We start from the raw sequence: 72,089 nt of genomic DNA, 5'->3' as shown, positions 1-72,089 counted from the left end.
GAAAAGGATGGACATTATATTATGACTGTTGGTGAAGAAAAATGATAAAAGAAGACGATAAAAATAGAACAAAACCCATACCTACCGAGTTTAAGGGAAATACCGATTTTATTTTACAAGAGAGTTATCATTTTGTTAAGAAAGACTTAGTAAAGACTGAAGCTACCGTCTCATCGTGGAGGTATTTGACAGCCTTGAGGTTAGCCTAGCATTGTGCGACACCGAGAGACAATAGCTTGGGGAAGATTAACGAGTTCATATTTACATGGGATATTTTTATTTATTTCACCTTTATTTAACCAGGAAGGCCAGTTGAGAACAAGTTCTCATTTACAACTGCGACTTGGCCAAGATAAAGCATAGCAGTGCGACAAAAACAACAACACAGAGTTACACATAAACAAACGTACAGTCAATAACACAAAATAAAATACAAATTGAAACGTATATGTACAGTGTGTGCAAATGCAGAAGGGTAGGGAGGTAGGCAACAAATAAGCCATAGAGGCGAAAATCATTACAATTTAGCATTAATACTGGAGTGATATATGTGCAGATGATGATGTGCAAGTAGAGATACTGGGGTGCAAAAGAGCAAGAAGGTAAGTAATAATATGGGGATGAGGTAGTTGGGTGTGCTATTTACAGATTGGCTGTGTACAGGTACAGTGATCGGTAAGCTGCTCTGAAAGCTGATACTTAAAGTTAGAGAGGGAGATATACGACTCCAGCTTCAGAGAATTTTGTATTTCGTTCCAGTCATTGGCAGCAGAAAACTGTAAGGAAAGGCGGCCAAAGGAAGTGTTGGCTTTGGGGATGACCAGTGCAATATACCTGCTGGAGCGCATGCTATGGGTGGGTGTTGCTATGGTGACCAGTGAGCTGAGATAAGAGGGGCTTTACCTAGCAAAGACTTATAGATGATCTGGAGCCAGTGGGTTTGGCGACGGATATGTAGTGAGGGCCAGCCAACGAGAGCATAGAGGTTGCAGTGGTGGGTAGTATATGGGGCTTTGGTGATAAAACGGATGGCACTGTGATAGACTACATCCAGTTTGCTGAGTAGAGTGTTGGGGGCTATTTTGTATCCTACCGATCCTTGTAAGTCAAGGATCGGTAGGATAGTCAGATTTACGAGGGTATGTTTGGCGGCATGAGTGAAGGAGGCTTTGTTGCGAAATAGGAAGCTGATTCTAGATTTGGATTGGAGATGCTTAATGTGAGTCTGGAAGGAGTCTAACCAGACACCTAGGTATTTGTAGTTGTTCACATATTCTAGGTCAGAACCGTCCAGAGTAGTGATGCTAGTCGGGCGGGAGGGTGCGGGCAGCAATCGGTTGAAGAGCATGCACTTAGTTTTACTAAGCGTTGACACACTGAACTCTATCAGAGAAGTAGTTGGTGAACCAGGCGAGGCAGTCATTTGAGAAGCCAAGGATATTGAGTCTGCCGATAAGAATGCGGTGACTGACAGAGTCGAAAGCCTTGGCCAGGTCGATGAAGACGGCTGCACAGTACTGTACTTTATCGATGGCGGTTATGATATCGTTTAGGACCTTGAGCGTGGCTGAGGTGCACTCATGACCAGTTCGGAAACCAGATTGCATAGTGGAGAAGGTATGGTGGGATTCGAAATGGTCAGTGATCTGTTTATTAACTTGGCTTTTGAAGATTTTAGAAAGGCAGGGCAGGGCAGAAAGGCAGGGCAGGATGTTATATAGGTCTATAACAGTTTGGGTCTAAGGTGCCTCCCCCTTTGAAGAGGTGGATGACCACGGCAGCTTTCCAATCTTTGGGGATCTCAGACAATACGAAAGAGAGGTTGAATAGACTAGTAATAGGAGTTGCAACAATTTTGGCGGATAATTTTAGAGAGAGGGTCCAGATTGTCTAGCCCAGCTGATTTGTAGGGATCCAGATTTTGCAGCTCTTTCAGAACATCAGCTGTTTGGATTTTGGTGAAGGAGAAGCGGGGGGGATTGGGCAAGTTGCTGCAGGGGTTGTGTTGGCCGGGTTAGGGGTAGCCTGCTGTGGAAAAATGCTTATTGAAATGATCGATTATCGTAGATTTATTGATGGTGACAGTGTTTCCTATCCTCAGTGCAGTGGGCAGCTGGGAGGAGGTGCTCTTGTTCTCCATAGACTTTACAGTGTCCTAAAACTTTTTGAAATTAGAAGCATATTTCTGTTTGAAAAAGCTAGCCTTAGCTTTCCTAACTGACTGAATATATTGGTTCCTGACTTCCCTGAAGAGTTGCATATCACAGGGGCTATTCGATGCTAATGCAGAACACCACAGGATGTTTTTGTGCTTGTCAAGGGCAGTCAAGTCTGGGGTGAACCAAGGGCTATATCTGTTCTTCATTCTACATTTTTTAAATGGGGCATGCTTATTTAAGATAGAGAGGAAAGCACTTTTGAAAAGCAACCAGGCATCCTCTACTAACGGGTTGAGGTCAATATCCTTCCAGGATACCCGGGCCAGGTCGGTTAGAAAGGCCTGCTCGCTGAAGTGTTTTAGGGAGCGCTTGACAGTGATGAGGAGTGATTGTTTGACCGTGGACCCATTACGCACCAGGCAATGAGGCAGTGATTGCTGAGATCCTGGTTGAAGACAGCAGAGGTGTATTTAGAGGGCAAGTTGGTCAGGATGATATCTAAGAGGATGCCCATGGTTACGGATTTTGGGTTGTACCTGGTAGGTTCCTTGATAATTTGTGTGAGATTGAGGGCATCTAGCTTAGATTGTAGGATGGCCGGGGTGTTAAGCAAGTCCCAGTTTAGGTCACCTAACAATACGAACTCTGAAGATGGATGGGGGGCGATCAATTCACATATGGTGTCCAGGGCACAGCTGGGGCTGACAAGCGGCAATGGTGAGAGACTTGTTTCTGGAAAGGTGGATTTTTAAAAGAAGAAGCTCGAATTGTTTGGGCACAGACCTGGATAGTATGACAGAACTCTGCAGGCTATCGCTGCAGTAGATTGCAACTCTGCCCCCTTTGGCAGTTCTATCTTGTCGGAAAATGTTATCGTTAGGGATGGAAATTTCAGGATTTTTGGTGGCCTTCCTAAGCCAGGATTCAGACACGGCTAGGACATCCGGGTTGGCGGAGTGTGCTAAAGCAGTGAATAAAACAAATTTAGGGAGGAGACTTTTAACCTCTTACATCTAGACGTTCCGCTAACGGAACACCTGCTCCAATATCCAATGATGGGCGTGGCGCGAAATACAAAGTCCTCGAAAATCCTAAAACTTCAATTTTTCAAACATATGACTATTTTACACAATTTTAAAGACAAGACTCTCCTTTATCTAACCACACTGTCCGATTTCAAAAAGGCTTTACAGCGAAAGCAAAACATTAGATTATGTCAGCAGAGTACCCAGCCAGAAATAATCAGACACCCATTTTTCAAGCTAGCATATAATGTCACAAAAAACAAAACCACAGCTAAATGCAGCACTAACCTTTGATGATCTTCATCAGATGACACTCCTTGGACATTATGTTATACAATACATGCATGTTTTGTTCAATCAAGTTCATATTTATATCAAAAACCAGCTTTTTACATTAGCATGTGACTAGCATGTGACTAGCATTCCCACCGAACACTTCCGGTGAATTTACTAAATTACTCACGATAAACGTTCACAAAAAACATAACAATTATTTTAAGAATTATAGAAACAGAACTCCTTTATGCAATCGCGGTGTCCGATTTTAAAATAGCTTTTCGGTGAAAGCACATTTTGCAATATTCTGAGTAGATAGCCCGGCCATCATGGCTAGCTATTTTGACACCCACCAAGTTTGGTACTCACCAAACTCAGATTTACTATAAGAAAAATTGGATTACCTTTGCTGTTCTTCGTCAGAATGCACTCCCAGGACTTCTACTTCAATAACAAATGTTGGTTTGGTTCCAAATAATCCATAGTTATATCCAAATAGCGGCGTTTTGTTGTGCGTTCAAGACACTATCCGAAGGGTAAAGAAGGGTGACGCGCCCGGGCGCGTTTCGTGACAAAAAAATTCAAAATATTCCATTACCGTACTTCGAAGCATGTCAAACGCTGTTTAAAATCAGTTTTTATGCGATTTTTCTCATAAAAAAGCGATAATATTCCGACCGGGAGTCGTTGTTTTCGTTCAAAGACTGAAAATAAAAACATGGAGTCGTCTCGTGCACGTGTGCACCAGTCTCATTGTTCTCAGATCGACCACTTACCAAATGCGCTACTGTTTTTCAGCCATGGCCTGCAAAGTCATCATTCAACGTTCTGGCGCCTTCTGAGAGCCTATGGGAGCGTTAGAGAATGTCACGTTACAGCAGAGATCCCCTGTTTTGGATAGAGATGATCAAGAAGGCCAAGAAATAGTCAGAGAGGGCGCTTCCTGTTTGGAATCTTCTCAGGTTTTGGCCTGCCAAATGAGTTTTGTTATACTCACAGACACCATTCAAACAGTTTTAGAAACTTTGGAGTGTTTTCTATCCAAAGCTAATAATTATATGCATATTCTAGTTTCTGGGCAGGAGTAATAATCAGATTAAATCGGGTACATTTTTTATCCGGCCGTGAAAATACTGCCCCCTATCCATAACAAGTTAATGATGCATGCATGAAACCAAGGCTTTTACGGTTAGAGAAGTCAACAAATGAGAGCGCCCGGGGAATGGGAGTGATGCTGGGGGCTGCAGGGCCTGGGTTAACCTCTACATCACCAAAAGAACAGAGGAGGAGTAGGATAAGAGTACGGCTAAAGGCTAAAAGAACTGGTCATCTAGTGCGTTCGGAACAGAGAGGACAGGGGGCAGGTTTCTGGGCACGGAAGGATAGATTCAAGGCATAATGTACAGACAAGGGTATGGTAGGATGTGAGTACAGTGGAGGTAAGCCTAGGCATTGAGTGACGATGAGAGAGGTTTTGTCTCTAGAAGCATCATTTAAGCCAGGTGCGGTCACCGCATGTGTGGGGGGGTGGAACAACAGGGCTAGCTAAGGCATATTGAGCAGAGCTGGAGGCTCTACAGTGAAATAAGACAAAAATTACTAAACAAAACAGCAATAGAGAAGACATATTGACATTAGCGAGAGGCATGTGTAGCCGAGTAATCATAGGGTCCAGTGAGTAGCTAGGTGAGCTGGAGGCACGGAGATTCAGACAGCTAGCAGGCTGGGGCTAGCAGCAGGCTAGCAGATGGGCCTCAGGGGGACGTCGCAACTGGGGAGCCTGTAGAAACCCCCTCGGACGTTACGTGGGCAGACCAGTCGTGATGGATCGGCGGGGCTCCGTGTCGGCAGCAAAGGGTCTAGGCCAATTGGCAAAAGAGGTAATTGAAGCCCAGGAATTGCTTGATAAATCTCTTCGGCTAGCCGGTAGATGGGCCTAGATTCGAGGCTAGCTCCAGGCTAACTGGTGCTTGCTTCGGGACAGAGACATTAGCCAGGAGTAGCCACTCGGATAGCAGTTAGCTAACTGCGATGATCCGGAGTAAAGGTTCAGCGCTTTCGGTAGGAATCAGGAGATATGGTGGAGAAAAGCAGTCCGATATGCTCTGGGTTGATATCGCGCTGTGCAGGCTGGCAGGAGTTGACCGGGCTGAAGCTGGTAGATGTCCGAGTTAATGGTGATGGCTAACTAGCAGTGGCTAACTGACTACTAGCTAGTAGCTAGTTAGCTGGCTAGCTTCGGAAGGGGGTTACAGTTCTAAAAGGTTAAAAAATAGCAGATCCATACCGCATTGGGTGAGGTGGGTTGCAGGAGAGTATGTTCAGTCCGTAGGTGGAAAAATGAGATTAAAAATATTAAAAATATATAAGAAATATATACGAAGAAAGAAATGATATATACAAGGGACGGGATAAGACAATCAAAACATCCCACTGCTACGCCATCTTGGACAAAGATATCGGCTACTGCTAAGGAGTACTGTCTGCATCGATAGCTGTGCTTGCTGTGGATCTTGTGAGGAAACCTGCATGGAACTGCTATACTTCGCTGAGGGAATATCTACGAGTAGTGAGTAACCACAACGGTGGGGTGCTTCTGGACATTATGTGTGTCGTAATTTTGTTGTTGTTCAGCTCCAACGTGCACCAATGGGTTAAGCAAGCTTGAAATAATTTGGACATTGGTTGTGCACGACTCATTGGGGTTTCTTATTTTTATTTATTTGATGTGGTACAGGGAAAATGTAATAATACACATCTTGAACCTTATGTATGTTGCCTTGGTGGAGTCATTTAATGTTTCAATTTCATTTGATGCATGGGAAAGCATATCCTTATACAATAACAAAAATCTATAATCATTCCATCTGAAGTTAATACCCTAGTTGTCATCACCCTAGATAGTTTACAATTGGGATTCTTATTGGAGATGTCCTTCTCACCTAACATCCCATGCTGTTGAGATACTCTACGTATGGTAATATCGTGAGAGTCAAATTCGAGCCTGGTGAGAGGGTTACAATGAACATGGACCACACACACCCACACAATTGTGAAGAAGGCACAATAGTGCTTCTTCCCCCTCAGGAGGCTGAAAACATTTGTCATGGGCCCTCAGATCTTCAAAAAGTTCTACAACTGAACCATTGAGAACATCTTGACTGGATACATCACTGCTTGGTACTGCAACTGCAAGACACCCACGACCGTTGACGCTACAGAGGGCGGTGAGTACGACCCAGTACGTCACTGGGGCCAAGCTCCCTGCCATCCAGGACCTCTATACCAGGTGGTGTCTAGTATAGAGGTCAAAGACTCCAGCCACCCAAGCCATAGACTGTTCTCTCCTGCTACCACACGGCAAGCGCAATGCACCAAGTCTGAAACCAACAGGACCCTGAACAGCTTCTACTGCTAAAGACGGCTAAATAGCAACTCAAATGGCTACCCGGAGTACCTGCATTGACCCTTTGGTGCACTAACTCTCTTGCACTGACTATGTACACACACTGGATTCTACCCACACACTCACACATACTTACACTGACACTCGAACACGCACACACACACACTACATACGCCCGAGTACAGCACGCGCACACATGCATGGGATTGATTTGCACTTTTCGCACCATAGTACGTTCATCTCTAGGAGACAGAACACGTCTCCTTCCTGAGTGGTATGATGGTTGTGTGGTCCCATGGTGTTTATACTTACGTACTATTGTTTGTACAGATGAACGTGGTACCTTCAGGTGTTTGGAAATTGTTCCCAAAGATGAACCAGACTTGTGGGGGTCTACAATTTATTTCTGAGGTCTTGGCTGATTTCTTTTGATTTTCCCACAATGTCAAACAAAGAGGCACTGAGTTTGAAGGTAGGTCTTGAAATACATCCCCAGGTACACCTCCATTTGACTCAAATTATGTCAATTAGCCTATCAGAAGCTTCTAAAGCCATCACATAATTTTCTGGAATTTTCCAAGCTGTTTAAAGGCACAGTCAACTTAGTGTATGTAAACTTCTGACCCACTGGAATTGTGATACAGTGAATTATAAGTGAAATAATCTATCTGTAAACAATTGTTGGAAAAATTACTTGTGTCATGCACAAAGTAGATGTCCTAACCGACTTTGCAAAACTATAGTTTGTTAACAAGAAATTTGTGTAGTGGTTGAAAAACGATTTTTAATGACTTTAAGTGTATGTAAACGTCCGACTTCAACTGTAGATAACTACCTCAATTACCTTGTACCACTGCACATCGACTCTGTACTGGTACTCCCTGTAAATAGCCATGTAATTTTTACTCATTGTTATTTGTTATTCATTATGTTTTATTCCTTTTGTCACTACTTACATTTTTATTTTATTTTGATCTTTAACTCTGCATTGTTGGAAAGGGCCCGTAAGCATTTCACTGTTAGTCTACACCTGTTGTTTATAAAGCATGTAACAAATACGATTTGATTTGATTTGACCTCATAGTTGTTCTGTGGGGGAAAGGTGCATTGCTTGGGATCACAACGCTGCCCAGAGGTATTTGTTTCCCAATGATCAAGACTTCCTAAAAGTGTAAATGGATGGATTAAAGTAATCTTTTATTCAGCACAATTGTACTCCTTTGCTATTTGAGGTATCATGGCTGCTCAGTGCGCTCAATTGCAATGTTACATATGATAAATGCTAGAATTTAGTTGAATGTTTATGATGTTTTACATTATAGTAACGCTCACCTCAGGGGTGGAATAGCAGCAGACAACATTGCAGGCAAACGACGAGACACAGATGACACTTTGAACTCCAGCGCGGAGAAAACAGCCAAAACACCTGAAATTCCTTGTGACCTCCTCTATAATAAACATAAAATGTTACAACAGTAACAAGATTATAGGTAATAAATACCCCTTTACCAATTTACAAACATCCCCTGACCAACAAAAGTACTAAAGGAATAATAATTTGGGCATACCCAATACTGCTGACAGACATAGTAGTATGGATAGTCCCAGTTGTAGTTCAACATGATCCCAGCACCATCTAAAGAATGGAGAATAATGCCAGTAAGAGCAGTTACGGTGGTGACTACATTAATTCCCAGTGACCCTTTCACCTGAGGAGACAGAGCAGAGAGAGGTCATGGGAATGGCTATTGGTTGTGGATGAACATTTCTGAAGAATACAATGCAATATAGAATTCAATATGTTGACAATCGTTATCACAATTTAAATGTACACCCTACATCTTGAGTGAAGCCTAAACTTCATTGAGGGAGAAAAATGGTTTATACTGACCAGACACTTGTTCAGTTTGTTGTCAGCAGAAACCCTGAGTGAGACTTCAATGATGTACAAGGAAGAGATATAATTCAGATTTCTTCTGTATGACCAAAGTTCAAGGTCAAGTTTAATTGCACCCACGTAGAAGTCAATGCAAACTGTATTGGGTGTAGTAATAATAATGACTTATTGTACATATGCTTTTCTCCTTTGTGGATGAAGACACATGAATTCAAGGTGGGTATAGATTGTGTAGAACAACAAACAAGAAGTCTTGAATGTTTAATTGCACCAACATAGAGGTCAATGCAAACTAAAATCCATGAGCATATAAATTGCATAGGCCTATCTAAGCACACATACACTGAACCAAAATATAAACGCAGCATGCAACAATTTCAGAGTTTACTGAGTTACAGTTCATATAAGGTAATCTGTCAATTGAAATACATTAGGCCTTAATCTATGGATTTCACATGACTGGGAATACAGATATGCATCTGTTAGTCACAGATACTGTAAAAAGAAAAGTAGGGGTGAGAATCAGAAAACCAGTCATCTCCTTCACATAGAGTTGATCAGGCTTCTTGACACAATGTCCACTTAACCCAGAAGCCAGTCGCACCAATGTGTCAGAGGAAACACTGTGCACCTGGTGACCGTGTCAGTGTGCACTGCACCCGGCCTGCAACATGAGTCACTAGTGCGATGGGACAAGGACATCCCTGTCGGCCAAACCCTCCCTTAACCCGGACGACGCTGGAACAATTGTGCGCCGCCCCATGGGTCTCACGGTCGCAGCCGTCTGCGACAGAGCCTGGACTCGAACCCAGAATCTCTAGTGGCACAGCTAGCACTGCGATGCAGTGCCTTAGACCACTGCGCTACTCAGGAGGCCCGAATTCTGACAGTTTGTGCAAAAATTCTTCGGTTGTGCAAACCCACAGTTTAATCAGCTGTCCGGCTGGCTGGTCTCAGACGATCCCACAGGTGAAGAAGCCAGATCTGGAAGTCCTGGGCTGGCGTAGTTACACGTGGTCTGCGGTTTCGAGGCCGGTTGGACCAACTGCCAAATTCTCTAAAATGAAGTTGGAGGCGGCTTATGGTAGAGAAATTAACATTCAATTCTCTGGCAACAGCTCTGGTGGACATTCAGCAGTCAGCATGCCAATTGTACACTCCCTCAAAACTTGAGACATCTGTGGCACTGTGTTGTGTGACAAAACTGCACATTTTAGAGTGGCCTTTTATTCTCCTCAGCACAAGGTGCACCTGTGTAATGATTATGCTGTTTAATCAGATTCTTGATATGTCACACCTGTCAGGTGGATGGATTATCTTGGCAAAGGAGAAATGCTCACTAACAGGGATGTAAACAAATTTGTGCACCATATTTTGGAGAAATAAGCTTTTTGTGCCTTTGGAAAATGTCTGGGGTCTTTTATATCAGTTCGTGAAACATAGGACCAACACTTGACATGTTGCATTTATATTTTTTGTTCAGTATATATTAGTCATTAGATAATATATAAGTCATTAGATAATTAAGAGATTATGAAGCATTACATCAAATGAAATATTTTTTTTTAAATTGCATTGCATTGTAATGCATTGCTATTCGAAACTACATGATTCAATTATGAAGATGTTTACATTGTTTTTACATGCATATTGTTTACATCACTTACAATGATAAATCCCCAGACAAATATTAAACTGATTCCTCCAATACTGTCTATCAGTGGTGCTGTAATCATCACGATTCCTATCAACAGCATCATCAAACCAAAACATAAAACTTCTTAAATTACCATAGTACAATGGCTCATTGTGCAGTAAAACAGTATTATAGTACCTTTCGCTAAAGCCACAAACCAAAATGTTAGGTTGAAAATAAATAGAAATGATCTAAAACAGGAATTATCCCCAGCGCTTTTGGATGCCCTATCCGGAATCTTCCCAGTGCTGAGGAGACTGTCTGTCCCTGACAGTGAGTGAGAGAAGTGTCCCTCACTCCATTTCCAGAAGGATGCACATGGGTGATGACCACCACCCCATTAGTGGTTGTTGTTATAGAGCTGGACATCATCAGAGAGGAGAACAGGATGTTTTTAGTAAGAGGTGATCTGACCAGTGAGTGGTGTATTGTTGAGCCTGGTTATTTGTACTCTACCTGGAACCTCTGTTAATGAAATGACATAAATGAACAGTGTGTCAGCCAGTCATTCTGCTTACACTTTGAACTCTCTCTCTTTCGAGTATAGGCTACTGACTTTGTCCTGATGTTTATTAAATATTTAGTCATATTCTTAATTTAGCTGTATTCTATGTTTTGAGGGAAGTTGTGTGTGTGTGTGTGTGTGTGTGTGTGTGTGTGTGTGTGTGCGCACATACGTACGTGGATAGTGGCCATGTATTGTGAATGTATTATCCGTTTACTGGAATAACTTTTCTTATATTACTGAGCGACCTTTGGATTTGCTTCATAACTTTCCATCATGAGTTATCGCTAAGATACAAACCACATGTACTGTATTATCAAGTAGGTACAAGTAATTTCTAACAGTTTTTATCTCAATATCAAATCATTTCTGGGTAACAATTAAGTACCTTACTGTGATTGTTTTCAATTAAAATGGTTCTTAGCAAAGAGCAATTTCTCACACAATAATTTTGCTAGGACTGTCTGGTAGTGGTCTGAGTGGGGAGGGGTAACTGAAAACTAGCAGTTATTGGCAGAAGGACTGGAAATGTCTTTCTTATTGGTCTTTTAACTAATTTACCGTCTGGTATTGTCACCAGGCAGGCCAAAATTCAATCCCACCAAAACTGGCTGACTTTTCAGGCAGTCTATTCTAACAGCTCTTACACTAAAAGGGCATTATCATAAAGACAGGCATCGAGGCATTCAGTTACTGTTTGATTGAACTCTAGAAAGGGCAAAATAAGTGAACTAAACGATTGAGCGTGGATTGATCGTCGTGCCGAAAACATCCCAGCCTCCTAGGCTTTTTACATACGACCGTGTCTTTACCGAGAATGGTGCAACAAACAAAAAACATCCAGTCAAAAATAGTCCTGTGGGTGAAAACAGCTTGTGTTGATGAGAGAGGTTGAAGTTGAATGGCAAGAATCATGCAAGCTAACAGTCGGGCCACAAACAAGCAAATAACGGTTCCGTACAACAGTGGTGTGCAGAGCGACATCTCGGAACGCACGACTCGTCGGTCTTTGACACTGATGGGCTATTGCAGCAGACGACAACACCAGGTTCCACTCCTATCAGCTGAAAACAAGAAGAAGCGGCTGCAGTGGGCATGTAATCACGAACACTGGACAACTGAGGAGTGTAAAAACATCGCCTGGTCCGACGAATCCCGGTTCCTGTTGCGTCATGCTGATGGTAGAGTCAGGATTTGGCCTAAGCAGCATGAGTCCATGGTCCCATTCTGCCTGGTGTCAACGGTACAGGCTGGTGGTGGTGGTGGTGGTGTGGGGAAGGTTTTCCTGGCACACGTTAGGTCCCTTGATACCAATTGAGCAACGTTTGAACGCCACAGCGTATCTGAACATTGTTGCTGACCAGGTGCATCCCTTCAAGGCTACAGGGGGTCCGACCCAGTACTAGATGGGTGTACCTAATAAACTGGCCAACCCAACCCATATCGCAACTGTGAGTACAACCCAAACCATATCGCAACTGTGAGTACAACCCAAACCATATCCCAACTGTGAGTACAACCCAACCCATATCCCAACTGTGAGTACAACCCAACCCATATCCCAACTGTGAGTACAACCCAAACCATATCCCAACTGTGAGTACAACCTAACCCATATCCCAACTGTGTACCGTCACACATAGGGCGTGGTATAATAAAGGTGTGGTTAGAATAAAGGTGTGGTAGAATAAAGGTGTGGTAGAATAAAGGTGTGGTAGAATAAAGGTGTGGTAGAATAAAGGTGTGGTATAATAAAGGTGTGGTATAGCAAAACAAATCCAGCATAGGCAACATTCTGAATTGAGTAAGAAGGAAGTAAGAAACTGAAATATACTGTTTGTATTGTTGGTTTTGGCCTATATCTGGAACACTCATTCACTTTTACAGCAACGTTAAATACCATTTCCAACAACTGAATGAAAGTGTTTGAACAAGCTTGATGCTTTTGGCTACAGTGGCTTATATCGTCATCAAACAATCTACTCTGAAGTGAAACAGACTGCGCACAAATATCCAATTGTTCACAAGTTTATATGGTTGTCATTATGTTGAGAATCAGGTCTATAATGGCCTATGTAATACATGTTGCCCACCCTCAACTCTATAGTGGCAGGTTTGTCATCCATGTACTTCATATAAATGTGCACTAGAGGACAGTACTGTTTAGCACACATGAAATTGGGGCCACTACACAATAAATAGCATTCACTTGTATATAAGAACCTTGACAGCTGGGGTGTGAAAGGGATTTTGTTGATTTTCGCCAGTGTAAAGGTAGTGTAAGATGGTCTTATTCCTTACAATAAGGGCTTTGGTCTTTTAACACTGACTATTACAGTCGTGCAATTTGCAAATCAACTTCATTGGAGGTACAGAACCCACTCCCGCCTCTCCCCAACCCGGTCTCTAGGGTAGACGTAACATAGTAAATACAGGATATTTATGTTAATTTACTTTTGGATGGTATGTATGAATTTGTGGATGTCCATCATCCATTTTGTATGATATATTATGAATTGCAATTCGTTCAATATGTTACAAATTGTAATTCGTATAAAAGTTTACGAATTTGTTAAACGTATAATATGTTACGAATGCCAATTTGTTGTGGCTAACGTTAGCTTGGCGGCTAACGTTAGCTAGGCTAGAGGTTGCTAGATGTTCCTATGTAACGTTATACGCCCATCCATCCAACTGGACCATCCACCCTACTTCGGTTTTTGCCTTGAGTAACCTTCTGTCTTATGTAACCATACCAAAGGTATATTATATTAATTTGAGTGTTCCGGATATACGTTTATTATGTTACGTCTAGTCTATCAACCAGGCTACTATACCGGATTTTTGACAGTTGTTGGCATGATGCCCCATTTACATCGTGAAGTGTTATTTAATCTTCATGAATTCTTGCCCCGCTACTGAATGGACAAGAGTAGTGTTTGTAGCACAAGATGGAGGAGAGCTTGTCTCTTGTCAAAGATCACATTTATTTTGGGAGATTGTAAAATATGCCCTTTCCATTCAAGGCAGGATAAATATATTGTTTCTGGTGATAATAAAACATGTTTAGTTTTTTTTCTTTTTCTTCAACTTGTTTCTCTAACTTTATAGCGAGTCAAGCTAGCTTGCACTGCAGAGCAGTTAGCTAAAAGCTAGGCTAGGTTGAAGATACCATTGTAGCTAGCGACCTCCACCTAATAATTATCATCAAAAACAAACGTCATTACCATCACAATAAACTTAAACGGGAAGAAACAGTCATATAATATAATTGGCTTAACAGTCAATGTGTATTATTTAACATTACTATTAAAATTGTACTCACTTATAGGAATGGGTTATTGTTTATAAGTTGCTAGCTATCCCATAAAGCCACCACCGAAAACCACATATTTTCATCTTCCTCTGAAGACGATGCAAAGTTTAAAACAATTCTAAGTATGCTGCGTCCATCTAACAACGGAGCCTTCAACAGCAAGGGGGCGTTGTGTTTCCAATCTGTTGTGGACATCCCCATTGAAATGTAGTACATCTGGCGCAATGTAACAGAGTGCTTATGGGTAATGCAAACTTTAGAGGCTTTAGGGTTGTCAGACAATTTTTGGGCCAAACTTAGCTCAAATTCTACACGTCGGAATAAAACGAGGCTACAGCGTCCATAAGGTAACCATTAAGCCTCGTTCACATTACCCATAAGCACTCCATACATTGTGCTGGATGTCATGCATTTCAATGGGGACGTCCACAATGGAGTGGAATTACATCGCCCCCTTGGGGTTGAAGGCGCCGATGCAAGAAGGACACTACGTAATTTGACATTTTCCAAACTTTGTTTTGTCTTCAGTCCAGCCAGAGTCCGAATGTTACCAAACCACAGAAGAAGATGAAAATATGTGGTTTTCGTTGATGGATGATGGTAGATACCAAAATCATTTAGATAAAGTTATTTTGCAAGCTATTTTTAAACTAGCTAGCTTGATTCTGTATGGAGCCATAGCTAGCTAGCTAGCATAATCATTAGAAAATGATTCACCTGCGAAGACCTAGCAACTGACATTAATGCCATGATTTATTGATCACCCAGTTAGATCTGGAGTTTTAGTAGTAGCACGACTGAAGTTAGAAAATCATTTGTTTAGCTTTGACATTTGCTGCATACTGTGAATCTGTACTGCCCTTTGATTAATTAAAAACCATATCTAAATAATTTACAATTGTCTGTCCCCACTCTCCAGGCTGCAATCCACTCCCAGTTAAGCGGGGTCCGTTCAGGCCTCCGTCAGCTCCACAATGCCTTGGGGGATGTGATGGACATCCAGAACTCCCTGCCCGGTAGAAGTCAGCAATGACTGGAGGCAAAACATTAACACCATTGAGAACCTGAAGTACGTAAAATATGCTGGGACGCAACATCAGCGGAGGCTCCTCAGAAGAGGAAGGTGAGGACCATTCTCCTCAGTGAATATATATATATATATATATTCACATGTCACTAAATAAGTAATTACCAATGACGTCATTGTTTGATTGAGCCTGCTGTCTGAACCCAAAATTTACGGAGTCATGCTTTGTAGCAATTATTGTGGCCTTTGTGTTACGCCGATTGTACAATCACACTAGCAGTGAGTAGATATGGTTGTCCTTGTTCAATAGAGCCATTGGACTTGTCTCAACGATGTTCCTATCTGACACAACATTGCAGGATATCTAGGTTGACTTATTTTCTCTAACCCTTTTACATACTAACATAGGGACATAATGCCCTATTAATTTGAGCCGGAATACAGTGAAGAGGAGTTGAGACAGCGAGAACAACAATTGCGAGACCAGCAAGCAGCGATGGGGAGCCACGGGCAGACTTTGACTAGTGGTACCTATGTGGGTGTTGTCCAGCCACGCCGACAGAAGAGAAATGTCTGTGCTGCAACTAATTAGATCGTGGACGGTTCATACTGGAGATGGTCACTGCAGACCCCATGGATTGTGTGTCTGATACAGACCATCAAAGTTTTAATGCACATATGGATAGAAGTGTGCTGGAGACATTTTTCAGAACCTCCAAGATCAAATGGCGGCGGCAGACTAGACCAGCGGGGTAGTAAGTTGTTTTGCTGTTGGTAGCTACTAGCTAGCTAGCAATATAAGCTCTCTTTTCACATGAGGCAGTGTTGTTCAGTACAGTATAATTTTGTGATCGATTTGGCCATAACGGGGCTTGCTAGTACCACTACAAGTTGAGCTAGCTAGCATTGTTTGCTATACCCAAAATGTCCCATAGCCTAATGTTGTCGCTATCTAGCTATTGTAAGCTAGCTAGCATAGCTAGCCTCAGTACATCTTATTAGTAGAAAAACTGGATAAATGTTTTGATGATGACGAAGAGTAAAGGAATGACTTTGGCTTTATGACTCATATTGGTCTTTGAGTAACTATACCTGTGTGTCTGTGAGATTTGTAATATTGTGCATCGTGCTGCTACAGTAGGAATACAGACAGTACACAACGATTGCCCATTAAAGTCTAATAGCGTTTTTGTCATTCTTTTACAGACAATACTGCTTGGTGACCTACAGATTATTTTTGGAGATGGTTATCGGTGCGGAGAAGCTAGGCACAAGACACTGAATTCCCTGAAAACATTTCCAGCGCCTACTTCAGTCCAAGTCAAGCACTGGTCTAACTGAATGTGGATGTTGTGTTGGCTGAATGTTCCAGGCACGCTCCAGAATGTTCTTCTGCTGGTGAACCTTGTCTTGTGTTGGGCAATGGCAGCTGGTCTGGCAGAAGTTCATGAGCTCCATGACCTTGGACTCATAGACTTTGGCTCTTGCCAGCCCCATGCAGTCAACCCCATGCAGTCTTTTCCTCTTCCGAGTCAGATGATGTTGAGCTTGAGTTTTTTCCCGGATGAAAGATTTCATCCAATGGGTCTACAGAATCTGTACTTCTAAAGCAGAAGCACCAGGATTAGTCTGTAGGACATACACTAGTCAGTGATTAGGCAATATTTTACTACTTTGTCCCCATGAATACACACTCCGACAAGCTACTATCTCCACCCTTCACCCTTGTGTCAATAGATCATGCATACTAACCTTCACACACAGTACCCACTTCCAACAGACACCAGTCACCCACACCATCCCCTCTTCACGAAGAACTATGCTTTTCTCCGATTTACACTTCAAGCTTTGCATAAACAATCAATTAATGCTGCAATATGTAACTTTTTGGGTGACTCACCAAATTCACATAATTTGTTTTAACTAGGCAAGTCAGTTAAGAACAAAATCAAATTTGTAATGATGGCCAACAGTGGGTTAACTGCCTTGTTCAGGGGCAGAACGACAGATTTCTATCTTGTCAGCTTGGGGATTCGATCCAGCAACCTATCAATTACTGGCCCAATTCTCTAACCACTAGGCTACCTGCCACCCCGAAAATGTGAGTTATAGATCTGTCATTCTCATTGAAAGCAAGTCTAACAAGCGGTAGATAAACTCTGCAGAAAAAGAAACGTCCTCTCACTGTCAACTGCGTTTATTTTCAGCAAACTTAACATGTGTAAATATTTGTAAGGACATAACAAGATTCAACAACTGAGACGTAAACTGAACAAGTTCCACAGACATGTGACTAACAGAAATTGAATAATGCATTTCCACCAGAGCTGTTGCCAGAGAATTTAATGTTCATTTCTCTACCATAAGTCACCTCCAACGTCGTTTTAGACAATTTGTCAGTATGTCCAACTGGCCTCACAACCGCAGACCACGTATAACCAAGGCAGCCCAGGACTTCCACATCCGGCTTCTTCACCTGTGGGATCATCTGACCAGCCACCCAGACAGCTGATGAGTCTGAAGAGTATTTCTGTCTGTAATAAAGCGCATTTGTGGGGAAAAATGTATTCTGTTTGCCTGGGCAATGTCCCCCTTTGAAATCTCAAGATTATGGCTTAATGAATTTATTTCAATTGACTGATTTCGTTATATAAACTGTAACTCGTTGAAATTGTTGCGTTAGCTTGCATTAGCTTGCATTAGCTTGCAAAGGTACAAATCACATCGCCAGATAGCAGCTGGCTAATTACATTGATTTGCTTTGGAATGTCTAGCCAGTGTATCATGAAATATAGCTAGATTTTTGTTTAGATAAACAAATGTAGTTCGTTAGGTAGCTAGGTTAGCTATGTTCCTTCTCCTTGACACATTAGTAAGGTAACAGATGAAATGATACCCCAACAGGCTGTGCTTGCTTCTAGTTTGCACATCAAGGTACTGAGCACCCACCATGACTAAACTTTACAGTTGTTATCGACATACAAAGAAAAAGAAAAAGTTATATTATATGAATGAGTGGCTGTCCTGTAAGTAACATTAGCCACCTCAACAGGGGAGGTACTTCGTCCTTAAATTGCTATGAATTCTGGATATTGTTGTTTGGTTACAACCAGGAAACACTTTTATGGTTACTACATGATTCCATACAGTATGTGTTATTTCATAGTTCTGATGCCGTCACTATTATTCTACAGTGTAGAAAATGGTAAAAATAAAGAAAAACCCTTGAATGAGTAGGCGTGTCCAAACTTTTGACTGGTACTGTATGTCTTGATCTAACTATTCAGTACAATTCAGCCAATAACTTATGACTTCTGATGTAATCAGCCTCCTTTTCACTACTATTTCCACAGATACTGTTATTGGTGTGTATTGTAATGTACTGCTGTTACAGTTTGTCTGTTCTATTTCTATTCTCTTCCTGGCTGAGGGGACTCCTTCACTGCCATAGCCGAGGTGTTCAAAATCAGACTCGACTGTAATCTGCTGCAGTCACTCTTATGTTGTATGTCCTTGCCTAAACTGAGTGCTGTGCCTTTCACCAAAACCACATGATCTCTTTGTATTTTGAGTGGAACGTCCCCTCAACAACCTAAATGGACTTGCCAAAAGTCTAATGCAGACACTTCGAATGCAGCAAGGATACATAGGAAAACTATTTTTCAGTGGAACATCTATTTAACATAGAAATCACCATCTTGCTGCCAATGTTGGTTGCAATTACACAACATTCAGATGTAGGATCTTAAATTGAGCCACTTTGCTACAGCAGGAAAATAATCCTGCAGCAACAGGAAATGTAAACTGTTATGTGGTTTATAATTAATGGACATTTTTGTAGGGGTTCATACATTTTTATTAGGGCAAATCAAGTCTGAAATGTAAAAATGTAAATGACAAACTTTAAAAGCCTTTTTAAAACTCCAAAACATCCCCAAAGCTAGCTAGCTTAAAAATTGCTTTCAAAATAACTTTACCTAATCGCTACCCAGCCATAAAAGAAAGACATTTAAACTTACCTGCCATGACAGCTAATAGCTTGGCTTGTGCAATCAGTCTCAGTGGTAGCCTGGTATAGCACGTAGTGATTGACAGGTGGTTGCGCCAGACGACACCAAGTATGCTGGTCTATGAAAACCTCACCTGATTGGTTAGAAGAAACAGGTCCCTCTGCTCATGCTCTCTCTCTCTCTCTTTATACCTCAGTTTTTTTCATGTTCACAAGTCATCAGTAACATGTTTGAGAATGTGTTTACAACTATAAATCAATTTTACACATTCAAATCATTATGTCAATGATTTACCTCCATAAAGTTACTTTTCAATGTGTTCCCAAAAACCTGAAGTTGCCATCCACAAGTAAAAAGTAAGAAGGGGTGCGGATTGCACATGAAGCATCCAGGTAAAACAATAGAAGAAAACGCCATGCTTGCTAACGTAATTAACTTTGTTATAAAATGAAACTGTTTTTGACGTAATTTGTTTTTACCAAGCATGAGAAATAAACGTGAATGAGCAACAAAAGCATTTTGGAACGAAAGCATGCTGTCATCACCAGACTGTCCATTTAAAAAGTGTCAAGTCAACCTAGCGTCACTGCTCTGGCATTTGAAAGTCCTTGGTTCGCGTATCAGAGGGGATATTTTGACCAGTTTTTAACATCCCCCTCACTTTCCCGACACACACGCACAGTTTGTGCTTATTTTTCATTTATTAAGTGTCTCTTAAAAGAGCGTTTTGGTTCATTGGGCATCATTGAGTGGCAAGGTACAGGGAGTGTGACGTCTACTAGTACACTCGTCTTGATACTACGGAAGAGAGAACGGTGGAGAGACCAGCTCTCAAACTCTACTCCCTAGTCACGTTCTTGGAAATGAGCGGACCAAGGCGCAGCGGATGTTGACTTCCACATATTTATTACAAAGTGAAACTTTAAGCAAAAGCAAATAAATCAAGAAACGAACAACGAAACGTAACTACGTGGTGCACAAACACAAAACAATATCCCACAAACATGTGTGGGAAAAATAGCTACTTAAATATGATCCCCAATTAGAGGCAACGATTACCAGCTGCCTCTAATTGGGAACCAAACCAAAACACCAACATAGAAATTTTAAACTAGAACACCCCCTCGTCACGCCCTGACCTACTACACCATAGAGAAACAAGGGCTCTCTATGGTCAGGGCGTGACATCCCTCCTGTTTTCAAATTTATACCGCCATTTATGGACAGCTGTTTACAGTATTACCAAGAACATTTTTAGATATAGACGTATTGTTTATGTGTATTATTGTAGCATCATCATCTTTATTGCAAAAACGAATACAAATACACTCAACTTTAAGCTACATAGTAATTTGACAGAGGCAATGAACTGTACATTGTTCAGCACAGAAATGTATAAAACAGGAACATGTCTGAAAAACAAGTGTTTCTGAACTTATGTCAATATTACACAGGCAAGCTAACGGTTATAGAAATCAGGAATGCAGACAAGCTCTATAGACCTCTATATCTACTACAGTGGCAAAAAAAATTATGTGAACCCTTTGGAATTACCTGGATTTCTGCATAAATTGGTCATCAAATTTGATCTGATCTTCATCTAAGTCACAAAAATAGACAAACATAGTGTGCTTAAACTACAAACACACAAATTATTGATGTTTATGGTTAGGTACAGTCGTGCAACGATTGTGCTTTTTTCACAAATGCGCTTTTGGTTAAATCATCCCCCGTTTGGCGAAGTCGGCTGTCTTTGTTAGGAAGAAATAGTCTTCACAGTTTGCAACAAGCCAGGCGGCCCAAACTGCTGCACATACCCTGACTCTGTTGCAAGAGAAGTGACACATTTTACCTAGTTAAAAGAAATTCATGTTAGCAGACAATATTAACTAAATTTGCAGGTTTAAAGTATATATACTTGTGTATTGATTTTAAGAAAGGCATTGATGTTTATGGTTGGAGCAACGTGTACCTAAGCGATTATATGCAACGCAGGACAGCCTAGATAAACTAGTAATATCATCAACCATGTGTAGTTAACTTATGATTGATTGATTGTTTTTTATAAGATAAGTTTAATGCTAGCTAGCAACTTACCTTGGCTTCTTACTGCATTCACGTAACAGGCAGGCTCCTCGTGGAGTGCAATGTAAAGCAGGTGGTTAGAGCGTTGGACTAGTTAACCGTAAGGTTGCAAGATTGAATCCCCGAGCTGACAAGGTAAAAATCTGTCGTTCTGCCCCTGAACAAGGCAGTTAACCCACCGTTCCTAGGTCGTCATTGAAAATAAGAATGTGTTCTTAACTGACTTGCCTAGTCAAATAAAGGTGTAAAAAAAAAAATTGGCGAAATCGGCATCCAAAAATACCGATTTCCGATTGTTATGAAAACTTGAAATCGGCCCAAATTAATCGGACATTCCGATTATTCGGTCGACCTCTACTACAAACCGTATTAGGTGAGATGCACAGCTATTGAACAGCCCTATGGGAGCCTCAGCTTGCTATAGTATTTTCTGTATACAGAAGCAGTAAATGTACTTTGGCTGCAGCATACTTTGTATCAGCATTCAGCAGTCAGGTCGCTCCCTGGAGCTCACGCCACAATCAAAGAAATGCAGGGGTCACACCGTCTGGTTTCAAATGAAACTGGGATGAGCTGGCCTCGACACTGATAGAATTCCTAATGGGATTTTCCTGAGAGGAATGCAGTCCATGGACACATGCCACATGGTCAGTTGTACAGTGGAAAAACTTAAATTACTACAATTTCTCTGTCTTTGTTATGTTTGAATGTCACTAAAAACAACAGAAAGGCGGTTTATGTCACCCTGATTTACATACATAGAGGTTTGTAACAGTGAAAAAAAATCATGATTCAAAAAAGCATTGCAGCTTTGCACTGTCAGTGCAAATTTGGAAATAATAACCAACGAGAAAGTCCTATTCCCTCATCTTTCTCCTTTGGCAGATTATTGCATTCTGTGGTGTCACAGTACAAATTGCTGGCCAATTGATTTTCATCATAACACTTATTCATCAGGGCTGCAAGGAGTATTCTCAGTCCCAAAGGCAACACATGGAGTAGAGTGTAAATGAGTGTTACACTGCAATGCCAGGGAAAACTTATACTATCATGATGGGATACATACTTTCACGTTAGCTATATAGGCATATACACAGCAGATCCTTAAACAGGGCGGGAGTAATGAAGGGGCTTACAGGAGCTGCATAATAAAACATATATCAAATATACAGTTGCAAGAAAAAGTATGTGAACCCTTTGGAATTACCTGGATTTCTATATAAATTGGTCAAAAAATGTGATCTGATCTTCCTCTAAGTCACAACAATAGACAAACACAGTGTGCTTAAACTAATAACACATAAATTATAGTATTTTTCTTGTCTGTATTGAATAGATCATTTAAACATTCACAGTGTAGGTTGGAAAAGGAATGTGAACCCCTAGACTCCTAATTGGAGTCAGGAGTCAGCTAACCTGGAGTCCAGTCAATGAGACGAGATTGGATATGTTAGTTAGAGCTGCCCTGCAGTATAAAAAACACTCACAAAATATGAGTTTGCTATTCACAAGAAGCATTGCCAGATGTGAACCATGCCAGAATTGTTGACTTGCATAAAGCTGGAAAGGGTTACAAAAGTACCTCTAAAAGCCTTGATGTTCATCAGTCCACGGTAAGACAAATTGTCTATGGATGGAGAAAGTTCAGCACTGTTGCTACTCTCCCTAGGAGTGGCCATCCTGCAAAGATGACTGCAAGAGCACAGCGCAGAATGCTCAATGAGGTTAAGAAGAATCCTAGTGTCGTCTCAGCTAAAGACTTACAGAAATCTCTGGAACATGCTAACATCTCTGTTGACGAGTCTACGATACGTGAAACATTAAACAAGAATGGTGTTCATGGGAGGGCACCACGGAAGAAGCCACTGCTGTCCAAAAAAACATTACTGCACATCTGAAGTTCACAAAATAGCACCTATTCTGTGGACAGATTAACTACAGTTGAGTTGTTTGGGAGGAACACACAACACTATGTGTGGAGAAAAAAGGCACAGCACACCAACATCAAAACCTTATCCCAACTGTAAAGTATGGTGGAGGGAGCGTCATGGTTTGGGCTGCTTTGCTGCCTCAGGGCCTGGACAGCTTGCTATCATCGACGGAAAATGTAATTCCGATGTTTATCAAGACATTTTGCAGGAGCATATAAGGCTATCTGTCCGCCAATTGAAGCTCAAAACACAAACGCCAAATAAACTATGATTTCTTAATCCGGCCATGTCCTTAAAGATGCAACCTGATAAATAGTGATATTGTTTGAATAAGTCCTAAAATATTGTTATTTATATCAAACTCACATCCCTGATCTATATGTATGTGGGCTAGTCTAGCCATATACTGTGATGTCCAAAATGATTGGATCCCTTGATAAAGATTAGCATATAAGACTTGGTGAACACATTGGGAGGGATCTTAGACTATTCCTCCATACAGAATCCTTCCAGATCCCTGATATCCTTTGTCTGAACATATGGACTAACCTCTTCAATTCAAACCACAGAATTTTTGGCCATCTCTGTCCAGAAACAGAGATGGCCAAAACAGGGGATCCAAAAATGTTGACCACTGTCTTTTTAGATTTTTGTTGTTACTTGTTAAACAAAATCACTTTCTTTCTCTGAGCAATTGTATTAGTAAATAAATATTTTTTCCTTTTATTTGAGCGTACAATATAACTCAGTATATGTATTATTATTATTAGATTTTTTTTGCTCATCTTTATCAAGGGATCTATTGACTTTGAACCCCACTGTATTAGAAAGTTTGTCACTTTCACAAAACATACTTTATTCACTTATTAACCATGTCCAAAGTTATGCTTTTATGGAGATGAAGTTACCTCACCAAATGACTCCTTCTTTATCCATTGCAGTGTTAGTGTATATTATCTCATCTATCTAAAGTCCCTCCTCCAGGCCTTTGCCAAAGAAGACATCTTCCACCTGTGCTGGAGTGCATCTTGTTTAACAGATGAATGTGTGGAGGTCACTTCTGGCTAAAATAAATACTTTGTCTTCCCGTCATGTGCAGCAGAGTCATTCAGGCTGGCTGATAGTCTCAAACCGGTACTGAATATCCAATACCTAAGACTAGTATGGAAAATATTTTGTACCCTGTGATTCTTGCCATCACAGAAAATGAAGCACATAATTTTTTTGAAGAAATATCAAAATTAACGGAGATTGATTGATTCTTGATACTGAAAGTACAGTATTATCAATTTTATGAATACATTTCTTATATCAAATTGACATGACAAATCTCATATTAAAGAGACATGACAACTAAAGGTTGTTTTAATTCACTTATGAACATTTAACAAATATTTATTCCACAATCAAGTTACAATCAAGTTCAAACGTGAAAATAGATTACATATTAGAATCTACATTTCTATTTCCTAACAGGCATACAAAAATATTTATTTTTTGTTTGTATTTCTCTTAAACTTCAAGTAACCTACATACAGTTCAATCAACAGGAGGTCAATATTAAACCTTGTAGCACATAAACATTATTTCATTAAAGACAAATATTTCAAATGGAAGCGGGACAAGCGGTCACGATTGTAAGCTTGGTAAACATTTTCAAACTCTTTTTCTCTTAAATCTCACCCTATACAAATGTGACAATCTAAATGTGTAAGTAATTGTAAATGTTATGTTCTTTGAGCCTCACACTCTCCCTTTTGGCAAATCAGTGTACAGTAAATGTTAAGAAGTGCTTCAGATTGCTTTCAATGTCAATTTGTAAAGACAACTTCACATCCACCCTAGATGAAGGAAATCCATTGACATTATAGTACAGCATATTGCACATGGACATATTTCATAAGCAAATTAGGTTTGTCTTATCTTTACATTATTTACAGTTAATATGTGCTAGGAGCTCTTTCCATGTGCAAAGGCATAGCACCAATGTGCAATTATTTGAGGTTAATTCTTCTAAAAGCCATCTTACAGTATTCACACACTTCAATGTATACAAACATGCGTTCATGGGATTTCTTTGGAATTTTGTATGAAATTAATTGCCATTCAATCGACTTTTCTTTTTTTAAATCAATTGATAATAATATTATTACAGTGTGATACTCATAAAGGGTCCCACATGCTGATCCCACTGTAGTTGTCAGGGTAAGTCAGGCGTGTGGTTTGACCATATAGCCAAAATAGCTCTCTAAAACACAAAATCTCAAGTGATTAAAAGGTGAAGGCAAATAAGTGAAAGTAGATAACAGAAACAATACAATGACATTGAAATCTTCGGGAACTATGTCTTGAAAACTATTTCATGGAATGCAGCATCATTCTCCCCCAAACAAACCCATCAACATGAGAGCATTTTAGGGTTGAATTTTGATGTTTTAAAGCAGCTAATGCAAGAATTGAAAATCGGGAAGACAGCACATTCAGAATAACAATTCAAGGTAAGCTGTTGCTAGCATCTCTACTGTTGATTTGTCCTTTTGACCTAAAGTGTCATAGATAGATAAGGTGACTGATTTCAGAGGGGACGAAAATGTCTTCAGCACACGGAACAATAGGCATGACATTGGTGCACATTTTGCGGTGTGTAAACATCTAAAAACACAGAAATATGTTTCTATTTCTCTTGACTGCAAATAGTATATTAATAAATAATTTGAGGAGAAATGAAAAGAACATCTCCTGTAAACCATATTACTCAATCAACCAGCTTTCTGTGACAGAAAGGAAACACAACAAATTAAAATAGGTCACCTAAAAATAAAAATAACCATCTGCACTTGACACAGAACAAGGATGGGACTGAGGCCTCACTCTGAATGAGCCAAATTCATGTTAGTAGTCCTGGTTTAAGAACTGGTTGAGGAAAATGGTGGACTAACTAGATAGATGTGATCCACCACTGTACCCCCAACTTGCCCTCACATGTCCTTTTAGTATTCAGTCCCCGTTGGACTCAATTACCTTCTCTGTAAGGATCTCCTGGAAGGTGGAGAGCTGTTTCATCTGTTCCGTCTGCATGGAGTGCCTCCTCATCAGTTTCTTCTTCATCTTGAAGTCTGGGCCTCTCTTGGGTGAGGCAGGGGCAACTGGAACCAGGATCTTCGGACCAGAGTGGATGGGGGAAGTGGGCTTGCCATTGGCCCGGATGTCTGGGATGGGCCGGTGGGGGTTGACATTGAGTGGGGGCAAGAACCCGGGGCGGGTGTGGGAGATGTGGTCCAAGAGGAGGGTGCCTGAGCCTCTGCGCTCCAGGAGGCCGGAGGGCCGTCTGCGCATGGTGATGGGGGAGACAGAATTGGGGATGCTCTCAAGGGACTCCCGGGAGGAGGTGGTGAGCAGAGAGAGGGGCGAGGCATTATACTTCCTCCGCTCCACCGACACGCGCCCCGAGTCTGGAGATCCAGGGATGGACTCAGGACACAGGTGTGTGTCTGACTCATAGTGCTCCATACGGGTAAGTTTGGGGTGAGCCAGGGTGCGTAAAGCCACCGCCCCTGGTCCGCCTGTATTTTCCTGAGACTCAGGCGCGGTGTTCCTGCGGTACAGGATCTGGTGCTGTTGGACTTTGTCGGCCCAGGAGGAGCTACAAAGGGCTGCGCAGTCCTCTGAGCAGGATCGGTCAATGAGTTTGGGTGAGCAGGGGTCGTGTGTTTCGATGCTGTGCCGACGAGACAGGAGAGGCCTGCCAGGACCCGATATTGACAGACCATTCATCTCAGTGATGATCCTACCCCCACCTTCCTCCTCCAGTCCACCATCAACCTCCTCCTGTGGGACCCTGCTGAGCACTGAGGGTGCTACCAGTCCCCAAGGCTCCGAGTTGAGCCTCTTCAGGAGTTTGCGGGGGTGCGGCCTTTTCTCCCCTAGGGTTCTAGTGGAGGGTAGGGGTAAAGCTGATGTTAACGCAAAGCTGAAGATACTGTCCTCCTCCTCAGCTTTCTCTGCTGCTGGGGAATTGGAGGTCTGGATCACCACCTCTGAGGGCGACATGCAGGCCATGGGCGAGAGCTTGTCCACCACCCCTGGTGATGGGGGGGAGTTGAGGTACTGCTTGGTCTTCTTGGTACCCGAGGGTGATGTGTCAGTGGTGATGATGATCACCTCCTTGCCCTTGGCCTTGCAGGCATCCAGCAGGACCTGGAGGGTGTCTCGGTCACCTCTGTTGATGGCATGGACCAGGGCGGAGGAGCCTGTGTAGTCCTTGAGGCTGGGGTCAGCTCCATTCTCTAGGAGCAGGGACACCACCTCTTTGCCCGCCTGCTCGACACAGGCATGCATCAGGGCGGTCCGCCCAGACTTGTCTGGGATGTTGGGATCGGCTCCTTTCTCCAGGAGGTAGCGCACCATCCTTTGGCGGCTCTGGGGGTCCTCGTAGCCAGCCAGGCAGGCAGCAGAGATGGGGGTCTCGCCCCGCTCGTTGCCTTCATTGATGTAGGCGCCCCCTTCCAGGAGGAGCCGGGTCAGTCGCAGCTTGCCCTGGAAGACGGCTTTGAGAAGGGCGTTCCCCTCCGTATGGAGGGCTCCTCCATCTCCCATGGTGCCTCTGGCACCTCTTCCTCCAGTCAAACCTGCTACACCCAGCTAATTAGCTTAGCGCTGACTGGCCATCTTGAAGAGGAAGCTGGTGAACCTGTAAAGAAAAACAAAGAGTTGTCATAGAAGACTAAAAGTACAGTACAGACAGGCAGTGCTGAAAGGTGGTTAAGATGGTTAGTTTGGTTGGTCTGCACATCTATCTAATGTCTAGTATGCAGCGGTACAACAGTTATACTGCATTACCAATGCAATCTCAGAGTGACTGCAATTGAAACCTTTGATATGACACGTGTCTGTAAGAGCAAGACAGGGAGTGTTTGGATAGCCATCTCATGAGTTGAAATTACAAAAAGATGGAGCACCCATCTGGTGTAACAAAAACATTTTAGACAGGGGAAAGGGAAAGCACTTTTTCTCCTTCAAGATTGACAACATTTCTGCCATGATGGTTGTATGCATGATACTGGTCCTTGACTGCACTGTGCTAAGATTGGCTTATTTTACTAACTTTCCTGGTATTCCTAAACTATAACTATGCAGAGTTGAATAAAGTATACAGAAAATACACGAGCTCTGAAGAACGCTTCCAGAAAATTGGAACGGAAATGGCGCCACACCAAACTGGAAGTCTTCCGACTAGCTTGGAAAGACAGTACCGTGCAGTATCGAAGAGCCCTCACTGCTGCTCGTTCATCCTATTTTTCCAACTTAATTGAGGAAAATAAGAACAATCCTAAATTTCTTTTTGATACTGTCGCAAAGCTAACTAAAAATCAGCATTCCCCAAGAGAGGATGGATTTCACTTCAACAGTAATAAATTCATGAAATTATTTGAGGAAAAGATCATGATCATTAGAAAGCAAATTACGGACTCCTCTTTAAATCTGCGTATTCCTCCAAAGCTCCGTTGTCCTGAGTCTGCACAACTCTGCCAGGACCTAGGATCAAGGGAGACACTAAAGTGTTTTAGTACTATATCTCTTGACACAATGATGAAAATAATCATGGCCTCTAAACCTTCAAGCTGCATACTGGACCCTATTCCAACTAAACTACTGAAAGAGCTGCTTCCTGTGCTTGGCCCTCCTATGTTGAACATAATAAACGGCTCTCCGGATGTGTACCAAACTCACTAAAAGTGGCAGTAATAAAGCCTCTCTTGAAAAAGCCAAATCTTTACCCAGAAAATATACAAAACTATCGGCCTATATCGAAACTTCCATTCCTCTCCAAAAAATTGAAAAAGCTGTTGCGCAGCAACTCACTGCCTTCCTAAAGACAAACAATGTATATGAAACGCTTCAGTCTGGTTTTAGACCCCATCATAGCACTGAGACTGCACTTGTGAAGGTGGTAAATTACCTTTTAATGGCATCAGACCGAGGCTCTGCATCTGTCCTCATGCTCCTAGATCTTAGTGCTGCTTTTGATACCATCGATCACCACATTCTTTTGGAGAGATTGGAAACCCAAATTGTCTACACGGACAAGTTCTGGCCTGGTTTAGATCTTATCTGTCGGAAAGATATCAGTTTGTCTCCGTGAATGGTTTGTCCTCTGACAAATCAACTGTACATTTCGGTGTTCCTCAAGGTTCCGTTTTAGGACCACTATTGTTTTCACTATATATTTTACCTCTTGGGGATGTAATTCGAAAACATAATGTTAAATTTCACTGCTATGTGGATGACACACAGCTGTACATTTCAATGAAACATGGTGAAGCCCCAATATTGCCCTCGCTAGAAGCCTGTGTTTCAGACATAAGGAAGTGGATGGCTGCAAACTTTCTGCTTTTAAACTCGGACAAAACGGAGATGCTTGTACTAGGTCCCAAGAAACAAAGAGATCTTCTGTTGAATCTGACAATTCATCTTGATGGTTGTACTGTGAAGGACCTCGGCGTTACTCTGGACCCTGATCTCTCTTTTGAAGAACATATCAAGACTGTTTCAAGGACAGCTTTTTTCCATCTACGTAACATTGCAAAAATCTGAAACTTTCTGTCCAAAAATGATGCAGAAAAATTATTCCATGCTTTTTTTACTTCGAGGTTGGACTACTGCAATGCTCTACTTTGCGGCTACCCGGATAAAGCACTAAATACACTTCAGTTAGTGCTAAATACGGCTGCTAGAATCCTGACTATTACTCCAGTGCTAGCCTCCCTACACTGGCTTCCTGTTAAGGCAAGGGCTGATTTCAAGGTTTTACTGCTAACCTACAAAGCATTACATGGGCTTGCTCCTACCTATCTTTCCGAGTTGGTCCTGCCGTACATACCTAGACGTACGCTATGGTCACAAGACGCAGGCCTCCTAAATGTCCCTAGAATTTCTAAGCAAACAGCTGGAGGCAGGGCTTTCTCCTATAGAGCTCCATTTTTATGGAATGGTCTGCCTACCCATGTGAGAGACGCAGACTCGGTCTCAACCTTTAAGTCTTTACTGAAGACTCATCTCTTCAGTAGGTCCTATGATTGAGTGTAGTCTGGCCCAGGAGTGTGAAGGTGAACGGAGAGGCTCTGGAGCAACGAACCGCCCTTGCTGTTTCTGCCTGGCTGGTTCCCCTCTCTCCACTGGGATTCTCTGCCTCTAACCCTATTACAGGGGCTGAGTCACTGGCTTACTGGTGTTCTTCCATGCCGTCCCTAGGAGGGGTGCGTCACTTGAGTGGGTTGAGTCACTGATGTGGTCTTCCCTCTGGGTTGACGCCCCCCCCCCACCCCCCCCTTGGGTTGTGCCATGGCGGAGATCTTTGTGGGCTATACTCGGCCTTGTCTCAGGATGGTAAGTTGGTGGTTGAAGATATCCCTCTAGTGGTGTGGCGGCTGTGCTTTGGCAAAGTGGGTTGGGTTATATCCTGCCTATTTGGCCCTGTCCGGGGGGTATCATCGGATGGGGCCACAGTGTCTCCTGACCCCTCCTGTCTCAGCCTCCAGTATTTATGCTGCAGTAGTTCATGTGTCAGGGGGCTAGGGTCAGTCTGTTATATCTGGAGTATTTCTCCTGTCTTATCCGGTGTCCTGTGTGAATTTAAGTATGCTCTCTCTAATTCTCTCTTTCTTTCTCTCTTTCGGAGGACTTGAGCCCTAGGACCATGCCTCAGGTCAACCTGGCATGATGACTCCTTGCTGTCCCCAGTCCACCTGGCCGTGCTGCAGCTCCAGTTTCAACTGTTCTGCCTGTAGCTATGGAACCCTGACCTGTTCACCGGATGTGCTACCTGTCCCAGACCTGCTGTTTTCAACTCTCTAGAGACAGCAGGAGCGGTAGAGATACTCTCAATGATCGGCTATGAAAAGCCAATTGACATTTACTCTTGAGGTGCTGACTTGTTGCACCCTCGACAACTACTGTGATTATTATTATTTGACCATGCTGGTCATTTATGAACATTTGAACATCTTGGCCATGTTCTGTTATAATCTCCACCCGGCACAGCCAGAAGAGGACTGGCCACCCCTCATAGCCTGGTTCCTCTCTAGGTTTCTTCCTAGGTTTTGGCCTTTCTAGGGAGTTTTTCTTAGCCACCGTGCTTCTACACCTGCATTACTTGCTGTTTGGGGTTTTAGGCTGGGTTTCTGTACAGCACTTTGAGATATCAGCTGATGTAAGAAGGGCTATATAAATAAATTTGATTTGATTTGATACTAAATAATTAATAATTTGGTGCTTGAAAGTGAGATTATCCAAAGATCTGCAAGTGTGAGATACAGAAAGATGAGGCAATGACTCAAACATTTTTTTTTAATTCTGATATCCAACAGGATGTGAAGGTGAATTGACTTGTCTAGACTTTTACATGACTACTAATACTGATTTAATTTCAAAAAAAGTATTTTCTGTGACTGAAAATCAACATAATGTTCTTGGAATATTAATTCTACCAAACCTTCCTCTAAGTAATCTATTTGAATGATCTCAAACTATCGATTATTATCCACCAAATAGACAACAACAAAAAATCCAGCCACAGCTTTCACCGTGACCCAAGAGGAGGAGGGACTGGCTGCCTGTGGCTCACCAGTGAGTCCCAACCCACCATTTGGGATCTAGTGATCTATTTGGATGGAGAGAAGGAGATGCATCTTGTGCAGTGAGAAATAAACAGCTGTCTAGCTATGAAGGAGCATCCCCCCGTATGTCAGCTGGGATATGTAGTTCTATTCCAAGGTGATTCAACATGCCCTGTTCATGTTAATAAACAACTCTATTTCATAACCCAGGTGAACAGCGAGCATGGGGACAGACAGTAGCTATACAAACCGAAACAGAGTGTAATCATCTGGGTATAATAGAGAAGTAGTTAGTGGTGGTTGTGGGGAAGGGAGTGGGGGGAGCCAGAATGAAGAGGGAAGATATTATTGGTTTATTTCTGTTCTTCATTCCCCCTGAGAGTAGCAATATAACCACCAACCTCACATGAAATACCTTGAGAGACTCATGACTTCTGTTACAGCATTATTATAAGCCAGAGTCTTTCTTTGGCGGTGTTGAAACACATATTGAGACGTCTAACTAACCATCCCTAAGCGTGCATATTATAATACACACTGTAAAAATAGAATGTCTCAAAACACCATGATTGTGTAATGAAACCATGAAAAGTAGTGCACCTAAACTGAGATCTGGTGGTTGGAGGGTGTTTGAATGTAAACCTAATGTAAGTGTTTCAATACACAGAATTAGTTTGACACGTGTTTTAGAGAGAGGAAATTGAACCAAAAGAGACGGTATCTATTCTGCACTAAACAGGACTTGAAACAACAAAATAGTGTTTTCAATATTTTCTGTTAGCACTTAATTTTAACAGTGCAGCATTCACAAACACAGCTTAATTTGAGTGAGTCGGAGTCAGTCTTTACAATGATTAGGGCTCGGCCTTTCTTTCATTCAGACTGTGCTCAATATATTCAATTACATTTCATCCATCCACCCCTTTTTATTATGGCCTATCTGCCTGAATAATTCTGTTGGGAATCAATGGCAGTTTAATAACAGTTGTTACTTTGTCATTACTGGCTTGCTGCCAGGGGACTCCGTGGGTGGAGTGGGAAGCAGTTGACAGGTGCTGAGTTGAGACGGGCTGAGGGAGAGGCTCTCGATCCTGAGAATGTGGCTACGAGGCTGCCACCTACCACTTTCTCTCTGTGTGTGTGTGTGTGTCTGTGTGTGTGTGTGTGTGTGTGTGTGTGTGTGTGTGTGTGTGTGTGTGTGTGTGTGTGTGTGTGTGTGTGTGTGTGTGTGTGTGTGTGTGTGTGTGTGTGCGTGCGTGCGTGCGTGCGTGCGTGCGTGCGTGCGTGCGTGTGTGCGTGTGTGTGCGTGGGCATCTGTGGGTCTGACACCATGCTAAAGACCCAATCTGTTGACTGGGGCTGAAGGCAACTTGACAATCCACAATGATCTGCATCAAAGTGGATGACGATCCACAATGATCTGCATCAAAGTGGATGACGATCCACAATGATCTGCATCAAAGTGGATGACGATCCACAATGATCTGCATCAAAGTGGATGACGATCCACAATGATCTGCATCAAAGTGGATGACGATCCACAATGATCTGCATCAAAGTGGATGACGATCCACAATGATCTGCATCAAGGGGATTGATGCCTTTGAAACAATGTAGTAAAGTATTATTACGGTTATTGGATTGACCACCATTATAGATTATTAGCGTTTCAGAATTACAGAGAGAGAGACTCTCCTTTCTCTATATATTGTTCCTCTACAATACTAAATAAATAAATTGTTGAAGACTCCAGCCACCCAGGTCATAGACTGTTCTCTCTGTTACCGCACAGCAAGCGGTACCGATGCGCCAAGTCTGGAAGCAACAGGACCCTGAACAGCTTCTACCCCCCCAAGCCATAAGACTGACAAATAGTTAGTCCATCACATACGCTGCTGCTACTGTTTATTATCTGTCACTTTATTCCTAATTATATGTACATATCTACCTTAATTACCTCGTACCCCTGCACATCCACTAGGTACTGGTAGTCCTTGTATATAGTCAAGTTATCATTACTCATTGTGTATCTACACTGCTCAAAAAAATAAAGGGAACACTTAAACAACACAATGTAACTCCAAGTCAATCACACTTCTATGAAATCAAACTCTCCACTTAGGAAGCAACACTGATTGACAATAAATGTCACATGCTGTTGTGCAAATGGAATAGACAACAGGTGGAAATTATAGGCAATTAGCAAGACACCCCCAATAAAGGAGTGGTTCTGCAGGTGGGGACCACAGACCACTTCTCAGTTCCTATGCTTCCTGGCTGATGTTTTGGTCACTTTTGAATGCTGGCGGTGCTTTCACTCTAGTGGTAGCATGAGACGGAGTCTACAACCCACACAAGTGGCTCAGGTAGTGCAGCTCATCCAGGATGGCACATCAATGCGAGCTGTGGCAAGAAGGTTTGCTGTGTCTGTCAGCGTAGTGTCCAGAGCATGGAGGCGCTACCAGGAGACAGGCCAGTACATCAGGAGATGTGGAGGAGGCCGTAGGGCAACAACCCAGCAGCAGGACCGCTGTGCAAGGAGGAGCAGGAGAAGCACTGCCAGAGCCCTGCAAAATGACCTCCAGCAGGCCACAAATGTGCATGTGTCTGCTCAAACGGTCAGAAACAGACTCCATGAGGGTGGTATGAGGGCCCGACGTCCACAGGTGGGGGTTGTGCTTACAGCCCAACACCGTGCAGGACGTTTGGCATTTTCCAGAGAACACCAAGATTGGCAAATTCGCCACTGGCGCCCTGTGCTCTTCACAGATGAAAGCAGGTTCACACTGAGCACGTGACAGACGTGACAGAGTCTGGAGATGCCGTGGAGAACATTCTGCTGCCTGCAACATCCTCCAGCATGACCGGTTTGGCGGTGGGTCAGTCATGGTGTGGGGTGGCATTTCTTTGGGGGGCCGCACAGAGGTAGCCTGACTGCCATTAGGTACCGAGATGAGATCCTCAGACCCCTTGTGAGACCATATGCTGGTGCGGTTGGCCCTGGGTTCCTCCTAATGCAAGACCATGCTAGACCTCATGTGGCTAGAGTGTGTCAGCAGTTCCTGCAAGAGGAAGGCATTGATGCTATGGACTGGCCCGCCCGTTCCCCAGACCTGAATCCAATTGAGCACATCTGGGACATCATGTCTTGCTCCATCCACCAACGCCACGTTGCACCACAGACTGTCCAGGAGTTGGCGGATGCTTTAGTCCAGGTCTGGGAGGAGATCCCTCAGGAGGCTATCCGCCACCTCATCAGGAGCATGCTCAGGCATTGTAGGGAGGTCATACAGGCACGTGGAGAAAACACACACTACTGAGCCTCATTTTGACTTGTTTTAAGGACATTACATCAAAGTTGGATCAGCCTGTAGTGTGGTTTTCCACTTTAATTTTGAGTGTGACTCCAAATCCAGACCTCCATGGGTTGATAAATTGGATTTCCATTGATTATTTTTGTGTGATTTTGTTGTCAGCACATTCAACTATGTAAAGAAAAAAGTATTTAATAAGATTATTTCTTTCATTCAGATCTAGGATGTGTTATTTAAGTGTTCCCTTTATTTTTTTGAGCAGTATATTATTACTTGTATTATTATGTGTTTACCTTTTCTATTATTTCTCTATTTGTTGGGAAGGGCATTGTTGGGAAGGGCCCGTAAGTAAGCATTTTACTGTTACTGTCACGTCCTGGCCAGTATAAGGGTTAATTGGTATTGTAGTTTGGTCAGGACGTGGCAGAGGGTATTTGTTTTATGTGGTTCAGGGTGGTGTTTTTGTACTAAGGGCATTTGATTTAGTATTCCGGGGTTTTTGGGCACTGTTTGAGATTCACGTATTTCTATGTTGATCTAGTTAGTTGTATGTCTATGTTTGGTTAATTGGGGTGGACTTCCAATTGAAGGCAGCTGTGTGGTGTTGCCTTTGATTGGAAGTCCTATATTAGTTGGGTGTGTTTGTTTGTTTAATTGTGGGAGATTGTTCCGTGTTTAGTGTGTGTAAACCTAACAGGACTGTCAGTGTATCGTGCGTTCGTTTTTGTTATTTTGTATGTTCGTTTTGGAATTTATTAAAAGTTCAAAATGAACCATCTCAACTCTGCTGCATATTGGTCCTCATTTTCCGATGATGATTTCGCCATATCGTCCTCCGACGAAGAAATCCCTGACAGTTACTCCATACCTTTTGTTCACAAAGCATGTGACGAATAAGATGTGATTTGATTTGATACTATACATACAGATGTAGGATCTTAATTTGAGCCAGTTTGCTACCGCAGTAAAATAATCTTGCAGCAACAGGACATTTTCATTATTATTAAGATTATAATTAATGGATATTTTTATGGGGGTTGAATTTTTTTTGGTTTGGGGTAAATCACGTTTGAAATTTCAAAGTGGAAATTACAAACGTTAGAAGCTTTTTTAAAACTCAAATACACTACAAGTTTGCATATTTTCTGGGTAACCTAAATATTGAGTGGCTTTCGTCAAGCTGTCCAGTCAAGAAAATGCTTCAAACTGTAACCAGTGCCTGCAACCTGGTTCCGGTTATCAGTCAACCTACCAGAGTATTTACAAACAGAACAGGAACTAAATCATCCACTTGTATTGATCACATCTTTTCTAATGCTGCAGAAATCCACTCTTAAGCAGTATCCACATCCATCGGATGTAGTGATCATAATATAATAGCCATATTTAGGAAAAACAAAGTTTCAAAGACGACCTAAAATAGTGTATAAGTGATCATACAAGAGGTTTTGCAATGATTCCTATGTTGAAGATGTGAAAAATATTTGTTGGTCTGATGTGTCCTGACGCTGCACTTAAATAATTTATGAAATTGCTTATTCCTGTTACTAATAAGCATGCACCCATTAAGAAAATGACTGTAAAAACTGTTAAATACCCGTGGATCGATGAGGAATTGAAAAAAATGTTGGTTGAGGGGGATGAGGAAAAAGGAATGGCAAAATGTCTGGCTGCACAGCCGAGTGGCAAACGTACTGTAAATTAGGATTGATATGACTAAACTTAACAAAAAGAAGAAGAAATTGGACTATGAACAAAAATAAATGATATAAAGAATGATAGTAAAAAGCACCTTAAATTAAATTCTGGGCAAAAAGGCAAACTCGGCTGCATCATTCATTGAATCAGATGGCTCATTCGTCACAAAACCCATTGATAATGCCAACTACTTTTTCATTGCAAATACAATATTATTTCACAGTAAACAAATTAACAACAGACTTTAAGCACACTTAAAAGGAAGGGCATTCAACATATACGGATGGCACTTACACAAATGACTGATGATTGGCTGAGAGAAATTGTTAATAAGAATCTGCTGCTGGAAAAACGTATGTGTTATGGCTTTACATCCCCTGCTATATTGTGGATCGAGAGTTACCTGTCTAACAGAACACAGAGGGTGTTCTTTAATGGAAGCTTCTCCCATATAATCCAGGTAGAGTCTGGCATTCCCCAGTTCAGATGTCTAGGCCCCTTACTTTTTAAAATCTTTACCAATGACCTGCCACTGGCACTGAGTAAAGCCTGTGTGTCTATGTATGCTGATGACTCAACATTGTACATGTCAGTTACCATAGCAGGTGAAATCACTACAACATTTAACAAAGAGCTGCAGTCAGTATCAGAATGGGTGGCAAGAAATAATCTGGTCCAAAAATAATTGTATTTAGGACTAATCATTCACTAAATCCAAAACCTCAACTAAATCTTATAATGAATAATGTGGAAAATGAACAAGTTAAAGAGACTAAACTGCTTGGTGTAACCATGGATTGTAAACTGTCATGGTCAAAACGTATTGATGCAACGGTAGCTAAGATGGGAAGAGGTCTGTCCATAATAAAGCACTACTACGCTTTCTTGACATCGCTATCAACAAAACATCTACTACAGGCCCTAGTTTTGTTGCACCTGGACTACTGTCCAGTTATGTGGCCAAGTGCCACAAAGAGGGACATAGGAAAATTACAATTAGCCCAGAATGGAGCAGCACAGCTGACCCTTAGATGCACACAGAGGGCCAGCATGTCAATCTCTCCTAGCTCAGGGTGGAGGATAGATTGACTGCATCACTGCTTGTCTTTGTGAGAGGTATTGAAATGTTGAAATCACCGAGCTGTCTGTTTAAGCAACTAGCGCACAGCTCAGACACCTATGCATACCCCACAAGATATGCCACCAGAGGTCTCTTCACTCTCCCCAAGTCCAGAACAGACTACAGGAAATGCGCAGTACTACATAGAGCCATTACTACATTAAACTCCGTTCCACATCATGTAACTCAGTCAAGCAATAAAATCAGATTTAAAAAACAGATACAACTACACCTTATGGAACAGTGTGGACTGTGCAGAGACACACACACACACATAGGTGCACACACAGCATTCACAAACACATGCTAACACACGCACTCTACACAAACATGCAGTTGAAGTTGAAAGTTTACATATACCTTAGCCAAATACATTTAAACTCAGTTTTTCACAATTCCTGACATTTAATCCTAGTAAACATTCCCAGTCTTAGGTCAGTTAGGATCACCACTTTATTTTAAGAATGTGAAATGTCAGAATAATAGTAGAGAGAATGATTTATTTCAGCTTTTATTTCTTTCATCAAAATCCCAGTGGCTCAGAAGTTTACATACACTCAATTAGTATTTGGTAGCAATGCCTTTAAATTGTTTAACTTGGGTCAAATGTTTCGGGTAGCCTTCCACAAGCTTCCCACAATAAGTTGGGTGAATTTTGGCCCATTCCTCCTGACAGAGTTGGTGTAACTGAGTCAGGTTTGTAAGCCTCCTTGCTCGCACACGCTTTTTCAGTTCTGCCCACAAATTTTCTATAGGATTGAGGTCTGGGCTTTGTGATGGCCACTCCAATATCTTGACATTGTTGTCCTTAAGCCATTTTGCCACAACTTTGGAAGTATGCTTGGGGTCAATGTCGATTTGGAAGACCCATTTGCGACCAAGCTTTAACTTCCTGACTGATGTCTTGAGATGTTGCTTCAATATATCCAGATAATTTTTCTACCTCATGATGCCATCTATTTTGTGAAGTGCACCAGTCCCTCCTGCAGCAAAGCACCCCCACAACATGATGCTGCCACCCCCACGCTTCACGGTTGGGATGATGTTCTTCGGCTTGCAAGCCTCCCACTTTTTCCTCCAAACATAACGATGGTCATTTTGGCCAAACAGTTCTATTTTTGTTTCATCAGACCAGAGTACATTTATCCAAAAAGTACGATCTTTGTCCCCATGTGCAGTTGCAAACCGTAGTCTGGCTTTTTTATGTCAGTTTTGGAGCAGTGGCTTCTTCCAGGTTATGTCGATATAAGCCTCGTTTTACTGTAGATATAGGTACTTTTGTACCTGTTTCCTCCAGCATCTTGACAACGTCCTTTGCTGTTGTTCTGGGATTGATTTGCACTTTTCGCACCAAAGTACGTTCATCTCTAGGAGACAGAATACGTCTCCTTCCTGAGCGGTATGACGGCTGCGTGGTCCCATGGTGTTTATACTTGCGTACTATTGTTTGTACAGATGAACGTGGTACCTTCAGGCATTTGGAAATTGCTCCCAAGGATGAACCAGACCTGTGGAGCTCTACAATTTTTTTTCGGCGGTATTGGCTGATTTCTTTTGATTTTCCCACGATGTCAAGCAAAGAGGCACTGAGTTTGAAGGTAGGCCTTGAAATACATCCACAGGTACACCTCCAATTGACTCAAATGATGTCAATTAGCCTATCAGATGCTTCTAAGGCCATGACATCATTTTCTGGAATTTTCCAAGCTGTTTAAAGGCACAGTCAACATAGTGTATGTAAACTTCTGACCCACTGGAATTTTGATACAGTGAATTAAAAGTGAAATAATCTGTCCGTAAACAATTGTTGGAAACATTATTTGTGTCATGCAGAAAGTAGATGTCCTAACCGACTTGCCAAAATTATAGTTTGTTAACAAGAAATTTGTGGAGAGGTTATAAAACGAGTTTTAATGACTCCAACCTAAGTGCATGTAAACTTCCGACTTCAACTGTACATTTTAATATTGTTATTTTGCTCTATTATTGATTTCAATCAAATAACATAAAATGTTATTTGTCACGTGCTGAATACTACAGGTGTAGACCTTACAGTGAAATGCTTACTTACAAGCCCAAAATAACTGTTAAGTAAAAAACAGATAAGTCAAAAATAAAAATAACAAACAATGAAAGAGCAGCAGTAAAACAACAGTAGCGAGGCTATATATAGGGGGTACCGGTACAGAGTCAATATGTGGGGGTCACAGGTTGGTTGAGGTAATTGAGGTAATATGTGCATGTAGGTAGAGTTAAAGTGACTATGCATAGATAATAAACATAGAATAGCAGTAGTGTAAAAGAGGGGGTGGGGGGTGGACAATGCAAATAGTCTGGGTAGACATTTGATTAGCTGTTCAGGAGTATTTTGGCTTAGGGGTATTTTATTATTAATTTAACCTTTATTTAAGTAGGCAAGTCAGTTAAGAACAAATTCTTATTTACAAAGACAGCCTACTCCATCCAAACCTGGACAACGCTGGCCCAATTCTGCACCGTCCTATGGGACTCCCAATCACAGCTGGATGTGATACAGCCTGGAATCGAACCCGCAAAACACCAGTCTCAACGTTAACAGTGAAGAGGCAACTCCGGGATGCTGGCCTTCTAGTCAGAGTTCCTCTGTCCAGTGTCTGTGTTATTTTTCCCATCTTAATATTTTCTTTTTATTGCCCAGTCTGAGATATGGCTTTTTCTTTACAACTCTGCCGAGAAGGCCAGCATCCCAGAGTCGCCTCTTCACTCTTGACATTGAGACTGGTGTTTTTTGTGGGTACTATTTAATGAAGCTGCCAGTTGAGGACTTGTGAGGCGTCTGTTTCTCAAACTAGACACTCTAATGTACTTGTCCTCTTGCTCAGTTGTGCACCGGGGCCTCCCACTCCTCTTTCTATTCTGGTTAGGGCCAGTTTGCGCTGTTCTGTGAAGGGAGTAGTCAATCATTTTCAAATAAATTTAATGTTCAATCAATAGAGTCATATTTTGTTACTTGTAGGCTACTATCTGTAATGTATCTCAATATATTTCATGATGTGTAGTCTAACATGTGCGCAGGGATGTGCCAAATTGGGGATTTAGTGCATTTTTATTGGGTAAGCATTAGAATAAGCCGCCTCAATATTTGCAGTCATAGGTGGTATCTTTATAATAGCTGATCCGTCGTGGGTATTGTGAAATAATTCTAATGTTATTAAGGTAAGAGTTTAATAGAGAAAGCTGACTCGAGAGCAGAGTTCCCTTTCTTTCGATCCAATCAGTATCGACACATGCTCCAACGACGCACTCTGCTTCGTGTATTGGGAAACGCATGTTACATATTCGGCTGCATCATTAAAACACTTGTAAACCTAAATGCCATCGCTGTCGGTAAACCGGCCACAGGTGTATTGTGTGGGTCTGGGCAGGTTTTTTCCCACAGTAGACGAGGGAGAGAGAGCTGTCTTGTCTAAGATCTATGGACTCCAGCTCAGAGGCACTAGTCATTTCTGCCAAGATGGACCAGGAAAACAGGCACAGCGTGAGCGCTCCAGTCAGATAACGATGATCAGCGGGTTTCATGGAGCTGCTAATCGAACATAGTTGCAGCATGCGAGTCCCCGACACAGATTCCTTCCCTGAGATCTCTCAGTGATTCACACCAAATGTTGTCTTGAAAAGATAGCTATTTTTTGTTTTCTTTCCCTGTCATACTGTGTTTATTTAGGCATGTCAAATGAGAAGTTTTAATTTTTTACAACCAAATCTACCCAAAAAATATGTAAATAGAGGGACCAGACAATTGTTTTGTGATTTCACGTTTTAGAGAAACTTCCCCAAACAGCAAATCAGTTCCTTATCCTTGATGTGTAGTTTTGGGCCCCGAAAAAAAACATGAACGCTCCAAAAACACCCAAATACATCATTTTAGAAACTGCAAAGCGATCAGTCTAGTGACGCAGGTCTTCAGATGTTTTACATGTGAAATTGTGTCATTTCGAACTTTATCCACAACGTTTGGCTATATTCCATTTTGTTGCGACTCGAACAATACCTCCAAAGTCCATTTACAGGTAGGCCTAACTGCCTAAATAAAGTAAACACTTGAGTAAATTAGGGATACAATGTATATTGAAAGCATGGTGTTGTCGCCCAGAATCCTATTAAGACACTATATGTTGGTACAGTATTTCCTTTTTTTGTAAAGTTACCTGTAGCAGCAGGCTACACGGAAAATGGAACTGCTTGAGAAGGCTCGAGTCGCAAAAAAGGGAATGTAACATTGCGGATACATTCCGGAATGACACAACTTCAGATGTACAACATCTAAATAAGGGAGAGCCGCACACTCTTGGAGCTCAGATGCAAAAATGTAATATCCAACGTTTCGACAGCCCTGATACCCTGATGAAGACAGCTCGGCTGAAACGTTGGATATTACATTTTTGCATCTGAGCTCCTAGAGTGTGCGGCTCTCCCTTATTTTCAAGTTGTCTAACCCGCTAGCCAGCACCTCGCCTTAATAGGTGTGCGTTTATTTTTCTTCTAGATTGTACAACATCTAAATACCTTCATTACTATGCTGAGAGCTTTGCTGTTTCTAAAATTATGTAATTGGGTGTTTTGATAATTTTTCAGGGCCCCCATAATACACAAGGGTGAGGAAGTGATTTGCAGTTTGTGGTAAATTCCTCTGAAACATGTGAAATCAAAAAAAAAAATTGCATGGACCCTTCTATAACATGCCATTTACATAAAAAATAGAGATTTGGTTGTAAAAAAATATTTAGGTAGAACCTGCTGCAGCTGCAAACACACACACGCCAACTCACATAGTGCTGTCATGATTGTCGCCCCCTCTGAGCGTCCCAGTTTGACCCCTAGCTCTGGGCTGTGGAAAGGAGAGGAACGACAGGGGGGTTGACATCGATCCTCCCGCAATTTGCCAACCAGACTCCTCACTTCGCACTCCCACTCTGATAAGGGAGGCAGTAGAAGCTATTTCTGGCTGGGTAGTTTCAGCTATAGAATGACATTTATCATCCTAGCTGCTATCTATCACTGCAGCTTCAACTGACGTATTGCCTTAATCTAGGTAGATAGCGCATCCACTAATCCACTAAAACCTCATATTGTTCGCGCATTACATCTTGATAATCTATTGGCAAAAACAACATCTTTCATGCACAGCACAACAGCAAAAGGTAATTGATAAGCAGTTGATTTATTTTTTTATTTCATACTGTTGTTGTGTTGAGTACCTACAATAGGTCTGCAGTAACTATTTATTGATATCCCCCTTAAAACATATTTCAGGCTACTCAGTCTGTTGAGTAGATTGCTATCCTTTTTATCCAAGGACTAGTCTTTAGTCCTAATATATCAGTCTGTGCTTTTCATACCCATTTCTTTCCCCATCTCTCGACAGGTCTCTTCATTATTGCTCTTCCTCTGGCCTTCAGTTTATATCCTCTCTGTTGTTTGGTTTACACACATTTATCTGTGTGACTCTGGAGCAAATGTAACTTCTCAAGTCTGGGTCTGTCTGGGTTTCTAAAACGGAGTGTGCATCTGACTGCATGCATGTACAGTGCCTTCGGAATGTATTCAGACCATTTGACTTTTTCCACATTTTGTCATGTGACAGCCTTATTCTAAAATGTATTAAATTGTTTTTCCCCCTCATCAATCTACACGCAATACTCCATAATGACAAAGCAAAAATCAATTTACATAAGTATTCAGACCCTTTACTCAGTACTTTGTTAAATCACCTTTGGCAGTGATTACAGCCTTGATTCTTCTTGGGTATGACGCTACAAGCTTGGCACACCTGTATTTGGGGAGTTTCTCCCATTCTTCTCTGCAGATTCTCTCAAGCTCTGTCAGGTTGGATGGGTTGCGTTGCTGCACAGCTATTTCCAGGTCTCTCCAGAGATGTTTGATTGGGTTCAAGTCCGGGCTCTGGCTTGGCCACTCAAGGACATTCAAAGACTTGTCCCGAAGCCACTCCTGCGTTGTCTTGTATGTGTGCTTAGGGTAGTTGTCCTGTTGGGAAGTGAACCTTCGCCCCAGTCTGAGGTCCTGAGCGCTCTGGAGCAGGTTTCCATCAAGGATCTCTCTCTGTATTTTGCTCTGTTCATCGTTCCCTCGCTCCTGACTAGTCTCCCAGTCCCTGCCTCTGAAAAACATCCCCATAGCATGATGCTGCCACCACCATGCTTCACCGAAGGGATGGTGCTAGGTTTCCTCCAGACGTGACGCTTGGCATTCAGGCCAAAGAGTTCAATCTTGGTTTCAGCAGACAAGAGAATCTTGTTTCTCATGGTCTGACAGTCTTTAAGTGCCTTTTGGCAAACTCCAAGTGGGCTGTCATGTGCCTTTTACTGAAGAGTGGCTTCCGTCTGGCCACTCTACCATAAAGGCCTGATTGGTGGAGTGCAGCAGAGATGGTTGTCCTTCTTGAAGGTTCTCCCATCTCCACAGGGGAACTCTAAAGCACTGTCAGAGTGACCATCAGGTTCTTGGTCACCTCCCTGACCAAGGCCCTTCTCCTCCGATTGCTCAGTTTGGCTGGGCGGCCAGCTCTAGGAAGGTGGTTCCAAACTTCTTCCATTTAAGAATGATGGAGAACACTGTGTTCGTACCCTTCCCCAGATCTGTGCCTCGACACAATCCTGTCTCTGAGCTTTCCGGACAATTCCTTCGACCTCATGGCTTGGTTTCTTCTCTGACATGCACTGTCAACTGTGGGACCTTATATAAACAGGTGTTTTCCTTTCCAAATCATGTCCAATTAATTGAATTTACCACAGGTGGACTCCAATCAAGTTGTAGAAACATCTCAAGGATGATCAATGGAAACAGGATGCACCTGAGCTCAATTTCGAGTCTTATAGCAAATGATCTGAATACTTATGTAAATAAGGTATTTCAGATTTCTAACAACCTGTTTTCGCTTTGTAATTATGGGGTATTGTGTGTAGATTGCTGAAGATGTTGTTTTTTTCATCCATTTTAGAATAAGGCTGTAACATAACAAAATGTGGAAAAAGTCAAGGGCTCTGAATACTTTCCGAAGGCACTGTATGTGTGTCTTAGTTAGTGTGTAAAACCTTATGTGTGAGTACATGTACATCAATCTGTGTGTGTGTGTATTTGTATATGTAGGTGGGCAACATTATTAAAACCCCCCCACCCCATCACAAAGAGCTTGTCGTTCATCATCAGACCTCTTTCTCACACACTCTCTCTCTCGTTCTCTCTCTTTCTCTTTCTCTGTCTCTCTCTTTCTCGCTCTCTTTCTCTCTCTTTCTCTCCTTCACTATCAGCTCACTGACTCATTATCAGCTAGTCATGCATTTCCATCTGCTCTCAGAAGAGACAGTGTCATGGCGGAGACTGTCAAGACTGAGTACTCTAGAGTAGAATAGAATATTCCTCCTATGACATGTCTGTCCCCTGGTGTGCAGCTGCACCGTGTCAAGAACTGACATCACCCCAACACCCATTACTATAATTGGCACCGTTGTACCCCCTGATCTGCCATCCTGGTATCCCATCTCAGGTGAGTTGTGCATGTCAGAATGTGCCACACTTCCTGTTAGAAAGATGGATGTGATGGCATACAGCACTGACAGTGCCCTCAATTGGCCCTCTAGACAGATTATTCATAATTCCAGGTTTGTGGGGGTGGATGTGACCTACACCTAACCTTTCCTGTCCTGCATAGGAAGCCTGTAAGAAGCGATCCTCCTGTCATAGTTGTCTTATGCCCTTGTCCCTTAGTGAACCTACTGTTTCTGAGTAGATACTGCAGTGCTCTCTGTAACATTTACAAAACCCATAGTTCAGTAGCTATACAGCTAATTGCTACAGTACATATGCTATTAATCAATATCTCTATGTGAAATACATTTAAAGATATATATAATGCAGCAGTATAATGATTATTCTCTGGAACATGAATTACAAGGGAAGTTGCTGCGTAGAATGTGAATTCGTAATACAAGCAAACATCGTTTCCAAACGTTTCATATTATTGTTTCCAAGAACCTTAATCAAGTGTATATGTATACAATTCTACAATATCATACAAGCCTAATAGCAAAAGATTCAGCGAAAGTCTTCGGTGAAATGTTGCATGAAACTAACTTAAATCCTTTCCAAACTACGGTCGCTGTCCATGGTGCTGATTCAGTCGTTCTGCCGGACGCCAACCTTACTAGAACTGAGAAAAGCAATGTAAAGGAATTCATGCTTTCAATTCAAGTTAGTGATGTTGTTGGTAATATTGAATGAAACCGAGACAGCATCCTATGTTATCATATCGGCTCCAAGAAAATCTAATTCAAAACCTGTTTCGGTGACCAATCACTACGTCAATTGGTTTTCTGACGTATTGCTTCTAATATTGAACCAGCAGGGAAGTTATACTATTCCAGGCAACTGCGCCAGTAAAAAGAAACAGCCGTTTCCACAGTCGGTTGATATAAAACATGTTTCTCCACACTGAATGTAGCTTAGCCTATGCATTAGTACAGCAGAGATAATTAATACGACCTAAGTTACATCGCTGCATGTATTGCCTTTCTCACACACAGAATATGTAACTGACTGTCCGCTTCTCTTTTTGCCACATTCCATCATACGGCTGCATCTGATCTTATAGGACCGCAATAAGCCAAGTGCCAGAATTTCATGACAATGCAGATGGTTCATGATTTAGGTTACAGGGGTTGCCTCTCAGGCAATAAATGTGCTGCTTATAATATGGAAAAAAATTGTGACAGCAATTCTGAATCAGCTGAATCTATTTGCTTTTTGTAGCAGTTTATTGATTAGTCTTTGCATATAGTGGCTCAACAAATCTGATTACAACTGCCAAACGAATCGTGTTCGTTGCTTTGCGGGATTTTAGGCTATAGAGCATCTCTTACCTCTTACTCAAATATGGTAAGAAACAATTAATTGGAAAATCGGAATAAGTTCAGTTGAATTGCAATTTTTTTATTGTTGGTCTTTCATCAAATTCAACTTGTTTCTTTTTTTCACATGGACTACCTAAACACTGTTCTCAGTTCATGTCGATATTGCTTTGTCAAGCCATTTTGTCATTGCATTAACCACTCATAGGAAATTATTTAATGGATACAAATATTTATGCAATCTACAATATGCAAATGTCGCCTTCTATCACCATGCGCTGCAAACACGATTTAAGGAGGAAACATAAATCCTTACCATGGATGAAACGCGTTTAATTCAGATCCATTTAGCATATGTTTTTTTCTGATATAAAAGCCAGACTTTAGTCTGTAATATCCCCCAGATATTGTGTTAACGTCGAGCCTCTCTCCCCCTCCCCCTCTTACCCCGTATCTCTCCCGCGACCACTAGTTTAGAAGACGCGGAGCGTCGCAGCAGGGGTGGGGAGTGGGTCGCGTGGTGGGAGTGAATAGGAACGCGGTGGATATGTTGCGCGCAGACGATGCGCTATGATGATCCCTGCGCTTGACAGACAGGTAAAGAAACATGAGAGAGGGAGAGCTGCTGTATATAGACATCATGTGCAGGAACGATATGACTGTTGTTCACTCAAACAGTAGCCTATACAATGTCTTTGGTGTCTTGATAGGCCCACAAGTTTCCACACAGCCTGTTATATCAACAAAGGATAGGCTATATTTAAACCTGATTGAGCTGTAAGTATGGACTCAATATTGTCAGTTTTGTGCTTATGACACTATTCCTGTCCTGTAACCTCAAGGGGAAATAAAGAATTTATACAAGGCTCAATGGCTTGGTTAGCATAGATTTCGCTACATCCGCAATAACATCTGCAAAATATATGTATGTGACCAATAAAATGTGATTTGATTTATATTTATATAGACTAATTCTGTAGTACTCAATGTCTTTTCGCACTTCTGTAGTAAGGGGTTTTGCACCTCTGCAGTATGCACATCTATTATTTCCACTTGTGATCACAGCTAAAACTAATCTGCACCAGGGCCCCATCTTGTTGCGATATGAGTTCCTGGTTCTTTAATAAGGTCATAAGAGTTCAGTCATTGCACATTCGCAGAGGAAGGAAGTGGCCCACCTATCCTTGGTGGTAGCTAATAATTAGTCACCTGCTATATAGATTAGATATTATTTCAATGCAAAGTCAGATGTATACAACAGGTAGGCCTACTGTACCTAACGGCGAATGTGAGAATGTTGTGAACATATAGCCTAATACACACAATTGATGAAGTAGCCTAACTGTTATGCCTCAACTGATTTCTTTCTCACAGGTCTGGTCCCACTTGGTGTTATAAATAGTATGTTAAACTGAAACACACATTAAAGGTTTATCTGAAAACGATAAGGGTAGGCCTTCTTAAAAGCTCAAGATAAATAAGAAGCTTGCATTATTAAAGGTGGAGGAGGAAATACGTGTACTCCCCGAGTGCATAAAATACTTATACAGCGACTGTTACTATTATGGAACACAGTTGCTATGGCAACTGATTTGCTGGATTCCTACAGAAACGTTCCCACGGTGACACACTCACGGAGGCAGGCACGCACACATCCTTGCAGGCAAGTTCACAGACACACGCTGCATGCACGCAGGCACAGACAGACAGACAGACAGACAGACAGACAGACAGACAGACGTGATGGTGCTCCTATCCACTGATCCTCCAAATGGGAGGGGAAACATCACCAAGTGCTTTGAGATTGTAGTTGGCTTAGGGTGACTTGGTCAAAAGCTTATTTGTCCTCCTCAAATAGATAGAAACAAGAACAACGATTAATAATAAACACCACTAGGCAGACCAAGATAAACCACTTTTACAATGTCAGTAAAATGAAGTATTTTGAGCTAATGCATGCCAACCCAGCTCCCACACCAGAAAACCAATGTGGCTACTTTATGTTGTATCACACTCACTCCCCTTGGAGGTTCCTACTTGGCGGCTCAAACCATAATGCTCATTGGATTATAACATTTTAGCCATGACATTTAGCCATGACATTCATCTCATCGAAATGAAAGTATAGTACAGCACACACACACGCACACACAGATATTGATCTCTCAGGTGGCAAACAAAAGTATGTGACCATCATTTTTGGGGAGATACGGTATCTCTTTTTCGAGGTTCTGGAATGTATTCAACTCCAATACAGCAGGGGGCAGTGTAGGGCAGGCTAGTCGACCCCAAGTCGCCAGAGTTCCGTAAGATGTAAACAACATAGTGTTTGTAAACAATAACGTCGCCCGCGGAATTGTAAACCTGCTAGCTTGATCATGTTTTAATATTTTATTTTATATTTGAAGATTAATAGCTAGCTATGGCTCAGAAGGTGGGAGGTCATGAATAAGTTGATATGGTTAGTTAGTAAGCACGTTGTCTGGGTGAACGATATGTTGTCATGATAAATCTGACAGCTCTAGCTAACGTCGTTATCTAGCTAATGTAACGTTAGGCGCAAGTCATTTTCTAGCAAGTTCTTACTAGCTACAGCTGTCATGTAGCTACTGTGCAACCAAGTTAATATCACGGAAGTCACTAGAAGGTAAGATGGAACAAGTCTTTGCAAGCTGCACACAACTAGATAGGTAACTTGCTGGTAGCTGTTAAAGGGGCAATCTGCGATTCAAACAACAACAAAGCGGAGACCCCGCCATCCAGAGATGTTTAATAGTCACATGTACAGGGTTGCAGGTGTGATTGCAGGGTACAGTGAAAATCTTAGGCTCTGAGCTCCAACATGCAGGACTAAGTGAAATAAAACAATGAACATTGTAATAAAAAACAACAATATTAGTAGAAATATATAGCTGACTAGTGGTGAAATAGCAGGTAGCTAACTGGTAGTGGCTATTCATCAGCCTGAGGGTAGAAACTATTGGCCAGTCATCCAGTTCTTGCCATGATGCTCCTGTACTGCTCGCGTCTGAGTGATTGAAGCGGGGAGAACATGGCGTGGCTGGGATCTTCTTGGCCTTTCTGCAACACCTGGCGTTGATTTGGTACGCAGCTGGAGGATGGTAGCCTGGTTACCAGAGAGCCATATTCCTGCCCAAAATCTGTCCACTTAAGCATATCCTTAATTATTAAGCAGGTGAGGAGTTTTTGAATGGGGGGAAATGAGATATTAAATTTAGTCAAGATAAATATGAATTGATATTTTGATACGTGAGGCATGTTTAATCTAATATAAGTTTTGTAATGCTTAGGTTGTTGGGAGTGTACTGATAAAAGTGTGATGCACTTCCCTGTTGAAATTCGAGACGGGCTATGCATATTCATGAAGCTAGCATAGCATCTCACGCTCCATTGAATATAGGTGGTTGAGGTCAACACCCTTCATTAAATATATTAAAAAAATTATTCAAATAACAAGATGTATCCACCAATCCGAAGAGAGGAATAGGCTAGAGTTGACAGCCCACAGTTACACTCTGTGGACAACTAATCCTATTACATTGTTTACAAACAATGGTGTAAAAAGGCGTGTAATTTAGATTGTGATGGGGTATGACAGTTGAACTTAGCTCAGGAGGCATGTATAAATTACATTCTTCAAGAATCAGTGGGTATACACTACCGTTCAAAAGTTTGAGGTCACTTAGAAATGTCCTTGTTTTTTAAAGAAAAGCACATTTTTTGTCCATTAGAATAACATAAAATTGATCAGAAATATAGTGTAGGATTTGTTAATGTTGTAAATGACCATTGTAGCTGGAAACGGCTGATTTTTAATGGAATATCTACATAGGCGTACAGAGGCCCATTATCAGCAACCATCACTCCTTCCGGCATCCCGGAATAGCCTTCACTTCTCAGAACAAGAATAGACTGACAGGTTTCAGAATAAAGTACTTTGTTTCTGGGCATTTTGAACCTGTAGTCAAACACACAAATGCTGATACTCCAGATACTCAACTAGTCTAAAGAAGGCCAGTTGTATTACTTCTTTAATCAGCACTACAGTTTTTAAGTGTGCTAACATAATTGTAAAAGGGTTTTCTAATGATCAATTAGCCTTTTAAAATGATAAACTGGGATTAGCTAACACAACGTGCCATTGGAACACATGAGCGATAGTTGCTGATAATGGGCCTCTGTACGCCTATGTAAGTATTCCATTTCTTTCAAAAACAAGGCAATTTCTAAGTGACCCCAAACTTTTGAACGGTAGTGTATATCACTAATTTAACAGTCCGAAATGGATGTAGCAGTCACAGATTGTCCCTTTAAACGCCCCTCACACCTCTCTGATTCAGAGGGGTTGGGTTAAATGTGGAAGACACATTTCAGTTGAATGCATTCAGTTGTACAACTAACTAGGTATCCTCTTTCCCTAACGCGTGAGTCATTGCTCCCCTTCACAAAGATTTTGTCCTTTTGTTGTGTTGTAGCTATACCCGTTCTTGTTTAGCCCTGGCTATGTGACCTTTGTTATTCACTGTTCGTTAGCTAGAGCTAATAGGGTTAGGGTTATTGTTACAGTGAACAGCAATCATATAGGTGGATATGCAGTGGATTTAAAAAGTCTACACACCCCTGTTAAAATGGAAGGTTTTTGTGATGTAAAATAATGAGACAAAGATAAATCATGTCAGAACTTTTTCCACTTAATGTGACCTATAATGTGAACAATTCAATTGAAAAACAAACTGAAATCTTTGAGGGGGAAAAAAAACACAATAACCTGGTTGCATAAGTGTGCACACCCTTTAAACTAATACTTTGTTGAAGCACCTTTTGATTTTATTACAGCACTCAGTCTTTTTGGGTAGGAGTCTATTAGCATGGCACATCTTGATGTGGCAATATTTGCCCACTCTTCTTTGCAAAAGTGCTCCAAATCTGTCAGATTGCGAGGACATCTCCTGTGCACAGCCCTCTTCAGATCACCCCAGAGATGTTCAATTGGATTCAGGTCTGGGCTCTGGCTGGGCCATTCCAAAACGTTAATCTTCTTCTGGTGAAGCCATGCTTTCGTGGATTTAGATGTGTGCTTTGGGTTGTTGTCGTGCTGAAAGGTGAACTTCCTCTTCATCTTCAGCTTTCTAACGGACGCCTGAAGGTTTTGTGCCAAAATTGCCTGGTATTTGGAACTGTTCATAATTCCCTCCACCCTGACTAAGGCCCCGGTTCCAGCTGAAGAAAAACAGCCCCAAAGCATGATGCTGCCACCACCATGCTTCACTGTGGGTATGGTGTTCTTTGGGTGATGTGCAGTGTTGTTTTTGTGCCAAACATACCTTTTGGAATTATGGCCAAAAAGTTCAACCTTGGTTTCATCAGACCATAACACATTTTCCCACGTGCTTTTGGGGGACTTGATGTTTGTTTTTGCAAACTTCAGCCGGGCTTGGATGTTTTTCATTGTAAGAAAAGGCTTCTGTCTTGCCACCCTACCCCATAGCCCATTCATATGAAGAATACGGGAGATTGTTGTCACATGTAGCACACAGCCAGTACTTGCCAAAAATTCCTGCAGTTCCTTTAATGTTGCTGTAGGCCTCTTGGAAGCCTCCCTGACCAGTTTTCTTCTCGTCTTTTCATACATTTTGGAGGGACGTCCAGTTCTTGGTAATGTCTCTGTGGTGCCATATTTTCTCCACTTGATGATGACTGTCTTCACTGTGTTCCATGGTATATGTAATGCTTTGGAAATTCTTTTGTACCCTTCTCCTGACTGATATCTTTCAAAAATGAGATCCCTCTGATGCTTTGGAAGCTCTCTGCGGACCATGTCTTTTGCTCTGAGATGCAACTAAGAAAATGTCAGGAAAATCCTACTAGAACATCTGTACTTTATTTGTGATTAATCAGAGTCACTTTAAATGATGGCAGGTGTGTAATGACTTCTATTTAACATGAGTTTGAATGTGATTGGTTAATTCTGAACACAACCACATCCCCAGTTATAAGAGCACACTTATGCAACCAGGTTATTGTAAGGTTTTTTTTTCTTCATTTTTCCCCCTCGAAGATTTCAGTTTGTTTTTCAATTGAATTGTTCACATTATAGGTCACATTAACAGTAGAAAAAGTTCTGACATGATTTATCTTTGTCTCATTCTTTTACATCACAAAAACCTGGCATTTTAACAGGGGTGTGTAGACTTTTTATATCCACTGTATATGGGCCAGGAGTAAAAGTAAGCTTATATAGCTTTACACAAATAGTTTGGGAAAATAGAAGTGCTATTACTCATTGCCCATTGCATTCTTCCTCCTTTGACAGATTTACCTGTGCACCCCCCCCACTGTGTGCTCGCTCCATGGCTGGCTTGGGCCGAGGTCGCGGCAAGGGGTACATGAGCTTCAGTATCGAGGCAGTCGGGATTGGGAAAGGGGAAAACCTGCCCCCTTCAATTCTCCAGCCTACACCTCTGTTCCCTGTGAGTATGGGGTGATGTGACTGACCCTGTAACTGTCTCTCTTCATTTTGGATGCACCTCATTGTTGTCAAAAATTGGCTTTATTTAGAGGCTATTCATAGTCTTTTCCCAGAGTTTTCTATTTGTCTAAGCAACATCCAGGGCTGACACATTTTTATGTTTAAATGTATTGAGGCCGTAAGATGTGTTTGGTTGGGAGCGATGAAGCCTTTTGTTGTTGTTTTAAGGACTAGACTAATATGTATGATGTTTTTTGTGCACATGTAGCCCATGGAACACAAGCCTGTCCCCTTGGTGATGGGAGAGGAAGCAGAGTACATGTTGGCACTGAAGCAGGAGTTCAGGGGAAACATGAAGACCCTACCATTTTATGTCCGTCCAGCCGTCTCCAAGAAAGGTACCTAAGCCTGGGAACACACCATTTCTGTGTGTTAGCGATGAAAATAGTAATTACGCTCATCCAAACGTAGCACAAATTAGACAGTCAATGTCTTGTCACTGTCAGCAGCTCCCGATGGTGTTATTTTATTAAAATGATACAAGGTTTTAGGTGATACAAGGTTTGGCTGACATTACCTAAATCAGGGGTGGAAATATTGTTCAATTATTCGATCAGGCATTCAATTATGCTTCGATAAGAACATTTGGGAGCAGCAAACGAGGCAGATGTGATAATACACAGAGGCTTTCTTTTCAAAGACATGTTTGTTCTTGTACCATGTTTAAGAAATGAATGAGCTTCTTGTCTGACTTCCAGATGTGGAGCGGTATTCTGATAAATATCAGAACAGTGAGCCGTCAGACAACACCATTGAGTGGAATCCAGGTGGGTCAGCTGCATCATACCTCCAGTTCAAAAAATGTAACTGAAAGGTGATAGAAACTACGGAACATGTATTGGAAGGAGTGCATTGTACGATCTGATTACCAGCATAACACTGTTAAACAGGGGTTAATAGAATCAAGGATCTAATCCTGAAGCAGTCTGAAATCACTCGCTACGCTGCCCCAGAGATGTCAGCCACAATGGAGTGTGAACGGTCCTGATTGAAACTGTCAGGTGACCCAAATTGTGTCAAATGGGAGAAATTGAGCTGTCGCTCACAATTAGTCTGCTGAATAGAGGCTGATTGGGAAAACCGGATGTGAACCAACACTCCATCATTTTGACAAGGTAATTGCTGTGTAAAAACAGTATTGTAGCACCTGTGTGTCTACTGATTGATTTGATTTTGTTTTATTTTTGTTTTTTAACATCAGACTGGAAAAGGCTACCCAAAGAGCTTCGAATTCGTGTCAAGAAGCCCCTAAAAGAGAGTAAGTGGATGGTACAGTGTTGTTTTATACCTCACATTGCCTGACTGGACATTTTTTGTGAGTAATACAGATTCACTATGAAAACCCACCCACAATTTGATCACAGAAGGCTATTGTAATACATTTTTCAAAACAAATCCATTCGTTTTGCAGTTCTGTTTAGTTTTCTTCCTGCAGGACTTGTTGACATGTACGTTGCTGGCGAATTACCAGTCTCTTTCATAGCATATTGCTTCCACATGATTTTTTCCTTCCTATTAGCTGGGCGGAATGCTGAAGAGAGAGGTGTCTTCAGAAGAACACTGTGTCTCCCTAGAGACATGAATGCATCAATTTGCCCTTCTGCTTTGAACAGAAGGATAAGATAAAGCTGCTGGTTACTGACAATGACAATACTGCCTGACTTATACATAAATGATCTGCCCTTTTCTGTTATGGGAAAAATATAGCTTTTGGTTGAATGGCCTTTTAAATGAAAGGAGAGGAGGGGGAATAGATAGGGGGAGTTGGTTTTCACTAATGATTGGCTTTTGTCCCTTTTCGTCTGTTACAGACACCTCTCTTAGTGTGGAGACACCTGTGGACCCCAAACCCAGCAAAAAGACCCAGGTGGACAAAGAGGAGATCATCCATAAACTAGAGGTGGGAATAGTAGGTACTCAGCCAGTACATCAGACATTAACTCCATAGTCTGCATTCTATTGACCTCTTTATCACATCTATAGGCATGTAACACAACTCAATCTCAGCACACTAGATGAAGGGAAATGTTTCTTGCTGTTAAACCTCAAACTTAATGTAAGCCTGGTGTGTTATTTTACTATCAATGTTCCTTTTCTTTTAGTTTATTTTGTATTCATTTGTGTCATATTTCAGACATTAGAGGAGGAAGTGACCTCAGATGAAGAGGAAGGGGAGAAGAAGAAGCAGGAGGAAGAGCAGCAAGATGGGGAGGAGGAGTATGATGAAGAAGAGTTTGAAGAGGTAAACATCTGTAGACGATGTTAAATTGCTAGCTAGTAAGCGGTGTGCGCTAGTAGCGTTCAATCGGTGACGTCACCCACTCTGAGACCTGAAGTAGTTGTTTCCATTGCTCCGCAGTGACAGGTAACGATGCTTCCTGGGTGTCAGTTGTCGATTTGTTCAGATGGTCCCAGGTTAGGGCAAGGAGAGGGACGGACGCAAAACTGTTATACATCCAAGCTCTTTCTTACTTTTTTTATATTTGGTCCCATGCCCCCCACAACCTCAGTGAGAGAATATCCTTACAGGAGACAATTTCCCTGATACATTTTCCAGTGACACCAATGCATGATTTAACAGAAAGTTAGCGTTGCATACACATTTCATAAGGTCGGAATGAGCTCATACGTAGCATTTTTTCCCACTCTGATTGTGTTCCCTCAGGAGACCGACTATATCATGTCGTACTTTGACAATGGAGAGGAGTTCGGAGGGGACAGTGATGACAACATGGATGAGGCCATTTACTGATACTTTGAAAAACAACAACGATTGTGCATGCCTAGGACCCAAGAGTCCTGGGAAAATATATGTGACACTCCAGAACTGAGAGACACTCCAAAGCTGAGAGAATGTGCTGTAAGGTCCATCTTGTATACATGGCCTGAAATGATCTTAACTCAACACATGAATCTTCAAAATAACCCAGGATTCAGTCAGTTCCTGACTTCAAAAATCATTTCAGCAGAAGAAGCAGGTTGCACAGTTCAAACCTGCAATAGTTTTAAATGGCTCTTAAGTGTGGTGGTGTTATGGAGAGAGAAGTATGTCATTCTTCATAAGCCGACATCTTTTCTCCGTTTCACCAATTATAGTATCATTTCTTAGAGGGTTTTTATCCAATTATAGAAATGTTAAAGAACTTTGAAGATATAAAATGAAGGTGTTTAACACACCAATTTTAATGTTATGTTGTTTTATGTAGTTTATATGTAGTTTTAAAAAGTTATGTTTTGTAAAACTTGTATATCCATGTAATATCCCAATGTTCTCTGTTAAGTTTGTTATGAAAGAGGATTTTACTTAACTTGACATTCTGAAAGAATAAATGGCAGCTAATTTGTAAACCAGGTAGTTTTATTTTCTATGCTACACAAACCGTTTTCCTACTAGAGGCTGTACTAGTTCACCAGATGCCGCATGATAATACTTATTTCACACCAATAGGTGGCGTAGTGCTGAAAGTTGAAGCAGCACACACAAAGTCATCAGCAATATGCCATGCTCAGTCAATACACATAACAACTGATATTTTCTGACCTTAATTTTCTATTTTCTGACCACTATTTGCTGACCAGTAATCAAAGCTGACAAGAATCAAAGCTCGTATATGTACAGTGAGCACATTCTCTCCTGAGTTTCGATATATATATATACTTATAGTACACAAAATATATACTGTACATTCCCCCACCTTGGTGTTCCAATAGATATGCAGTGCTGTTTTATTCAGGAATGGCAGGTGGCCAGAGACAGATGCATGTGATAGATTGTTATGGTATGAGAAAGCTTTGGATTTCATGTCAGCAGGCTTGGAAACACAGACAAATGAATGCAGCAGTGTCTGCTTCAAGAGAGCACCTTGCTAATCTGATTTGTTCAGACACATTTTCATGTATCACTGTGCAGGGTGATGCACTAAAAGGTAGAAGCAGAAGGCTGTAAATGCTCAAAAAAGGGTGCAGTTTATTAATTCAATACAAAGTCATTTAGAAGACGTGGAAGTGAAGAGGATACACACACATATTGCTAAGGTTTGCACTGATCCAGCAGTTTCTAAGGGTTTCACTTTATAGCTACAGCTATCCTTACTGTAAGCGTACTGTAGTTATACACTCACTGTTTATTAGGTACACCCATCTAGTACCGGGTCGGACCCCTCTTTGCCTCCAAAACATACTGAATTCTTCTGGGAATTCTACAAGGTGTCGGAAACGTTCCACAGGGATGTTGGACCATGCTGATGCGATGGCATCACACAGTTGCTACAGATTGGACGGTGGTACATTCATGCTGGCAACAAGCCTGTTCCATCTCGTCCCAAAGATAGTCTATTGGTTTGACAATGGTGACTGTGCAGGCCACTCAAGTAAACTGAACTCGCTGTCATGTTCCAGCAGATGTTTTACCACTCCTCAATTGTCCAGTGTTGGTGATCGCGTGCCCACTGGGACTGCTTCTTGTTTTTAGCTGTGGAACCCGGTGTGGTCGTCTGCTGCAATAGCCCGTCCATGACAAGGATCGACGAGTTGTGAGTTCCGAGATGCCGTTCTGCACACCACTGTTGTACTGCGCCGTTATTTGTCTGTGGCCCGCCTGTTAGCTTGCATGATTCTTGCCATTCTCCTCCGACCTCTCTTATCAACGAGCTGTTTTCACCCACAGGACTGCTGCTGACTGGATGTTTTTTTGTTTGTCGTACCATTCTTGGTAAACACTAGACACTGTCGTGCGTGAAAAGCTCAGGAGGGTGGCTGTTTTCATAGATACTGGGTTTGGCGCACCTGCCACCGACGATCATTCCACGTTGAAAGTCACATATTTAACTCTTTTTGCCCATTCTAACGTTCAATCGAACAGTAACTGAATGCCTCGACGCCTGTCTGCCTGCTTTATATGACAGGCCACGGCCACTTGACTCACTATCTGTAGGAGCGATTCATTTTCATGAACGGGGTGGTGGACCTAATAAACTGGCCCGGTGAGTGTATAACTTAGCATCTGCTTTGTATGTCTATCTTAAACTTTGTTGATCTGGGTCGCTATACTTGGAGTTTGGGGTAGATACTTCTTTGCTGTGCTACTGTTAGTTGGGTTGTATATCATTTCTTGGGAGGCATGGAAATGGTGCGCTTCTGAGGTTGATGGCATTTGTGACTTTTTGTTGTGTAAAGTCTCCCTTTTTATTTTTTATTTCACCTTCATTTGACCTGGTAAGCTAGTTGAGAACAAGTTCTCATTTACAACTGCGACCTGGCCAAGATAAAGCAAAGCAGTGCGACAGAAACAACAACACAGAGTTACACATGGAATAAACAAGCCTCCAGTCAATAACACAATAGAAAAAACGAAAGTCTATATACAGTGTGTGCAAATGGCATGAGGAGGTATGGCAATAAATAGGCCATAGTAGCAAAGTAATTACAATTTAGCAGATTAACACTGGAGTGATAGATGAGCAGATGATGATGAGCAGATGATGGTGTGTAAGTAGTGATACTGGTGTGCTAAAGAGCAGCAAAGTAAATAAAAACAATATGAGGATGAGGTAGGTAGATTGGGTGGGCTATTTACAGATGGACTATGTACAGCTGCAGCGATCGGTTAGCTGCTCAGATAGCTGATGTTTAAAGTTAGTGAGGGAAATGTAAGTCTCCAGCTTCAGCGATTTTTGCAATTAGTTTCGGTCACTGGCAGCAGAGAACTGGAAGAAAAGGCGGCCAAAGGAGGTATTGGCTTTGGGGATGACCAGTGAGATATACCTGCTAGAGCGCGTGCTACGGGTGAGTGTTGTTATCGTGACCAGTGAGCTGAGATATGGAGGAGCTTTACCTAGCATAGACTTATAGATGCTGTAGAGAAGCCTGAAACACGTTGTCGTCCCTGTGCAGTAAATCTCTCTCACACACACTATGATTCTGTGTACTGTGCTCTGCTTTCTAAAAGTCAAATGTCTGTTTTCAGACTGGTTACTGCACTATCTTAAGCTTTGGACAGTCATGAACATGCTTCACTATGCCTGAACAGAGGCTCAATGTGCAGTAATAGAATTATTCGTCTTTCATGACTCCCAATTAGTCAGCATAATACCATTTGAGGTTTTATGCCTTCACTGTAAATCTACTGGACATCATCAATGTGGCAGTGCTTCAGGCAGGGCCTCGTCTCCCTATTTGACCTTTACCGTTACACGGCAGGACCAGGTGGTGGGCTCTTCCAGTAACTTCCTGCCACTGTGCTCAACAAACATCTGCATTCTGTCTCTCTCATGGCATATGCTATTTTATAGTAATTTCAGGTACTCCTCTATGAATAGTCTACATCACTGTACAGGCCTTCTTTCTGTGTTCATTTCACAACCGAAAATGTTCATATCAAGTTTGTTACACAGAAGCTTAGGTCCCCTGTCTCTTACTCAGTGCAAATACCAAGGCATTGAAATAAGAGAGGTATTCCAATGGCATTTGCATGAAATTACATTGGCACAATTTACTTATCAAGTTTGATGTATTATGATTATTCAAGTCAAATGTTTTGTGTCTAGGGTGCAGCTCTAGAATGTTGAGCCCAGGCAAGGTGGTATCTGATCTGCTGTTGAATGTCTCACTCACCCAATCCTGCCTATCCCATAGTGGGGCAAAATGATAAGTGATGTGTGGCGACTGTGCTGCCTGTCCTCCAAGGAGCTGGGACTAATATAATCCTTCTCTACCGGAGTACTCATTCAGAAGCACAAATCCATATGATTGTGACTGAGACAAGCTGTCTATCCAATGAAATATAATTGAGAGTTGTGTTGGTGGATTCCCATCTGAGCAAAGGATATGTAATCAGTCTCTTTATCTATCGACCCGTTTGAGTTTTGGGTCGTGCCATTTGGCCTTTAGCATGCTTCTAGTATTTTATGATTCACGTTCTTGAAATCTGACGGGAGCTACTTGGTAAATGACAGTCATGATACCCTATTCAAAGAGGCCTTTGTCCTGCAGACTGCTTCCTCAAAGCGGTTTGGGACATGTTGTAACCTACTTGACTGGGCTCAAGGAGTCAGCACTCAGCAGCAACTGTGATCACTCTGCCATAGGAGTGGGTTCTGAGAAAGGACTGTTGCTTTGATGTGAAGGCTGATGGATGCTTCTGATGAAAGCGCTATTGTGACAGCACAATGCCATTCAGTCAGGGGTGTTCAGATCCAGTTATGGTTTGAATGGGTTTACATCACTAACGGCTGAGGGAGGGCGATTTGAGGACCCTTACAAAAACAAGTTCCAAGTAGGTCAACAGAAATGGAGAGCAGGAGGAGTGTGAAGTAAAACCTCCCAAATTATCTTTACAGAAAACCCTGTTGTCAAAGCTACTTACTTCTGAGAGGTCTGCCTGGAATAGATAGTCTGCGCAATTCATTCCAAGAAACCGAGCTGAGGCTAAGTACTGTGGCAGATTACTCACTGCCACTGAACATGGGCTGAAACCAGAGCTGATGAGAGGGAGAGTCCAGGGAAGAGGGGGGATAAAAAGGTTACTGTATAAATGCATCTGGGGTGGTTGACAGTACCCTTGACTTTTAGACACATCAGGACTTTCCAGAAGCCATTTCAAAGGTTCTCTGTGGCTCTTCCTGGATTTTACTAAATTATTCTCATATTTGTTTAACCTGACCATAGTATCATCATGAGTCAAGTCAAACTAGATGATAGGTGATGCCTAGTCCATTTAAAAAAAAGAAACATCCTCTCACTGTCAACAGCGTTTATTTTCAGCAAACTTAACATGTGTAAATATTTGCATGAACATAACAAGATTCAACAACTGAGACATAAACTGAACAAGTTCCACAGACATGTGAATAATGTGTCCCTGAACAAAGGGGGGGTCAAAATCATGAAGTACTGCAGTGCATCTCCTCATGGACTGCACCAGATTTGCCAGTTCTTGCTGTGAGATGTTACCCCACTCTTCCACCAAGGAACCTGCAAGTTCCCAGACATTTCTGGGGGGAATGGCCCCAGCCTTCACCCTCCAATCCAACAGGTCCCAGACGTGCTCAATGAGATTGAGATCTGGGCTCTTCGCTGGCCATGGCAGAAGACTGATATATCTGTCTTGCAGGAAATCACGCACAGAACGAGCAGTATGGCTGATGGCATTGTCATGCTGGAGGGTCATGTCAGGATGAGCCTGCAGGAAGGGTACCACATGAGGGAGGAGGATGTCTTCCCTGTAACGCCCAGCGTTGAGATTGCCTGCAATGACAACAAGCTCAGTCCGATGACGCTGTGACACACCGCCCCAGACCATGACGGACCCTCCACCTCCAAATCGATCCCGCTCCAGAGTACAGGCCTCGGTGTAACGCTCATTCCTTCGACGATAAACGCGAATCCGACCATCACCCCTGGTGAGACAAAACTGCAACTCGTCAGCAAAGAGCACTTTTTGCTAATCCTGTCTGGTCCAGCGACGGTGGGTTTGTGCCCATAGGCGACGTTGTTGCCGGTAATGTCTGGTGAGGACCTGCCTTACAACAGGCCTACAAGCCCTCAGTCCAGTCTCTCTCAGCCTATTGCGGACAGTCTGAGTAATGATGGAGGGATTGTGCGTTCCTGGTGTAACTCGGGCAGTTGTTGTTGCCATCCTGAACCTGTCCCGCAGATGTGATGTTCGGAGTACCGATCCTGTGCAGGTGTTGTTACACGTGGTCTGCCACTGCGAGGATGATCAGCTGTCTGTCCTGTCTCCCTGTAGTGCTGTCTTAGGCGTCTCACAGTACGGACATTGCAATTTATTGCCCTGGCCACATCTGCAGTCCTCATGCCTCCTTGTTGCATGCCTAAAGCACGTTCACGCAGATGAGCAGGGACCCTGGGCATCTTTCTTTTGGGGTTTTTCAGAGTCAGTAGAAAGGCCTCTTTATAGTGTCCTATGGTTTCATAATTGTGACCTTAATTGCCTACCGTGTTATGGCTGTCGTTAGAAATCAAATCAAATCAAATGTATTTATATAGCCCTTCTTACATCAGCTGATATCTGAAAGTGCTGTACAGAAAACCCAGCCTAAAACCCCAAACAGCAAGCAATGCAGGTGTAGAAGCACAGTGGCTAGGAAAAACTCCCTAGAAAGGCCAAAACCTAGGAAGAAACCTAGAGAGGAACCAGGCTATGAGGGGTGGCCAGTCCTCTTCTGGCTGTGCCGGGTGGAGATTATAACAGCACATGGCCTAGATGTTCAAATGTTCATAAATGACCAGCATGGTCAAATAATAATAATCATAGTAGTTGTCGAGGGTGCAACAAGTCAGTAACACAAGAGTAAGTGTCAGTTGGCTTTTTCATAGCCGATCTTTGAGAGTATCTCTACCGCTCCTGCTGTCTCTAGAGAGTTGAAGACAGCAGGTCTGGGACAGGTAGCACGTCCGGTGAATAGGACAGGGTTCCAGCAGGTCTGGGACAGCAGGTCTGGGACAGGTAGCACGTCCAGTGAACAGGTCAGGGTTCCATAGCTGCAGGCAGAACAGTTGGAACTGGAGCAGCAGCACGGCCAGGTGAACTGGGGACAGCAAGGAGTCATCAAGCCAGGTAGTCCTGAGGCATGGTCCTAGGGCTCAGGTCCTCCGAGAGAAAGAAAGAAAGAGAAAGAGAGAATTAGAGAGAGCATATTTAAATTCACACAGGACACCGGAAAAGACAAGAGAAATACTCCAGATGTGACAGACTGACCCTAGCCCCCCGACACATAAACTACTGCAGCATAAATACTGGAGGCTGAGACAGGAGGGGTCAGGAGAAGGGGACCAAAGCGCAGCATGGTAAGTGTTCATTATTATTTATTAAACAATGAAACACTAGAACAAAGAAACAAAACGAAAAGCCAAACAGTTCCCTCAGGTAACGAAATACAAAACAGAAAACAACTGCCCACAAAACACAGGTGGGAAAAGGCTGCCTAAGTATGATTCCTAATCAGAGACAACGATAGACAGCTGCCTCTGATCAGGAACCATACTTGGCCCAACACAAAGAAATACAAAACATAGAATGCCCACCCCACACCCTGACCTAACAAAATAGAGAAATAAACCGTCTCTCTCAGGTCAGGGCGTGACATACCGTCTGTAAGCTGTTAGTGTCTTAACGACCGTTCCACAGGTGCATGTTCATTAATTGTTTATGGTTCATTGAACAAGCATGGGAAACAAGTGTTTAAACCCTTTACAATGAAGATCTGTGAAGTTATTTTGATTTCAACGAATTATCTTTGAAAGACAGGGTCCTGAAAAAGGGACGTTTCTTTTTTTGCTGAGTTTATTTCCTGGCTAGCATCATCCTTTTTCGAAACCAAGCAAACGTTTCTTTACTAAGAAGAAAAAACTCACCACAACTTTTTAAAACTTAGAACTGATAACAGAAGACAGATGGGTTTGACAACATCCCAACAAAAGTTGCGCTCAACCCTGTGGAAAAAGGCTTTGTGTTGTCATTATCATAGGTCAGATAGCTAGCAACAATGACTAGAAGCTGCTGTCCAGTGAATGTAGATGGCTTCTTTCAGTTAGATGTATTTCCTTCTTGATACCATCTCTGGGTTGACGTGTTGTGATGCTTGTCACGTCTATACTAATATGGATAGGGTTAGCTAGCTAACTAAAAACTGTATCAATGTATTTGAAAAACAAACGTTTATTGTTTTCAATAAACATTTGCTGACAAAATATAGTTAATACGTTGTCAATAATCCTTAGAAAAAATCAACAAAATGTGATTTGTTGGCAAATCAAATCAAATGTTATTTGTCACATGCGCCAAATACAGCTGGTGTAGACCTTACAGTGAAACGCTTACTTACAAGCCCATAACCAACAATGCAGTTTTAAGAAAAGTGATGTGAGCCTTCGAAAAAGGATGATGCTAGCCAGGAAATAAACCAGGTCTCTCGCCTCCTCCCTATAGGCTGTCTCATCATTGTCAGTGATCAGGCCTACCACTGTTTTGTCATCGGCAAACTTAATGATGGTGTTGAAGTCGTGCCTGGCCATGCAGTCATGAGTGAACAGGGAGTACAGGAGGGGACTGAGCATGCATCCCTGAGGATGTGTTGTTACCTACCCTTATCACCTGGGGGCGGCCTGTCAGGAAGTCCAGGATGCAGTTGCAGTGGGAGGTGTTTAGTCCCAGGGTCCTTAGCTTAGTGATGAGCTTTGAGGGCACTATGGTGTTGAATGCTGAGCTGTAGTCAATAAATAGAATTCTCACAGGTGTTCCTTTTGTCCAGGTGGGAAAGGGCAGTGTTGAGTGCAATAGAGACAGCGTCATCTGTGGATCTGTTGGGGCGGTATGCAAATTGGAGTGGGTCTAGGGTTTCTGGGATATTGGTGTTGATGTGAGCCATGACCAGCCTTTCAAAGTACCTCATGGCTACAGACGTGAGTGCTATGGGTCGGTAGTAATTTAGGCAGGTTACCTAAGTGTCCATCGGCACAGGGACCATGGTGTTCTGCTTTAAATATGTTGATATTATAGACTCAGTCAGGGACAGGGTGAAAATGTCAGTGAAGACACTTGCAAGTTGGTCAGCGCATGCTCAGAGTACACGTCCTGGTAATCCGTCTGGCCCTGCGGCCTTGTGAATGTTCACCTGTTTAAAGGTCTTACTCACATCGACTATGGAGAGTGTGATCACACAGTCGTTCTGAACAGTTGATGCTCTCATGCATGTTTCAGTGTTACTTGCCTCGAAACGAGCATAGAAGTAATTTAGCTCATCTGGTAGGCTCGTGTCACTGGGCAGCTCGCGGCTGTGCTTCCCTTTGTAGTCTATAATAGTTTGCAAGCCCTGCCACATCCAACGAGCATCAGAGCCGGTGTAGTACGATTCAATATAAGTCCTGTATTGACACTTTGTCTGTTTGATGGTTCGTTGGAGGGCATAGCGGGATTTCTTATAAGCTTCCGGGTTAGAGTCCCACTCCTTGAAAGCGGCAGCTCTACCCTTTAGCTCAGTGCGGAAGTTGCCTGTAATCCATGGCTTCTGGTTGGGATATGTGTGTACAGTCACTGTGGGGACAATATCATCGATGCACTTATTGATGAAGCCAGTGACTGATGTTGTGTACTCCCCAATGCCATCGGAAGAATCCCGGAACATATTCTAGTCGGTGCTAGCAAAACAGTCCTGTAGCTTAGTATCTGCTTCAGCTGACCACTTTTTTATTGACCGAGCACTGGTGATTCCTGCTTTAGTTTTTGCTTGTAAGCAGGAGGATAGCATTATGGTCAGGTTTGCCAAATGGAGGGCGAGGGAGAGCTTTGTACACGTCTCTGTGTGTGGAGTAAAGGTGGTCTAGTTTTGTTCCCTCTGGTTGCACATGTAACATGCTGGTAGAAATGAGGTAAAACGGATTTAAGTTTCCCTGCATTAAAGTTCTTGGCCACTAGGAGCGCCACCTCTGGATGAACGTCTTCCTGTTTGCTTATGGCCGTATGCAGCTCATTGAGTGCGGTCTTAGTGCCAGCATCGGTTTGTGGTGGTAAATAATGTGGTCTAAAGCTTATCATGAGAAACTCTACCTCGGCAAGCAAAACCTCGAGACTTCCTTAGATTTTGTGCACCAGCTGTTGTTTAGAAATATACATAGACCGCCCCCCTTGTCTTACCAGAGGCAGCTGTTCTATCCTGCCCAAAAAGTTTAAAACCCGCCAGCTGTATGTTATTCATGTTGTCGTTCAGCCACAACTCCGTTTTTGAAGGAACTCGGCAGGTAGGTTGGCCCAAACATCTTGGAGAACTAACCACAGATCTTCTGTGGATTTATGAAGCCTCAGGTGCTTCTCTCTCTTCATGTAATCCCAGACAGACTTGATGATGTTGAGATCAGGGCTCTGTGGGGGCCATACCATCACCCCAACTCCATTTGCAGAAATGCAGCCCCAAACTTGCAAGGAACCTTCACTATGCTTCACGGTTGCCCGCAGACGCTCAATTGTGTACCGCTCTCCAGCCCTTCAGCGAACAAACTGCCTTCTGCTACAGCCACATTTTTCACATTTTGACTCATCAATCCAGAGCACCTGCTGTCATTTTTCTGCACCCTAGTTCCTGTGTTTTCGTACATAGTTGAGTCGCTTGGCCTTGTTTCACGTCGGAGGTATGGCTTTTTGGCCGCAAGTCTTCCATGAAGGCCACTTCTGACCAGACTTCTCCGGACAGTAGATGTGTGTACCAGGGTCCCACTCTTTTCTGCTAATTCTGAGCTGATGGCACTGCTGGACTACTTCCGATTGCGAAGGGAAGTAAGCATGATGTGTCTCTCATCTGCTGCAGTAAGTTTCCTTGGCCGACATTACCCTTTTCTTTGTGCTTCTTCAAAAGAGATTAGACAACACATCTGGAAACCCCTGTCTGCCTTGAAATTTCTGTCTGGGAGAGACCTTGCTGATGCAGTATAACTACCTTGTGTCTTGTTGCAGGGCTCAGTCTTGCCATGGTGTATGACTTTTGACAGTAAACTGTCTTCAGCAACCTCACCTTGTGAGCTGAGTTTGGCTGTTCCTCACTCAGTTTTTTTCCTCCTACAAAGCTGTTTCCCTTTCAGTTAATGATTGTGTTTCAACCTACATATTGAATTGATGATCATTAGCACCTGTTTGGTATAATTGTTTAATCATACACCTGACTATATGCCTACAAAATCCCTGACTTTGTGCAAGTGTACCTAGAAGACTTTATGCTATTTTGAATGCAATGGGTGGTCACACCAAATATGGATTTGATTTAGATTTTTCTTCTGTTCAATCACTTTGTATTTCGTTAATTGATAAATATAATCTATTAACATGTCTATTTTTTAAAGCATTCTTATTTTACAGCATTTTTTCACATCTGCCTAAAACTTTTGCACAGTACTGTACGTGCTCGTAGTTCGTCTATTTTATTATCCAATGATTGTACATTGGCTAATAGGACAGATGGTAAAGGCAGATTACCCACTTGCAGTCGGATCCTTACAAGGCACCCAGACCTACGTCCCCGATATCTCCGTCTCTTTCTCCTGCGAATGACGGGGATGAGGGCCTTGTCAGGTGTCTGAAGTAAATCCTTTGCGTCCGACTCGTTAAAGAAAGAATCTTCTTCCAGTACGGGGTGAGTACTGGAAGAAGATTATCACTGTCCTGATATCTAGAAGCTCTTTTACGTCATAAGAGACGGTGGCAGAAACATTATGTACAAAATAAGTTACAAATAACACGAGAAAAACACACACAATAGCGGTTAGCGGACCGTAAAATGGCAGCCATCTCCTCCGGTGCTATTATCAAACACCCCACTTGTCTATTGTACATTCAACATATTCTTTCAATCCTTAGTGGTGATGGTGAATGTGCCGTGTAAAGAACGTGTTGCCCATATGAGACAGACGCTAGAGCCACATTTCCATGGCACAAACTGTGTGTATATGAGCTCATGACTAGTACATTGGGACTTCACTGACCTGTTAACTATGGCATATATACTGAGTGTCTCAGTTTCACTGCTTGGGGTCATGACCCTGCCTCAAATGCTGTAGCTCAGTAATTACAACACAACATTGGTACAGAAGTAAAGTATTCCTCTCATAACATTCGAATGATAGGTACGGTTATTGAATCTCATCAGCATGCAGTTCTTGCTTGCTTGAGTAGAGTGAGATTGTCCTTGTCAAGAAATAAAGAAAATTCACAGGCATCCGATGATCAACTACAATACATTTAGAGTAGACCCTGGCAAGCTATGGCAGTATTTGTAGATGGTTATGCCAACACCCACAGGCTGGTACGTCACGGCAAACCCCGTCAGCCTGTGGTGGTTGTTGTGAAGTTGATTTGAGCTATATGAATGTTCTCAAGGTCACAGAATCGAAAAAGCAAAACACTCATATAAGAGGTCAGACTCAAGTATTGTTTTCACCGTTTGGGTTTTCCAGACAAATGACAAACACTCCACTATTTCCTGATATCTCTGACTTACCAACTGCCCAATATCATTTCACCACTAACAGCACAACTGCTGTTGATATAATAACCCTGTTGACATTATCAGGATAATAGAAAGACCATATACAACAGGGTAAGCTGAAGAGTATGTTTAACAAATAGGTTTTATTGTCATGGATTTGAATTAAACTAGACTAACTTTATGAGGACATCATGTTGTGGACGGTGTAAATTGCATTAAATGTTCACATAGTCAAGTAACAATGTAAATGTGTACACGTAGACTGAGCACATCTTGAATTGTGTCTATCCTGACCTTGCATGTCTGCTATTGTTTCTGGTTTTGGCACTCACAATTCAGTGTTTATTCCAGACTTCAAGGCTTCCCTGATGTCCTCGGTGTGTGTGTGTGTGTGTGTTGTGTGTGCCATTCTTGATATCCTGTTTTGACTGAGATTGTTTTATTCAAATTGAGTTTCTTGCAATGTGCTCTAATTTCAGGGGGGGGGGTGAGTTAGTTATAAACTTTGTCTCATAAAATTATGTTATAAAAGGAGTATGAAACATAGACAGGGTCACTGCCATCTGTCACTGCCAAATGTGTACAGCATGCAGCAGTGTGAAGAGTAGCCAGGATGTAGGGAATACACCCTCACCCACACAAAAATTAACACGCTTGTCCTAGTGACTGTACTCATGAACACTATGCCACATCCAATGGCAGTAGAGGTCAACTTTGAAGAATATTGGCTGTGAGTGGTTGTAATATTCCTGAAAACATGAGATGAGTGCATGTTCAGTTCATGGGGAAAATGAAAAGTGTGCCAACTTGAAGAGTGGGGGCAGTTGGTGTTCATCCCCATGGCTCAGACACGAGAGGTATGTGGCAGGGTCTACAGTCAATCACGGACTACAAAAGAAAAACCAGCACCGTCGCGGATCACGATGTCTTGCTCCCAGACAGACTAAAAAACTTTTTTGCTCGCTTTGAGGACAATACAGTGCCACTGACACGGCCCACTACCAAAACATGCGGGCTCTCCTTCACTGCAGCCAATGTGAGTAAAACGTTTAAACGTGTTAACCCTCGCAAGGCTGCAGGCCCAGACGGCATCCCCGGCCGCATCCTCAGAGCATGCGCAGACCAGCTGGCTGGTGTGTTTACAGACATATTCAATCAATCCTTATCCTAGTCTGCTGTCCCCACATGCTTAAAGAGGGCCACCATTGTTCCTGTTCCCAAGAAAGCTAAGGTAACTGAGCTAAATGACTACCGCCCTGTAGCACTCACTTCCGTCATCATGAAGTGCTTTAAGAGACTAGTCAAGGACCATATCACCTCCACCCTACCTGACACCCTAGACCCACTCCAATTTGCTTACCGCCCCAATAGGTCCACAGACGACGCAATCACCATCACACTGCACACTGCCCTAACCCATCTGGACAAGAGGAATACCTATGTAAGAATGCTGTTCATCGATTACAGCTCAGCATTTAACACCATAGTACCCTCCAAACTCGTCATTAAGCTCGAGACCCTGGGTCTCGACCCCGCCCTGTGCAACTGGGTCCTGGACTTCCTGACGGGCCGCCCCCAGGTGGTGAGGGTAGGAAACAACATCTCCACCCCGCTGACCCTCAACACTAGGTCCCCACAAGGGTGCATTCTCAGCCCTCTCCTGTACTCCCTGTTTACCCACGACTGCGTGGCCATGCACGCCTCCAACTCAATCATCAAGTTTGCAGACGACACTACAGTGGTAGGCTTGATTACCAACAACGACGAGACGGCCTACACTGAGGAGGTGAGGGCCCTCGGAGTGTGGTGTCAGGAAAATAACCTCACAATCAATGTCAACAAAACAAAGGAGATGATCGAGGACTTCAGGAAACAGCAGAGGGAGCACCCCCCTATCTACATTGACGGGACAGTAGTGGAGAGGGTGGAGAGTTTTAAGCTCCTCGGCGTACACATCATGGACAAACTGAAATGGTCCACCCACACAGACAGTGTGGTGAAGAAGGCGCAGCAGCGCCTCTTCAACCTCAGGAGGCTGAAGAAATTTGGCTTGTCACTAAAAACACTCACAAACTTTTACAGATGCACAATCGAGAGCATCCTGTCGGGCTGTATCACCGCCTGGTACGGCAGCTGCTCCGCCCATAACCGGAAGGCTCTCCAGAGGGTAGTGAGGTCTGCACAACGCATCACCGGGTGCAAACTACCTGCCCTCCAGGACACCTACACCACCCGATGTCACAGGAAGGCCAAAAAGATCATCAAGGACAACAACCACCCAATCCACTGCCTGTTCACCCCGCTATCATCCAGAAGGCGAGGTCAGTACAGGTGCATCGAAGCGGGGACTGAGAGACTGAAAAACAGCTTCTATCTCAAGGCCATCAGACTGTTAAACAGCCATCACTAACATTGAGTGGCTGCTGCCAACATACTGACTCAACTCCAGCCACTTTAATAATGGAAAAATGTATGTAATCAATTTATCACTAGCCACTTTATATAATGTTTACATACCCTACATTACTCATCTCATATGTATATACTGTACGCTATACCATCTACTGCATCTTGCCATCTTGATGTAATGTATCACTAGCCACTTTAAACAGTGCCACTTCATATAATGTTTTCATACCCTACATTACTCATCTCATATGTATATACTATACTCTTACCATCTACTGTATCTTGCAAATGCCGTTCGGCCATCACTCATTTATATATTTTTATGTACATATTCGTATTCATTCCTTTACACTTGTGTGTATAAGGTAGTTGTTGTGGAATTGTTAGGTTATATTACTTGTTAGTTATTACTGCATGGACGGAACTAGAAGCACAAGCATTTCGCTACACTTGCATTAACATCTGCTAACCTTGTGTATGTGACAAATACATTTGATTTGATTTGAGTAGCTTTGTATCCTTGATATCACTATTACTGCATTGTAGTTATTGCTTTACTAAACTCAGTATTATGAAATCTTTCAGTGCTGTTCACAAATATCACCTAGGTCATAGCCATTCTGATGTACCACCATTCTGATGTACCAGCATTCATCATATGACATGTTTTTCCTCTGGTGTTGAATTCAAGCTGAGTAGATCTGGGCTCAGGAAGGACTGGTGGTGCGGGATAGTCGGCGACCCCCAACATGGATAGGTAGATAGTCACTCTCAAATGTCACCAGCCCAAGATATTAGTGACTTTAAACAAACAACTACATCAATCAGTCGCTAACTGGATGGCTAAGAGAAACAACCTTCGTTTAACCTTCTGTCCTAAATGACTACATGAGGATTATGTCATAGCTGAACATTGTAATGTATCAACAACCAAATACAGATGTGCTTTGCAATTCAGTAATATGTCATTCAGGGACGATTGCGTCACTTCATTATAAGTGATATTGCAAATCTATTATAGTTGACAGTATCTTTTATTCATCTACAGTATATAGCTCCATTGATTATGTTGTGACTTGTAATGATTGTGGTAAGTGGTTGTTTCACTGTCCATTCTGCTAAATTACTCAGATGTCAAACTTTCTAAAAACCAGGGG

At 42.3% G+C, this 72,089-nt stretch overlaps 2 protein-coding genes and 1 pseudogene across 2 annotated transcripts; 1 reads left to right on the top strand and 2 right to left on the bottom strand.

The window, feature by feature from the left end:
• LOC106579656 (membrane-spanning 4-domains subfamily A member 4A-like) overlaps positions 1–11,155 on the bottom strand; it is a 14,749-nt pseudogene extending 3,594 nt beyond the window's left edge.
• Positions 11,156–25,086: 13,931 nt separating this feature from the next.
• On the bottom strand, positions 25,087–47,574 carry LOC106580187 (ankyrin repeat domain-containing protein 34A). The gene is made up of 2 exons (XM_014160974.2): positions 47,300–47,574; positions 25,087–28,023 (listed from the first exon to the last, which is right to left on the bottom strand). The coding sequence occupies exon 2, from the start codon at positions 27,927–27,929 to the stop codon at positions 26,331–26,333; it is 1,599 nt and encodes a 532-aa protein (XP_014016449.1). The 5' UTR covers positions 27,930–28,023; positions 47,300–47,574; the 3' UTR covers positions 25,087–26,330.
• A 5,753-nt stretch (positions 47,575–53,327) lies between these two features.
• Positions 53,328–56,842, top strand: LOC106580193 (DNA-directed RNA polymerase III subunit RPC7-like). The gene is made up of 7 exons (XM_014160994.2): positions 53,328–53,474; positions 53,742–53,871; positions 54,232–54,300; positions 54,735–54,791; positions 55,345–55,442; positions 55,668–55,775; positions 56,199–56,842. Exons 1-7 carry the CDS (start codon positions 53,355–53,357, stop codon positions 56,283–56,285), a joined length of 669 nt encoding a protein of 222 aa, XP_014016469.2. The 5' UTR covers positions 53,328–53,354; the 3' UTR covers positions 56,286–56,842.
• Positions 56,843–72,089: the final 15,247 nt, after the last annotated feature.

The sequence above is a fragment of the Salmo salar genome, chromosome ssa02 (genome assembly GCF_905237065.1).
Source record: "Salmo salar chromosome ssa02, Ssal_v3.1, whole genome shotgun sequence".
Taxonomy (NCBI): Eukaryota; Metazoa; Chordata; class Actinopteri; order Salmoniformes; family Salmonidae; genus Salmo; species Salmo salar.
Note: the sequence above shows the minus strand (reverse complement) of the source record. Positions and strands in the feature narration are given on the sequence as shown.

Excerpts from the sequence above, each read along its gene's own strand:
- LOC106580187 (XM_014160974.2), bottom strand. The coding sequence starts at position 27,929 with ATGGGAGATGGAGGAGCCCTCCATACGGAGGGGAACGCCCTTCTCAAA.
- LOC106580193 (XM_014160994.2), top strand. The coding sequence starts at position 53,355 with ATGGCTGGCTTGGGCCGAGGTCGCGGCAAGGGGTACATGAGCTTCAGT. Across the intron at positions 53,475-53,741 it reads AGCCTACACCTCTGTTCCCT|CCCATGGAACACAAGCCTGT; the intron begins GTGAGTATGGGG and ends GTGCACATGTAG. Across the intron at positions 54,792-55,344 it reads CAAGAAGCCCCTAAAAGAGA|ACACCTCTCTTAGTGTGGAG; the intron begins GTAAGTGGATGG and ends CGTCTGTTACAG.